This window comes from Bactrocera tryoni, chromosome 2, assembly GCF_016617805.1.
Source record: "Bactrocera tryoni isolate S06 chromosome 2, CSIRO_BtryS06_freeze2, whole genome shotgun sequence".
Taxonomy (NCBI): Eukaryota; Metazoa; Arthropoda; class Insecta; order Diptera; family Tephritidae; genus Bactrocera; species Bactrocera tryoni.
The window spans coordinates 38,233,706-38,305,794 of NC_052500.1; the positions used below are offsets into that span (position 1 = coordinate 38,233,706).

The 72,089-nt window shown below is 36.0% G+C and overlaps 6 protein-coding genes, 1 long non-coding RNA gene and 1 other non-coding gene across 9 annotated transcripts; 5 read left to right on the forward strand and 3 right to left on the reverse strand.

Annotated features, from left to right (window-relative positions):
- Nucleotides 1-523: 523 nt before the first annotated feature.
- Nucleotides 524-2,575, forward strand: LOC120769004. Its single transcript, XM_040095843.1, has 6 exons — nucleotides 524-557; nucleotides 1,617-1,641; nucleotides 1,708-1,755; nucleotides 1,821-1,888; nucleotides 1,955-2,167; nucleotides 2,232-2,575. The coding sequence occupies exons 5-6, from the start codon at nucleotides 1,955-1,957 to the stop codon at nucleotides 2,376-2,378; spliced, it is 360 nt and encodes a 119-aa protein (XP_039951777.1). The 5' UTR covers nucleotides 524-557; nucleotides 1,617-1,641; nucleotides 1,708-1,755; nucleotides 1,821-1,888; the 3' UTR covers nucleotides 2,379-2,575.
- A 10,335-nt stretch (nucleotides 2,576-12,910) lies between these two features.
- On the forward strand, nucleotides 12,911-53,056 carry LOC120767618 (chitin deacetylase 1). Its single transcript, XM_040093775.1, has 7 exons — nucleotides 12,911-13,306; nucleotides 42,124-42,369; nucleotides 42,608-42,744; nucleotides 42,811-42,964; nucleotides 51,899-52,079; nucleotides 52,138-52,660; nucleotides 52,714-53,056. Exons 1-7 carry the CDS (start codon nucleotides 13,099-13,101, stop codon nucleotides 52,990-52,992), a joined length of 1,728 nt encoding a protein of 575 aa, XP_039949709.1. The 5' UTR covers nucleotides 12,911-13,098; the 3' UTR covers nucleotides 52,993-53,056.
- LOC120767620 lies at nucleotides 32,598-33,975 on the forward strand. Of its 2 annotated transcripts, none has more exons than XM_040093777.1 (4): nucleotides 32,598-32,805; nucleotides 32,859-32,957; nucleotides 33,015-33,185; nucleotides 33,315-33,975. In XM_040093777.1, exons 1-4 carry the CDS (start codon nucleotides 32,782-32,784, stop codon nucleotides 33,390-33,392), a joined length of 372 nt encoding a protein of 123 aa, XP_039949711.1. In that variant the 5' UTR covers nucleotides 32,598-32,781; the 3' UTR covers nucleotides 33,393-33,975. The 2 variants fall into 2 exon arrangements, with proteins under 2 accessions (XP_039949711.1, XP_039949712.1); XM_040093778.1 differs by having other exon boundaries at nucleotides 33,018-33,185.
- On the reverse strand, nucleotides 33,848-35,355 carry LOC120767619 (protein ALP1-like). Its single transcript, XM_040093776.1, has 2 exons — nucleotides 35,136-35,355; nucleotides 33,848-35,071 (listed from the first exon to the last, which is right to left on the reverse strand). Exons 1-2 carry the CDS (start codon nucleotides 35,215-35,217, stop codon nucleotides 34,260-34,262), a joined length of 894 nt encoding a protein of 297 aa, XP_039949710.1. The 5' UTR covers nucleotides 35,218-35,355; the 3' UTR covers nucleotides 33,848-34,259.
- On the forward strand, nucleotides 38,770-38,976 carry LOC120769850. The gene has a single exon (XR_005704896.1). It is a non-coding gene; the product is annotated as a small nucleolar RNA U3 (small nucleolar RNA).
- Nucleotides 50,123-50,596, reverse strand: LOC120767621. The gene is made up of 2 exons (XR_005704707.1): nucleotides 50,342-50,596; nucleotides 50,123-50,284 (listed from the first exon to the last, which is right to left on the reverse strand). It is a non-coding gene; the product is annotated as an uncharacterized LOC120767621 (long non-coding RNA).
- A 76-nt stretch (nucleotides 53,057-53,132) lies between the features above and the next one.
- Nucleotides 53,133-53,694, reverse strand: LOC120768477 (U6 snRNA-associated Sm-like protein LSm7). The gene is made up of 2 exons (XM_040095191.1): nucleotides 53,572-53,694; nucleotides 53,133-53,509 (listed from the first exon to the last, which is right to left on the reverse strand). Exons 1-2 carry the CDS (start codon nucleotides 53,587-53,589, stop codon nucleotides 53,189-53,191), a joined length of 339 nt encoding a protein of 112 aa, XP_039951125.1. The 5' UTR covers nucleotides 53,590-53,694; the 3' UTR covers nucleotides 53,133-53,188.
- LOC120767832 (60S ribosomal protein L44-like) lies at nucleotides 53,610-54,993 on the forward strand. The gene is made up of 5 exons (XM_040094119.1): nucleotides 53,610-53,613; nucleotides 54,015-54,019; nucleotides 54,080-54,133; nucleotides 54,218-54,391; nucleotides 54,663-54,993. The coding sequence occupies exons 1-5, from the start codon at nucleotides 53,610-53,612 to the stop codon at nucleotides 54,759-54,761; spliced, it is 336 nt and encodes a 111-aa protein (XP_039950053.1). The 3' UTR covers nucleotides 54,762-54,993.
- Nucleotides 54,994-72,089: the final 17,096 nt, after the last annotated feature.

Below are 72,089 nucleotides of genomic sequence, written 5' to 3' on the forward strand. Positions count from 1 at the left end.
AACAATTTTATTTAATAAGAAAACAGTATATTTTAAAGCTTCACAATACCCAATTGCTGTTCCTATTTTGTTCACACCAATGCATACATACATACCCTGCAGGACGGAGGTAACAGATTGCACAAACACATTGAAACATTTTCAGCTGTTCACTAACACTGTTACATTTTCTGGAATTTTCAATTGAATGGGAGAATACGTAAGTAAGATAGAGAAAAACTATCGACATTCTAAACATATTGTAATATTAACTTGCTAGAATAGGAGAGACGAATGCCCAATTTTTCAAGAAGAAGAAAACGAAAAGCGCAGTTTATTTTGGATTTTAAAGAGGTAAGTTCGTTACTTGATAATTTGATACTTTATAATTAATTTATATTATTTATATATACATATGTATATTATTAATTTCTTTTGTATAGAGAAACTAAAAGGCTTAACTAGGAGAAAAAGGTAAGCATTGTGAATTGAATGTTGTGTGTATAATTAAAAATTTTAATATTACAGAAAACATTTGGAGTATTCAAGTATATTGGGTACAACAAACAAATAAGAGAGTAAGTTTTAAATTAGTAAAGCTAAATAGCGCATATTTATTTCAAATAGTTGCTATAGATTATGCATTTATGTGAAATATGTAATTTGTACTTTATATCTACATATATATGTATGTATATACATACATACATGTGTAAATGTAAAAAATTTAAAATCTAAATTGAATCGAGTTGTGCGGTTACAATTATAATTGTGCCGACTTTAGAATACCGTCCCACGATTTCGGGAATAAAATGGGTATTGTCGGATTGAGAAGGTTTTTCAGAATTAGTGAAGTGCTAGTGGACATAAAAAGCGAAATATATGTAAGTGTAAAATTAATTTACACCAGAAAACTTCTTGATAATTTCATAAGCGATTTTTTATATGAAGTTTTTGCTTTTTTTGAGAGCTGGAAACCCACCTTTAAACGCAAATATCTCGAATATTTAAATTCTTGAACTGGATAACCTCCTCCATAATTAAAAATGTTCATTTGTTCGTCCAAGATATCTGTTCGCATGCAGAATATCTAAAATTGTTTAAAATAAAGACAACATTAGTGTTTCATCATAAACATACATATACGCATTTCTGCTCCTAAGCAGGATTTTAAAAATTAAATTAAAATTAAACTTTTTCAGGCTTCAAGCAAATGAGGAGTGTCTTTTCAAAAAAGGATATTTACATTTTAATTTTTTTAAACTATTTATATAGTCTTTTCTTTAGTGCTGAAATACACAATTTCTTTACTTGGATGTTGATCTCAAAAAGATATGTCACAAGTAAAAAAGGGTTAAATTATGTGTCCTAAACAGAAATACTATTTTTCGGTAAATCAGTAAATATTTCCCTTATAATGTTTTCTCATTTTACAAAAATTAATTAAGAAATAGATATTCTCTTTTAAAAAGACACTTCTCAACTATATTTTCCTCCTGTAATATACTATTTGTAAGTATTTACAAATAAAAAATCTTTATCAAAGTAATATTTGTTGCTATATTGTATTTTTTAATTAAACGACCATTTAATATTTTTAATTTTATATAATAATTATATAATATTTTTTTTTTTAGTTTTCGACGTGGATCCTATCAATCAGTTACGTTTTAGTTTTAAATAATGAATAAGAAAACCTTTTCAAACCTCTTTGCGCTCCTCCAGCAGAACCATCAGAAATTGTGGTACCGTCACCATCGTCTGGCGGCCATGCAGGTATAATGTATTAATATATAAATATATTAGTATTTGTTTTATAAAAATACATTTATGTTTTTCAGATATAATCCAGAAGCTGAATGCTATTGAGACCCGTCTCACTGCCATTGAGAAGTCCCTAACAGACAAAGTAAGTAACGCAGTATTACAGTACCAAATTAAAACAGAAGCTAATTTTTATATTTTAATTTTCTAGATGCCAGTGAAGGCCGAGGTGCAGGCGCAAAGTAAATTATTGCGCGAATGCCGCGTCATAGCGGCAAAGACGCACCATTCAATTAGCCGCATCACCGGTGATTTGGAGGACGAGCATTACGTGGAGCTCGCTTCGAAACTGCCCATGTCATCGGAAGAGCATGTGCGCTTCGTGGAAGACAAACTTTCCCAAAAGGAAAGCACGGATGCTATGGTAAATATTTCGTTTTTAAATATTATGCGATTGTAATATAATTTACTGTAATTTTTTTTTACAGATGCGGCTAATATTGAAATCAAAGGGCGCAAAAGGCAGTGTGGACGGCGTACTTCGTGGTTTGTTTTCAGACGATGTAATGTACCATTATTTCCTGACAAGGATAAAAGCAGTATATGTGGGGAGCTCCGGAGATTTGTGGCCTTAAGCCACAATCGTTTTAAACAGAAGAAACATAAACTAAGGGCTAAACTAATATAAGTTTTATTATTATTACTTATATATATTAGTTTTAAGTTGTAAATATTAGTTTTAAGTTGTACATATTAGTTTTAAGTTGTATATATTAGTTCTAAGTTGAAGTGTCTAATTTTACTTTTAAAAATATGAATTTTTACAATTATAATTTTTATACTCAAATAACTTGTATATAATTTTTCTGCCGAATGCAATAATAATAGGCATATTATTAATTTAATTAATATCTGATTTTGATTTTATTATTAAATAAAGCAAAATAATTAAAAAAATTACTTTTATTTAAAATAATTGAATTTGCTAGAAGTAACAAATGGGTAACAGAAATGCTTGTTCCTGCTAACATGATTACATGTTAAAGGTAACAAACTGATAACCAAAATAATAACACTAACAGATATTCGGGTAACAAATACTTTTGTTATCAATAACACATAGGTAAGCTTTGCGCTAACGAAAGAATTTGTTACCCGTAACATACTGTGAAGAGATTTGCTAACAAATGTATGTATTCTGTTAGAACAAGGCAGCATGCGATATTTGCCATTGGTTAGAGCGAGATACCCATTGAACATTAAATAGCTATGTGTTACTTTTTTCCCACTCTCTGAACAAAAGTAACAAATATTTTAACGAATGCAAAAGTGAACAATAACAACTCGTTTACACGTTTGCTAACAACTACCCGTCTTGCAGGGTACTGTGTGATAAAACTGTTAGTGGTGATAACTGTTGTAAACATTCATTTTAATTACAATTGGGAAGTTTTTTCTCAAGTTTTGGGCTTTTATACGCACATATGCAAGGCAGTTTTATATATACATACATTTATAAAAAAGAAAAGATACTTGTGACTATTTAATGAAAATGCTTATATAAATATATTATTTGTGATATTTTTCAGTTTGGTTGTTTTACCAAAATTTTCAAAAAATTGAGGTTTTTTTCTTTAATTCTTTTATTAAATTTTAAAGATCTAAGTTACCTCTGGAAATGTATTAAAATACTAATACGCACTTTAGAAAGGGAACACATACATATTTTCAAAAAAATAAAAAATCATCAAGTAAAACTATATTTGCGTGGTATGGTATTATCAATTGAGAGTGGCTAAGTACACAAATAGAATACAAACGCTAATAGGTGTGTGCTGAGCGCTCATTTGCGCATATGTGTTTGAAGAAACAGTGGTTAATATACTGAAGTTATTATAATTTATATGTGAAGAAATGTTATCAGCGAGTGAAAACAGTGTCCATAATTTAAAAAAGAAAATTAATTCATTTAATGTGGAATGGGAAAAAAAGTATTTAACTTAGGAAACTCTAGCAGTATACCATGTCTGCTATGCAAAAAACATGTTCAGAGCAAGAAATACAGTATTAAATTTTACAATTGTTACCCACAGTGCAACTTCCCATACATGTGCGTGATATCATTAGTAAACATGGAGTGGTAAAATACGCTGCTCTCAATTCCCTATTTCTGTTTGCCCGCGATGATCCCCTCATCTAGCCCTCAAAATGTGTACGCGTGCCCGAGCGGTGCAAAATGTCACTGAGACGCCCACCTCTGATATAGGGTAAAGTCAGCCGGATGTTCGAAAATTCTGATATTAATTATATAGGGGCTAGGCCAAGTTTTCGCTCAAACGTATCTATTTTACGTGTACGAAGATACACTGTTATGAGTAAAACAAGCTCTCTCATTTTCATTAGGATAACTCACATATTGGCCGGTATATGCGGTACAAAGTCACCAGAACATTCGAAAATCTTTATATTAATTATATGGGGGCTAAGAGAAGTATTAGTCCAATTCATCCCATTTTTTACATCCAGACATACTATTATAAAAGAAGGATTATCCCTCAATTTCAGTTATATATTCACGCACTGACCTACATTTTCGATCAAAAGTCAATTATAGGTACCGGGGTCTAAATATTCGGGACCTTGGGGCTTGAACAGTTTTTATTGTATTTAAACAATTTTTGGTCACATGGTGGCACACACTAAAGACATTATTCCGTCATATTAGTTACTCTTGATTTGTGTTCTGGAAACTGAACGCATCAAGTGGAATTTAAAGTTGTGCTATATGGGAATTAGGCGTGGTTGTTGTCCGATTTCGTTCATTTTCACAATGTGATGTAAGAATGCAAGAGGAATGCCACCTGATATATATATATATATATATATAATCCTATATCTATCTCGAATAGTTTAAGGAGATACGTACAACCGTTAGGTGAACAAAACTATAATACTCTGTAGTAACTGGTTGCAATTACAATAAATGTAATTTTTTTTTAAGAAAACATATCACTCTTATTGGAAAACCCTTTATATCCCACACACTCGCCAATATTTTCAGTAAAACAAGTAAGGAAGGGCTAAGTTCGGGTGTCACCGAACATTTTATACTCTCGCATGGTAAAGTGATAATCGAGATTTCATTATTCGTCATTTAAATATTTTTCAAATACCGTATTTTTGTAAAGTTTTATTCCGCTATCATCATTGGTTCCTAATGTTTATACTCGTATTATACAGAGAAGGCATCAGATGGAATTCAAAATAGCTTTATATTAGAAGAAGGCGTGGTTGTGAACCGATTTCACCCATATTTCGTATATGTCATCAGGGTGTTAAGGAAACATTATATACCGAATTTCATTGAAATCGGTCTAGTAGTTCCTGAGATATGGTTCTTGGTCCATAAGTGGGCGGCGCCACGCTTCATTTTCAATTTTTAAAAAAGCCTGGATGCAGCTTCCTTCTGCCACTTCTTCCGTAAAATTTAGTGTTTCTGACGTTTTTATGAGTCGGTTAACGCACTTTTAGTGATTTTCAACATAACCTTTGTATGGGAGGTGGGCGTGGTTATTATCCGATTTCTTCCATTTTTGAACTGTATATGGAAATGCCTTAAAAAAACGGCTCTGTAGAGTTTGGTTGACACTAAGCTATAGTAGTTTCCGAGATATGTACAAAAAACTTAGTAAAGGGCGGGGCCACGCCCACTTTTCCAAAACAATTGGGTCCAAATATGCCCCTCCCTAATGCGATCCTTTGTGCCAAATTTCACTTTAATATCTTTATTTATGGCTTAGTTATGACACTTTATAGGTTTTCGCCATTTTGTGGGCGTGGCAGTGGGCCGATGCTGCCCATCTTCGAATTTAACCTGCTTATGGTGCCAAGAAATACGTGCACCAAGTTTCATCATAATATCTAAATTTTTACTCACGTTACAGCTTGCACGGACAGACGGACGGACGGACAGACAGACATCCGGATTTCAACTCTACTCGTCACCCTGATCACTTTGGTATATATAATTCTATATCTGACTCTTTTAGTTTTAGGACTTACAAACAACCGTTATGTGAACAAAACTATAATACTCTCCTTAGCAACTTTGTTGCGAGAGTATAAAAATCATTTTTTTCCAAGTTATTTAAATGGAAAATAGAAAATTTGATACAGGCACCTCTTAATATAATATTAATATTAAGAGCTCATCTTTTGAGTGACTTTTTTTCACATTTTCGAAAGTTTTTAGCCTGTTTCTCAGTTGAAAAAAAGGTTGCCTCAGAATGACATACCCTAATGTTGACCCTAGTACCTACTTTAACTTTTTATTTTTATACTCTCGCAACAATGTTGCTAACGAGAGTATTATAGTTTTGTTCACATAACGGTTGTTTGTAAGTCCTAAAACTAAAAGAGTCAGATATAGGGTTATATATACCAAAGTGATCAGAATTGTGACGAGTAGGAGTCGAAATCCGGATGTCTGTCTGTCCGTCCGTCCGTCTGTCCGTGCAAGCTGTAACGTGAGTAAAAATTTAGATATTATGATGAAACTTGGTGCACGTATTTCTTGGCACCATAAGCAGGTTAAGTTCGAAGATGGGCAGCATCGGCCCACTGCCACGCCCACAAAATGGCGAAAACCTATAAAGTGTCATAACTAAGCTATAAATAAAGATATTAAAGTGAAATTTGGCACAAAGGATCGCATTAGGGAGGGGCATATTTGGACGTAATTTTTTTGAAAAGTGGGTGTGGCCCTGCCCCCTACTAAGTTTTTTGCACATATTTCTGAAACTACTATAGCTATGTCAACCAAACTCTATAGAGTCGTTTCTTTCAGGTATCAAAACTGGAAATCGGATAAAAACCACGCCCACCTTCCATACAAAGGTTATGTTGAAAATCACTAAAAGTGCGTTAACCGAATAACAAAAAACGTCAGAAACACTAAATTTTACGGAAGAAATGGCAGAAGGAAGCTGCACCCAGGATTTTTTTTTAATTAAAATGAGCGTGGCATCGCCCACTTATGGACCAAAAACCATATCTCAGGAATTACTCTACCGATTTCAATGAAATTCAGTATATAACATTTTCTTAACACCCTGATGATATCTACGAAATATGGGTGAAATCGGTTCACAACCACGCCTTCTTCCAATATAACGCTATTTTGAATTCCATCTGATGCTTTTCTGTATAATACGAGTATATACATTAGGAACCAATGATGATAGCGGAATAAAACTTTACACAAATACGGTATTTGAAAAATATGTAAATGACGGATAATGAAATCTCGATTATCACTTTATCATGCGAGAGTATAAAATGTTCGGTGACACCTGAACTTAGGCCTTCTTTACTTGTTTTTCCATGTTATTTAAATGGAAAATAGAAAATTTGAAACAGTGAGTAACTTTTTTTTACATTTTCGAAAGTTTTTAGCCTGTTTTTCAGTTGAAAAAAAGGTTGCCTCAGAATGGCACACTCTAGTCTACATATTCAGTACCTAGGACATTACACAGTTTTGGTTCGATTTGGAAAATTTTTGATCATAAAATTGCATATTTCAAAGGCACTATTCTGTCAAAGATTTATCTCTACATATTAGTTGCTTATTGATTTAAAAGAAAGAGAAAGTCATTTAAAACATTAAATGAAACTTAATTATTGAAATGAAAAAAATTATGTCACATCATTCCTAGGAGCCGGAAAATATGAATTAATTAATATAAATTTTAAAAGACCAATAACAAGCTTCTTCTTCCTTCCTCTTGGTTAGGAATTGTGTATACCGCTGCCTATTTGCTGAAAAAGTCCATGACTACAGAAACTTTCCAAATTTCTGGTAGAAAAAGGCGTTTTTGACCATGACTCCTGGAATTCGACCGTTAAGCTGCAATGTATTCCACACAATTGGTGACGTATCTAAAATAAACGCTGACCATGGGACCTGGTATGCTATCCTTGGCGCAGTGTTTAACATATTCTTCAGATGTCGAAAAGAAACTTCGTGTTCTTTATTACAATCAAATACTCTGTTCTTTTTGTGAGTTCATAGAGAATACTTAAAATTAACGCTACGTTGGCAAGGTTTGGAACGAATCGCCGATAATGAGTACCTATTACAAGGGAACTCTGCAATTTATGTACATTTTTAGGAGTTGGCCAATATTTTACCGCTTTTATCTTTTCAATAGCTGTGCAAATGTTCTCTATAGTCACTTTGTGTCCCAAGTAGCTTACTTCCGTTTTGAAAAGGGAACACTTTCTCGTGCTCAGCTTTAGACCAGCACTAGCTGTTCGAAGCTTTTAGGTAGAATAACTGTCTATCTTTGTTACATCATTGAACTTTCAATAGTCCACACAGAACCTCATACTGCCATCTTTCTTCTTCACAAGTGCCGCAGATGAACTTCATGGACTTGCTGATGATTCGATTATGTTGCTTTCGATCCTTTCGCTTATGGTCTGTTTTACAAATTCACGTTTTACTAAAGGGACGTTTCAAGTAACCTGGCGGATTGGTTGTCAATAAAATGTTTCACAATTTCGGTTCTTGAGTATCTGGGAAGAGTTGTGTATCCTTATTTTGATGGTCTACCTCTATTTGCTTATTCCATGCGTTAATTTCGCTCGATATGTCCATTTCGCCAATGGAGTCTTCCTCAAGACGTAGTTCTCAATTTTTCACGGCTATAATTTCCTGATATTGTCCTAATATAGCTCTTTTGGAAAGTTTGATATATGATTGGTGCAGATTCTTCTGAGACCTCAACAACCCACAACTCGCTTGTCCCATAATTTCCACCTATTTATGTACAAATAACTCGTCTAACGTAGTATTTGTTATCATATCCGAACATAAATGGCTCTTCCATATTTGTATAACCCTGTTTTCCATGTCAATTTTAATTCCTTGATTTGCTAGAAAGTCTACTCCAATTATGACCTCATTGTCGATATCAGCCACTATGAAATTATGTACCACGGCTCCCTTTCCAATTAAGATCTCAACTTCTCTGAATTTCAATTACATACATATCTCACAGATTGACCGATATTTTCGGTTAAAAGTCAACTATAGGTACTGGGGTTCAAATATTCGGGACATAGTGGCTTGAACAGTTTTGATTGGATTTGGGCAATTTTTCGTCAAAAGGTGACATACTTTAAAGGAGTTATTGGTGCAAAATTGTATCCCGTTATATTAATTACTTCTTGATTTGTGAGCTGGAAAGTGAAAGAATCAAATGGAATTTAAAATTGTGTAATATGGGAAGTAGACGTGTCCGTAGTCCGATTTCACCCATTTTCACACTCTTACATAGGAAGATCAGGAGAATGCCACGCCCATTGTCCAATTTTCACACCGGTTTCCATAAAGCGGTATGGGGAGTGAGCGGGGATATCCATTTCCGTTCGGATTTCATTGTAGCTTTAGGGGCTTAGAAGATATGTACATTATACTTATTAAAGAGCGGGATCACGTCCACTTTTTCAAAATTTTTTGCGCACAAGTGACCTTTACTACTACGATCCCTGTGCCAAATTACATTTCACATCCTAATTTAGTGCTTAGTTATGGCACTTTATAGAATCACTGATCGATGAGTACTATTTCGCAGAGCGCGGTGCCAGACACCCGTCTCATCTCTTAGCTATTAAGCGCGGAATCGACGAAATTTCACTCCATTTGCCGGTAGTTGCGAACCAGAACTCCAGGGACAAAAAATTCGACTCGATGTTTGTTTCGTTCATATTGGGTGGATTTTCATGGAATTTCGGTTTATGCACTTTGATTGAAGTTCTGGCCAAAATGCTCTCGCGGTTGCATTGCCTGTATTACATTCACCTTGTTGTGCTCTGCTTCCTCGGGGTCAACAATTTAAACGGTTAAGTCAAAAACAAATGAGAAAACAAAAAATAAATGAAATATTCATGTAAAAATTCAGTCATAAGCACACTAGCAAAAATGGTGTAGAAATTATTTTAACATTGAACTGCGCATCGTAAAGGGTTCATACAAAAGAAATAAAAAGCAATCGAATTAATGTATTAATAATACCTTCATTTACTCGTATTTGTTCAGGCATTAAACATCGCGCGTCAAGTAATTTTTAAGAAAAACTACAAAAATAACTTCGTGGGGTCAAAATCGAATTTTTAACCGCAGTGTTGTCACCGCGTTAATTTAGGTATACGCCATAAAAAATCTATGGTTGTGATAAATTTTTGACAGTATTTTACAGCTGCCCATTTACTCAGCGTTGGCACTTAAGCTACATTTTCTAGGCCAGCTAGGCATGGGATGTGAATTTAATGTTGGCTGAAAAACGTCCCACTAAAAATAAAATATTCAACCCAAGTTCATTTAAACAAGGGATAGTGTTTCAAAGCAATTTTATATATACATACATACATATACTATACACATGACCCCGCAGGGGTTGTCTTGTCTGAAATTATGTGTTTTGAAATGAAAAGGAAGTTGAATTTACATTGTGTTAAAAATCACTTATTTGTGAATTTTCTACAACAATTTTTGATTTCTGGTGCGTAAATGTACAGAGAAGATGGTTTTCCAACTCGTGAATACGCCACGTATAGCGCGACACACTTCTAGCGACTATCCTTATTTCCTGTCGATTGTCATCGCAAATGAAATTTTCACTGGAAAGTGAATACGTTCGAACTGAAATGGCAAATCGTCGGAACTTGAAGGAATTCGTAGAATCAAGCATTCTGCCTCCTTGTATTCGATAGCTGCGTCACAATCAGTCAGGTTCCATTACACAGTTTCGTGGCATGATGATTGCGAAACATAGTAACTACCGATCCTACTTTGAGACGCAAATGATGCGGTGGCATACCAATCCTGTCTAAAGAATTTAGAAATACCACTGGATAATTCACGGCGCCGTCTTCATTGTCAAGACGATCGATCGATTTGTATGAGCGCAAGTCTCCCGGAATTTGGATTTGAATCTTCCAGTTTAAGTCAACAACATCGGTATTTTTGGCAGCTAACATTGCGCGTGCACTTAAGGAATCGTAGTTACGATAATTTGGCCAATGTCCGAACATTTTTGATGAGTTCATCTTTCGTGAATTGATAAAGGGAAGATGGAATTGATATCGAACCACCGGAAGTATCAACCGAAATTCTACCATTTCCAATTTTTAGCGATGGTCATGTAAAATGTCTTCGGCAATGTCTTTTTTGTTCGTATCCCATAATTGAAGCGGATTTGAAGGCTGATATGTCGAAGCAATCGTCGTTTTTCGGGTGGATTGTGTAAATTCGTCCTAATGCATTAGTTGAGAACACATCTGGATTTCAATCTACTGGTTGGCCTTCCTTTCTGCGCAACTATTTCTTCGACGATGCATTCCATGTATAATGTCAGGGTATTTCCGAATAGAGCAACGTTCTCGTAAATGGATCGCTGACGAAAGTTGAGAAAAAACTCGTCAATGTTAATTTTGTTGCTGGCGGTGTTTCCACTGGCTGTACTGTATTCTTTGAGTTGAAATATACATTAATATAAACACATAAATAGCATGGTTTGAATGTGGTTAGCATTTTCATTAATGTTTAAAATGAAAAAAGTTGTTGTAGTGACATAACTACAATAGTTGGACATATGTTACCGCGGAGTTTTTTGTAGACATTATGATGTTCTTCAATATTGTTGTACATTATTTTGTTCTATCGCTAATAGTTTCGGCAGCGCATTCCTCTAAAGACGTTTTAAGACTAATTTTTCTACACCTTCGGTTACATTGTTCAAATTTTACCAAGGATCCCTAATATTTTTCAAAATGAAATGTAGCCTATGTCAAATTGGAAGAATGTAGCATTCTATTTTTGAAATAATCTTTTAAATCAGCCCAGTATTCATTACAAAAATACAAACATACAAAAATAGGTACAAATCTTTCCTCTTTATAATATTCGTGAAGATACATCCTATATTATTTATTAATAGAGGTAAGTTATATATTATTTCGCGTATAATTTTTATTTTTGGCATAGGCGGCCTTCGGTCGGGCTCAAAAAAATAACCCTGGTCGATCCAACACCAGGGTGTGCATAGTTCATTTGGGCCGAACATTTTTTGGTACTGGCGGCCTTCGGTCGGGCTAATAAAAAAGATGATAAACAGAAAATTTTTTTACAATTTTTTCACGACACAAATGTGGCAACACTAATATTTGTCATAAAAGTAAACACAGAAATCTTATGAAACTGTAGGTGCCCAAAATAGCTTTTAGAGCACTGTTGACAGTCCTAACTTCGAAGTCGTAGATAATTTCGTCTATCTTGGAACCAGTATTAACAGCAACAACAATGTCTGCCTCGAAATCCAACGTAGAATAACTCTTGCCAACAGGTGCTACTTTGGACAGATTAGGCAATTGAGAAGTAAAGTCCTCTCTAGACGAACAAAAACCGAACTGTATAAGTCACTGTTATATGGTGCAGAGGCATGGACGACGAGAACATATAGTGAGTCGACTATACGATTTTTCGAGAAAAAAGTTCTGCGGTAGATTTATGGTCCTTTGCGCGTTGAGCAGTATGAGATATACGGGGACTTTGACGTATGCAGTTAAGCGAATTTAAAGACAGCGGCTACGCTGGCTAGGTCATGTCGTCCGAATGGACGAAAACACTCCATCTCTGAAAGTATTCCATACAGTACCCGCCGGGGGAAACAGAGGAAGAGGAAGACGTCCACTCCGTTGGAAAGTCCAGGTGTCTACACGATGCGATGATGGTGAGATGTTATACTAAAGTCGACCCAAATAAATATTTTGGAATTAATAACATTATTCTTGCTAGTTTACATGCCTTTATCAATAATTAATCAATTGTCTAATTTTTTTAACTGGGTAACATTCTGATGTTCCTATTTATCTCGAAAAATTGTCTTAATGCGATGATGCAAACCATTGACAATACCGCCCTACGGTTTTCAATGAAAGCAGAAGTGAGTTTTATTCGCTGTATCAATTATTTAACACGATGGACCATAATGAAATGGTGAAAGCTTGATTCACTTACCAATCGAGTAGTCGCTTGCCAAAGGCGCAAGTATAAATGTCTAATCGCTTTAACATGCAAGTTTAGTTGTCTCATGCATCTGTAAGAGATTGGTGTAAATAAAGTACGTGTCTTCATATATGCATATGCTTACATATATGGAATAGTGTCCGGAAGTGAATTGTGTAAATCAATAACGGACTTGTGTTTAAGTTCTGCACGAAATAGGCTTAAAATATTGTTCTGTTATGCTGACGACCCAGTAAATATTTTGAAACGAAAAAGTGCCGCAAATTATGCCACAACCAAGGTCGAATTTCAACAATAGTGTTCAAACTGTTGACAATCCAATTTGTGATGATGTTAATGACACTGTGATGGCTAATGACATGCATTTGCGAAATACAATGGTTACTCTAAATTCCTACAGGTTCACTACGCAGCTGCGGCATTCATTGTTGATGGTGTTTATTTTGCTAACCAGTTTGAATGCCAAACAATTTGGTAATTTCTCTACTAATATAAAATTTGAGGAAGGCATCATATCCATTTTCAAAACTCGCTTACATATGTACATATGTTCACATTTGTTCATTTTCACTGGTTTTAAACCATACATTCGAAAGTGTACAAAGGTTTGCACATACATATGTACATATGCATATATTTACATATGTATGCATTCGTTTGGTTAACCGTAATTACGACCATTTAAATACATTTTGTTCACATTTACACGAAATTCTAATATGCATATGTACATTAGGGTGCTTCAAAAAAAATTTTTGAACTTTTTTTCAACTCTTACCCTCCTCAAATGTTAGTGATTGACAAACAAAAAATCCTCCCTCACGCCAGGCGCTGTGAGCTTAACTCTAAGGGGTCGCTATTTTTTTTTTTAGGTTCCCATATACATACATATTTGACATAGGAATTTTCGTTTTTTCATTCAAACTAAAATTTAACCTACTAATTTCCGATTCTCAAATATAACCATCACATATTCAGAAAGTTCACTTTTCAAACTTTAAAAATTTCTGCTACAAAGTTTTATTATCAAAATCAGACGATTAAACATATTGATTTGAAATTTGGAATTTTTTCTATAAAAATAAAAAAAGGTTTTGAGAATAATAATTTTGTCGCAAGAATTTTTAAAGTTTGAAAAGCCAACTTTATAAATATGTGATGATTATTTTTGAGAAACAAAAATTAGTTGGTGAAATTTAGTTGAAAAAACGGAAATTCCTATGTTAAATGTATGGGAACCCCATCAATCACTAACATTTAATGGGGTAAGAGTTAAAAAAACAATTAAAAAAATTTTTTTTTAAGCACCCTAATGTACATACATACATACATATGTACACATGAACGTCTTCAGTTTCATTATGATTGTTTCATTTGTTATTTGATAATGCTTTTACGCAATATGATTTATTTTATCGCCGACTGGTGTTACCTAACTGTACAAGTAATTTCTAATCGAACAATCTAATTATTTGGTCGTTTAATTCAAACACTACTTAAAACAATTGTTAATTATTGTGCTAAACCCATCAAAGTCAACTATGCTTAATAACAAAAAATAATGGTTTTAATTAAGCTAAGAGTTTTAAAACAAAAATGCATTATCATGTTTACCAGTATTTCTTTGAATATTTTAAATCCCTATAAGCAAAGTATCGTTTACCAATGTTACTTTGAAAATCCCTATAAATAATGTTAAAAAAAACACTATTGCCAAATGTTGTAAATTACCGTTCTCGGACAAGTCATGTGCTCGTAGTACTCTACTTTTTTGTGGTATTACCGTTTAGAAATTGGCCTATGTATAATATTATATACCCCCCCCCTCCCACTCCCTTATTGGAAAGAGGAAGGATCGAACTTTTTAATAAATGCAGATGCAGAGAATTGCAACTGAAATAAAATAATTAAAATAAAGCTTTATTTACAACATATATTAAAAAAAGTAGTATACAGAAACGTTATATTGAAATGTTAGTAAGTGAAAAGTGCATAACATGAGTGAAAAAGTTATTCACAATATACAAATTATCAATGTAAAAGTTGTCAATTTTTCAACTTTAAATACAAATATCTTTAAAACTATAAGTCAGTATTTTAGCATTTCATTCCTTTCTGCATTGGCGGCCTTCGGCCGCGCTTTAAAAAAATAACTCTGGCCGGTCCAACACCGGCTACGCCATCCACAGTATTTTTGCATTGAACAACTTTTGCATATAAATGCATATATTTTTATGTGTTTATTTATGTATGTTTTGTATTGTCTCTGCCTTATCTAATTTATGTGGACTATATAATTTATTCTAATAACTTCTTCTTCTTCTTAATTGGCGTAGACACCGCTTACGCGATTATAGCCGAGTTAACAACAGCGCGCCAGTCGTTTCTTCTTTTCGCTACGTGGCGCCAATTGGATATTCCAAGCGAAGCCAGGTCCTTCTCCACTTGATCCTTCCAACGGAGTGGAGGTCTTCCTCTTCCTCTGCTTCCCCGGCGGGTCGAATACTTTCAGAGCTGGAGTGTTTTCGTCCATCCGTACAACATGACCTAGCCAGCGCAGCCGCTGTCTTTTAATTCGCTGAACTATGTCAATGTCGTCGTACATCTCGTACAGCTCATCGTTCCATCGAATGCGATATTCGTCGTGGCCAATACGCAAAGGATCATAAATCTTTCGCAGAACCTTCTTCTCGAAAACTCGTAACGTCGACTCATCGGTTGCTGTCATCGTCCAAGCCTCTGCACCATATAGCAGGACAGGAATTATGAGTGACTTATAGAGTTTGGTTTTTGTTCGTCGAGAGAGGACTTTACTTTTCAATTGCCTACTCAGTCGGAAGTAGCATCTGTTGACAAGAGCAATCCTGCGTTGGATTTCCAGGCTGACATTGTTGGTGGTGTTAATACTGGTTCCTAAATAGACCAAATTGTCTACAACTTCAAAGTTATGACTGTCAACAGTGACTTGAGAGCCAAGTCGTGAGTGCGACGACTGTTTGTTTGATGACAGGAGATATTTCGTTTTGCCCTCGTTCACTGCCAGACCCATTTTCTGTGCTTCCTTGTCCAGCCTGGAGAAAGCAGAGCTAACGGCGCGGGTGTTGAGTCCGATGATATCAATTTCATCGGCATACGCCAGCAGCTGTACACTCTTATAGAAGATGGTACCTTCTCTATTAAGTTCTGCAGCTCGAATTATTTTCTCCAGCAGCAGGTTGAAAAAGTCGCAAGATAGGAAATTGCCTTGTCTGAAACCTCGTTTGGTATCGAACGGCTCGGAGAGGTCCTTCTAACGGAGCTTTTGGTGTTGCTCAACGTCAGCTTACACAGCGGTATTAGTTTTGCGGGGATACCAAATTCAGATATCGCGGCATAAAGGCAGTTTCTTTTCGTGCTGTCGAAAGCAGCTTTGAAATCGACGAAGAGGTGGTGTGTGTCGATTCTCCTTTCACAGGTCTTTTCCAAGATTTGGTGCATGGTGAATATTTGGTCGGTTGTTGATTTGCCAGGTCTAAAGCCACACTGATAAGGTTCAATCAGTTTGTTGACGGTGGGCTTTAATCTTTCACACAATACGCTCGATAGAACCTTATATGCGATGTTGAGGAGGCTAATCCCACGGTAGTTGGCGCAGATTGTGGGGTCTCCTGTTTTATGGATTGGGCATAGCACACTTAAATTTCAATCGTTGGGCATGCTTTCGTCCGACCATATTTTACAAAGAAGCTGATGCATGTACCTTATCAGTTCTTCGCCGCCGTGTTTGAATAGCTCTGCCGGCAATCCGTCGGCCCCTGCCGCTTTGTCGTTTTTCAGGCGGGCAATTGCTAAGCGAACTTCCTCATGGTCGGGTAATGGAACGTCTGCTCCATCGTCGTCGATTGGGGAATCGGGTTCGCCTTGTCCTGGCGTTGTGCGTTCACTGCCATTCAGCAGGCTGGAGAAGTATTCCCTCCATAATTTAAGTATGCTCTGGGCATCGGTGACTAGATCACCTTGGGGATTCTACAAGAGTATGCTCCGGTTTTGAAACCTTCAGTAAGCCGCCGCATTTTTTCGTAGAATTTTCGAGCATTACCCCTGTCGGCCAGCTTATCAAGCTCTTCGTACTCACGCATTTCGGCCTCTTTCTTTTTCTGCCTGCAAATGCGTCTCGCTTCCCTCTTCCTCTCCGCTGCGACACGGCACTCCTCGTCGTATCAGCTGTTCTTTTGCACTTTCCGAAAACCAATGGTTTCAGTTGCAGCTGTACGTAAGAAGTTTGAAATGCCGTCAGAGAGTTCCCTTATACCGAGTTGTTGACGAGTGCTCTCAGAGAGCAGGAGTGCAAGCCGAGTAGTAAATCGTTCGACTGTCTGTTGTGATTGCATCTTCTCGACGTCGAACCTTCCTTGTGTTTGTTGACGTGCGTTTTTTGCCGCATAGAGGCGGGTGCGAATCTTGGCTGCAACAAGATAGTGGTCCGAGTCGATGTTAGGACCTCGGAGCGTGCGCACGTCTAAAACACTGGAGACGTGTCTTCCGCCTATCACAACATGATCAATCTGTTTGGTAGTTTTTCGATCCGGAGACAGCCAGGTAGCTTGATGGTCTTCTTGTGCTGGAATCTAGTGCCACAGATAACCATATTTCGGGACCCGGCGAAGTCAATCAGCCTCAATCCATTTGGGGATGTTTCGTCGTACAGGCTGAATTTACCGACCGTAGTGCCAAAGACCACCCTGGCGTTAAAGTCGCCAAGCACGATTTTGTTATGATAGCGATTTTGTAAGCGATATGTTGAAGAACCTCGCTTTGATGCGGATTGTGGCTAGACGTTCATTCACCGTATTGAATGCTAGTACTCGACGACGGAGTCTCTCTCCCACCACGAATCCAACACCAAACTTGCGCTCCTTTATATGGCCACTGTAGTAAATGTCACAAGGACCTGCTCGTTGCTGTCCTTGTCCCGTCCATCGCATTTCTTGGACGGCGGTGATGTCAGCCTTTATTTTCGTGAGGATGTCAACCAGCTGGGCAGCGGCACCTTCCCAATTAATCGTCCGGACATTCGAGGTGCATGCCCTCAATTTGCCATGGTCGTCATCAAAAGGGGGGTCTCTCATCCGAGGCTTGTTTTTCCTTTTCTTTGGGTGTGTTTTTTTTACGTGGCGGGTCCCAAACCCAGCGCAACCTATGTAGGGGACGTTTCGCCTCTCACTTTAGCTCGCCTTCGAACGGATGTTCTTAGGGTACCCAGAGGATACTTGGTCAAAGACCGAAAGTTGTGAGCTGCTTGAGCCATGTGCAAAAAAATCGTTTCTGGCCACTCCCAAGTGAATGGCGATCAGAGAACTTTCCTCACTTGCGTGAACTTCTTGATATGACTCCATCCTCCAAATTACATATTTCAAATAAAAAATGCACAATCCATGACATCAATTTGAATTACTCCCTTATTTGTTTGGTATACGCAATATTTTCCAAATGCTCCAAATGATTTCTTTAATATTTAAATTTTAAATTATACACACAACATTCAATTCACAATGCTTACCTTTTTCTCCTTGTTAAACTTTTTCGTTTCCTCTATATAAAAGAAATTAACTATATATATATATATATATATATAATAGAAATTAATCATAAAATATCAAGTTATCAAGTAACGAACTTGCCTCTTTAAAATCCAAAATAAACTGCGCCTTTCGTTTTCTTCTTCATGAAAAATTGGGTATTCGTCTTTCCTATTCTATCAAGTTAACATTACAATATGTTTAGAATGTCGATAGTTTTTCTCTATCTTACGTATTCTCCCATTCAATTGAAAATTCCAGAAAATATAACAGTGTTAGTGAACAGCTGAAAATATGTTTGTGCAATCTGTTACCTCCGTCTTGCAGGGTTAATGTTGGCTGAAAAACGTCCCAAAAAAAAAATAAAATATTCAAGTTCATTCAAACAAGGGATAGTATTTCAAAGCAAATTTATTGTACATACTTACATATACTATACTACCTGACCCCGCAGGCATTGCCCTGCCTGAAATTATGTGTTTTGAAATGAAAAGAAAGTTGAATTTCCGTTGTGTTGAAAATCATTTATTTGAGATTTTTCTACAATGAAATTTTCACTGGAAACTGAATACGTCGGGTTCCATTACACAGTTTCAGCGCATGAAGATTGCGAAACATAATAAGGACAGATCCAACTTTGAGACGCAAATGATGCTGTGGCATACCAAGCCTCTCCAAAGAATTTAGTAATTCCACTGGAAAATTCACGACTTCGTATTCATTGTCAAGACGATCAAGCGATTTGTATGAGCGCAAATCTCCCCGAATTTGACTTTGAATCTTCCAATTAAATCACTAACGTCGGTATTTTTGGCAGCTAATATTGCCCGTTCATCTTTCGTTGAAGTGAATTGACAGGTGGGTGGAATTGATATCAACCGGAATTTGCAAATTTGCAATTTTTAGCGAATACGATGTAAAATGCCTTCGGCAATGTCATTTTTGTTTGTATCCCATAATTGACGCGGAATTGAGGGCTGATATGCCGAAATTATCATCGCGAACTTCAGTGGCATGCGAAATAGCTTTCGCATCGTCCATCGTTTGATTCCAGTGATTATCATGTTCAGCAATTATAATTGCTGGCATGCTTCTCAAAAAGTTGCACACACCGTACCATTCACAATACGAAATGACTCAAATGAAATTGCACCGCGTACATTAATCAATAGCAAGCGAAGGTAGAAGTAATCGTTGTGGTTTTTCGGGTGGATTGTGTAAATTAGTCCTATTGCATTAGTTGAGAACACACCTGGATATCCATCTACTGTTTGGCTTTGCTTTCTGCGCAACCATTTCTTCGATGACGTACATACGTTTCTTTGGTGATGTACATACTTCCAAACGTATTTGATCGATTTCATAAATCTGCAATACTCAACATTGATATGAGTTTTAAATGTGAATTAAACAATAGCGGCGAATATGGCACGATCCATGTGTTGTCAACTTCGATGTTCACTCGTCTAAATTGAATGCTGAATGTACTGCCATTGGCGTCTGATGAACGCCTCGATAGAGTGGATCCATCATTTCCAGTTTTTGTTTCCGAAAGAAAAGCACGTGAATAGTGTTTTGAGCATTTTTTGTCAGACATACAAACCGAAGTGGGATTGTGGTATCCGCAAGGTCCATGAACCATAGTGGTATTCACCACTTCGTATAATTCTGGATCAGGAACTTTCGCAGAAATAATTTCATCAATTTGATCTGGTGTAACCAGCATCCAAAGAAGAATGTGTGCGTGCGGTAAACCCCTTTTTTGCCACTCAACAGAGTACTGTTGTTTGAAAAGTCGCGCTGTGACATCGTGACGATCTTGTTGATTGACCGCGATTCAATAATTCCGTAATGTGTGGTAATTTTGCATTGCAAGTGAATGTAAAAACAAATCCGGGCGTCCATAATTCCGCACGTATGTCATCACATCCTGCGAATACTCGTGCATATGCCTTGGGCTGCCAATGTATGTTGATAGCAAAAAGAACGCCAACCGATATTAGCAACCTCTTCGTGGCTTCGTAACAAATTTCAATCTGTAATTAATCACTTTGTATGAAACACACAAAGTTTTCACTGAATAATTTTCAATAATTTATTTTTTAAATAGCCGGAATAAAGAAAGCAAACCAAAATCGAACGATTCAAATAATTTGCAAATCAAACAATTTGAAAACAAAACAAACGGAAATTTGAAAAAAAAATGTATTGAAAAAAGTCACATTTTCCGATTTCTTTTTTACAAACGATCCTCATTGGATTCCCTTCAAAGTGGTTCAGGTCATTTTTCATTTCATTCAACGGTTAAGTCAGCTATAGCGAACAGACAAAAACCGAACTCATTTTTATATATGTATGTATGTAAGTAGAAAAAATAAAAAAATAAAGAATATGTTATAGTTCAGAAAGATGCCTTAATTAATTTTAATTAAAGGTTTAAATAAATAATAAGTGCTTGTTTCATACCTTAAAATTAGACACACTTAGTTGCTAGATGTTTTACTAGTGGGGCATTTGAGAAATTTTGAACATCTCGCATTGAATTGCATAAAAGCAAGTCCTTTGGAGTTGCTAATCGTAAAAAAGACTCATCCTCTGGCCTTGATTTCATCGTATGACACAGAAATAGAGTTAGTCAAAGTAGATGTTAGAGATAGTACGAGAAAAATAAAAAACAGTTGAGAGACGTAAAATTTCATATTTTTTTTTATTGAAAAATGAAATACGGCACCAAACTAATTTTCATGCAAACTTTAAAAACTATTTTTGGTTAGGGAAGTTCCAGAAAGAGATTGATATATCCTGTATATGTATGTATGTATATATTACGCCATGATAATAAGATAAAATACAAAAATTTTCCCATGGGGATTTGAGAAGGATCTCATTATTTCCTTTGAATGCAAAATATTTAAAAAAGGCGTCTTTTAAAGCAAAATACGACATTCAATGTTTTCTTATCATAAATATTAAGATGCCAAAAACTGTTTAGCAAAATTAATATTTAAAATGTAATCTAATCACTTCAGGCTTTTGGTCGGAACATATACATTCAAACATATACACATACACATATATTTAGTTATATAAGACAAGATTTCTGAAATAGTATAAAAGCAATGGAAATATCAAAATAAAATCAGCTCAAAAGATTTCTCAACTAAAATAAGTATTTATTTTTCCCTCCCCCCAGCACACATAGGAGCATTTGGTCTCAAAAACCGGACAAATTTATTTAAAGTGATTTTATGAATGAAAATGAATAAAATTGCATGATTAAATGATATTAAAATAAAACGAGTAAGGAAGGGATAATTTCGGGTGCAACCGGTCATTTTATATTGAATATATGGTAGTATCGACCAGATTGTATCTATTTTTGCTCATCCCACATACTACTAATGTGCCACATATTTACTCAAAAAATGTTCCCTGGGTTTCATTAAAGTACCTTATGTACAATCACCAATAATATGGAGCAAGGCCAAGAGGATGTTCGAAAATCTTGGTAATATTTATTAGGGAGAAGGGTCAAGTTTTCGCTACACTGTTATGAATACAACATGTTCAGCAATTTTCATTAAGTTAACCCAAATATTGGTGGATATATCCAGCATAAAGTCACCTATAAGTTCGAAAATCTTTATATTATGTGTACGGGGAATATGGGAAATAATGGCCCGATTCAACCCATTTTCGATATGCAGAAATACCATTGTCAGGAAAGAATTCTGTCTGAATTTCTATTGCATATCTCACATAATGACCGAGATTTTTGATCAAAAGTGAACTATAGGTACAGGGGTCCACATATTCGGTATGGGCTTGAACATTTTTGGTTGGATTTGGATAATTTTTGGTCAAAAGGTGGCATACTTTAAAGGAATTATTACCGCAAAGTTTTATTCCGTTTATCAATTACTTCTTAATTTGTGTATTGAAAAGTGAAAGAATCAAAAGGAATTTTAAATTGTTTAACATGGGAAGTAGTTGTGATTGTAGTCCGATGTCGCTCATTTTCACACAGTGACATAGAAATATTAAAAGAATACTACATACTAAATTTAGTCGAAATTGGTCTGTCGGGCCCTGAGATATGAGATTTCGCCAAAAACTAGGCGGTGCCACGCCCATTGCCCAATTTTCACACCGGCTCCGATAGAGCCCTCTTATACCATCTATATACCACCCGTCTAGAATAATTTAGCAGGATTTCAGTATTTAATTAAAAAAATAAATAAAATCATTTTATGCAAGTGACCTATCTAATTCACGCGCTTTTTTTAAAGGGGTGGAAAGATGGGAAAAATGTTTAATCTTATACGTATATATGTTAAGTAGAAACCTTTGTAGTTTAGTAAAACAAATAATTTATAGCTTGACCTCCCCCCCACACTATAACAAAAACACTGGTAACTAAAAAATTAAAAAAAAAAAATATTTTTTTTAATGGTTCATTGTTTTCCCAAAAAAACACCAAATAATACATTAACTAAATTAATCTTTATATTATTAATATTAAATACAAACCATGTTGTCTAGAATCCATAAAAAATATTTTCCAGGATTCATTTCACGCAACACAAAAAACCACTTGCAATTTCGAGAACAATAGAGTGTCGTGAATAAGGACGTGCGTACTGAACGAAGTCTAGGTTCCGACTACTTGTGTGGCAATATAGCGGGCTGAAGGTCAATAATTTAATCGGTTTATTGTAGTACATTTACTTAGGTACTAAAAAAATATAAATTTGGAGTAGCATCGCTGGAGTTTGTAATTCTCATTTTTGTCCGCTTTTTGAAGAAAAATGCTCCTATGCAGCAGTATGATTTGGTCCTATCGAGCCTAAAAAAAAGCTCAAAATTCAAAAAAGCGCTGAAGTTATAAAAAAATACAGGCAAATACATTTTTTTTATTAAAAATAAAATAAGCCCCGTTATTTACAGGCTAAATATTTAATATTTCAATAATAATTGAAAAAGGGGTGTACATTCCCGCATATTAAACCGATCACATAAGCCGTTTTAGCAAAGACTAAACGCACTGATCTAACTGCCATCCAAGAAATAGTCAGCAGCTGTGACTCGAGGCACAGCAAGGTCAACTAGGCGTCCAAATCAATATACCTCCAACGATTTCTTTGGAGAATACCCAGCAGTTACATAAATAGGGGAAGTGTTGCGGAAAAATTCTCAAAATGGGAATAAACAGAAACTAAATTCTTGAAGCCCAAGCCGATTTGTCCGAAAAGGTGTTGCACACGTTCAACACTATCTCACGAAAGCCATCAAGAAAATCAAAAACTGAAGAAATTCAAGTTCAAGCTAAGCACCAAGAATTAGATCGAAAAACTTCAATGTTCATTAGGAAAATTTAAAACCTCAGCAGAAAAATGGATGATCTAACCAGAGAATGTAAAGACATGGAGAAGGTGCAGGCTCGATAACGAACATTTGTAAAACTTGAACCACGGAACTCAAATCATAAAAATGGAATTCGCGCTGAGAAATGTTAACATTGCTTTGGTTTAAGCAGAATTACAGCTTTGTTAACATTATCAACCAGGGAAGATTGTTGACTAATCGAGGAATGGATTAAATTGCATTAACTAAATTAATTATTCGATTGATATACTTTTTTTATTTTTTTACACTTTTTTATATTTTTATAGCTTTTTGCTTTTGTATTTTTTATAAATTTATCTTCATTTTGAGTTAAAAAGTAGCAGTTGAAAAATGCCAAAAAATAATGTAGTACACATTTCCTTAGATAATTCATGCAATGACTCCATGAGGGAATCAAACAAGCATATAATTGCGTTTTGCCGTCGGCATTTTCATATCAACAAATGCGAAATAAACATTTTTTCTCAACCAGGGAATTGTGTTATTTCAGACATTTGTCTGTATGTTTACGTAAGCAAATACGAGCCACATATGTATGTACATATGTACAAACATTCATAAGGGAATAACATCTCCGTTGTAACGGACAACCCATAGCCGAAGCTCACGATTTATCAAAGAGTCAATCTTTCGAAGCACTGTCGCGACGAGAAAGTGTCATAATATTGTGTTGTTGGTAGAAAATCCGAGCTGTGCCGAAAGAAACTAATAAACGATCGCCGATTGCCACCGTTTCCCTTGCTGCTCGAACAGCTTTCGTCGCTGATATTTGCGAGCCACGATAAAATATTTTAGATTTGAGAGAATTTTAGAGAACTACGTTGACAATTTGGCACTCTTTTCTGTGTTTTGCGGGGATGTCAGTTTTCCTTCCAGAGGAACATCAGAAAGTTGTTAAATTTATGATTTTTAGCTTTTGACGCTTTTTTTTTTTAGACGCTTGTTGGGAAAGGCATGCTCGGGGAGACGTTACGGCGTCTGTTTTTATGAAAAAAGCGAGATCGCTTGTTGAATGTGCACCTGCGTTTATGAATGAAAATGTTTGGTTGTAAGATTTACTACATTTGGGCTTCACCAATTTGGCATATATATTGACTATTTGAGACAATTGTTGATTTTGTAGAACAATGTTTCAATTTTTTGTTAACATGTGTACGCAGATGCAGTGGTGTAGCTACAACTTCGGGCGCCCGGGGCCAAGGATGTTCTGCCGCCCCCCTTTATCTACCTACCTACAAGTTTCATGAGGTGGTTCGAACAAAAGTGAATTTTTACAAAATATCTTCGATATTAAGTATATAAAATTTAGGAACTAGCCACGCAAATTCTGAAGTTCCAAAATTCTCACAATACGGTTTTTGAGGAAATTAATAGTAAATTTACAAGACATCTTATTAAAAAAAACCATTTTCGCCCTATATCTTATACACTTCTGACACAATTTGCAGGAATTTTTGCCCGAATTGGAGTTTTAAATACCATTTTTGAAAATTTGGAGAAATAATAGTATTTGTTACATTCAAAGCATAGGATAACTGTGAGAGCGACACTTCGCGACAACAAATTAAAAATAAAGATACTGTTCTGATACTGGACGCATATGTTACATGACATTTTTATTTTCTGCTTGACTTCTTCCATTATTCTCGTTTCGTGGACGTTCCTCAGTTTGTAAACATTCAGTATTTTGCTTATTTCTGTTAAATAGCAAAATGGTGAATTCCTTACTTCAAGTTTTTCAGCTCTGTTGGCCGTCCAATCGAACATTATACAGAATTCAATATGCACCTTCTTTATGTCTTTACATTCTCTGTGTCATCATCCTGATCATTTATATATCTATGTATATATATCCCTACATGTTGCGAGAATATAACAAACGCAATTTCGTCGTTTGAATTCTCATTTTGGTAAATAAATTATTAAATATATTCGTATAATGAAGAAAATACTTTCCTTCGCTAAATGCTTAATTTTAAGTTTTTGCTTTGTTTTTGAATTGGCGATTACAACAGACATGTTCGAATGGATGATAAACTGCCAGAATCAACTCGACTGCAAAATTCGTATCTAAAGGCTGCCGAATTGTGCAGCAGATACAGTTCTAATAATTAATAAATATTTCAGTATTTTATTTAACAACTAGTAGCAACCCGCCCCGGCCTCGCACGGAAATAAAATATAAGGCCTATGTCACTCACTGAAAAAATGATTAAAATCGATCCCGTAGTTTTGATTTATTCATTACTGCCCGTGGCTCGTACGCGTTACTTTTGGAGTAAAACAATTCCCCTTTCTTTATACCATGAAGACTTCCTTGCTATCTTTGGAATATCTAAATTCATACCCTACATTTTTTTTTTGCATTTTTACATATTTATTTTATTTTTACAACAACAATTAATATATTACAGAAGGTCTTTATATACAACGTTCACAGCTTTCTTGTCATTCGACAATACAAACATGTTTTCTCTTGAGGTTACTCTTGAAAGAGCAACATACAGGCCATGTGAAAAACAGTCAACGCTCAAATCTAAGCCTGCAACGTTGAAGGTTTGACCCTGCGATTTATTAATGGTCATTACAAAAGATGTCTTTACCGGAAATCGTAAACGTTTAAATTGGAATGGTAAATCCGATGGTATCATAGGGATTCGGGGAATCAATACATCTTCTCCGGTACCACATCCTGTGAGTATTGTGCACTCTATTATGAAAGTTTTCAGTGATTTTACCAGCAAACGCGTGCCATTGCAAAGTTTAGGTGGATTCAGGTTTCTTAATAAAATAACAGGACAACCTACTTTCAACACCATTTTGTGAGGAGGGAGTCCAGACGGGTTCAAAGAGTTTAGAAATTCTGTAGGAAAATGAACAGCTTCTTCCAAATCGAGAACAGTATCGACCGAGTAGTATATTTTCGTCGGCGCATCAACCTTTGAAAGAATCAAGTTATTTACTTTATCTACTTGTTCGTTAGTTGGTGTCAGAATAGCTCTTTCTTTAAACCAAGATATTGTCTTACAACTTATGTTATCAATGTCAGGATAGACATTGTTGACTAACTCTTGGATGTTGTCTATCAAAACACAAAGGTTTTCTAGGTTAATCCTTCCCTCACTTTGTGTTAGTTCTCCATCGCCAACTTTTAGCAGCATCTCTGGAAATAACGTGAAGATGGCGAAACCATCATATTAGTTTTAAGCTCTAATTTATTGACATGTGACCAAAGGTTGGACCCTTTTAGGGAAGCATTTATTTCGTCAGCTCGTGTTCCTCGAGTCACAACTGGTAGGATTTGACGGAAATCTCCTGGGAACAGAATTGTACATCCACCCATAGGTGAATTTTTGTTGCGCAAATCGCGTATTGTCCTATCCAGTGCTTCCACAGACGTCTTGTTTGACATGGTAGCTTCGTCCCAGACTATTAATGAGCAGTCACGCATCAATTTTCCTTTATTGCTCTGTTTAGAAAGACTACAGATGCTGTTATCATCATTGGTGGCGATTTTCAGCGGGAGCTTGAATGTAGAGTGTGCGGTTCGGCCTCCTTCCAAAAGCGTAGCGGCAATACCGGATGACGCAACAGCTAACGCAATTTTTCCGGTAGATCTCACTTTTTTAAAAGCAGATTGATTAAAAAGGTTTTTTCTGTGCCTCCTGGGGCATCAATTAAAACAATTTCCCTTCATTGTTATCAATTGTTGATTGTAATGCATCGAATACTTTTTTCTGATCGATGTTTAATCGTGGCTCATCTTAAGCTATATTTTGTAGAAGTATCGTTTGATCGTATGATGTTTCTCTTGTGTATTCGGCACTGTTAGTTAAATCTGAGTTAGTAGTATTAGCTGGCATCGGCAGCCCAAAATCCTTGATCGATTTACCCGAAAGTAGTTGCACTACTTTGTTTAATTCAAATAATTCTTCGTCAAATATGTTTTGATCATATTGTACATCATCTGAGTTTAACTCTCGCCGTCGCCGAATCAGAATGTCACTGGCCATATTTTCTTGAAATTTATGCCATAGATTGACAGAATCCGTTACTTGACAAAACACTACTATGACGGCAAATAAATATCTTAATGATGTAGCTGAACTACAAACAGCTGCTTCTAATAATGTGTTTTCCCAGTGAGAATCGTCTTCCAAGAGCCCCAAAGCTTTGCATGCTGTTTGATAAGTATTGTGTACAGTTCTAAGGTGGGCAAAGGATGTCGGGCCTTTTACAATATGAAGTAACATTCTCAGAGCATTCGATGTTGTTGGGATGAATCACGTAGACTCTGCCAAGAGCATCCGTTTTTTTTACTCCGGGGAAACCATCAACCGCAGTACCTTGTTTTCGCCGTTGAAAAGTTTTAGAACTCTGGTTCCATATATAGTAACTTGAAAACTCTGTCATATGTCAGTATTTTCGCGAAATCATCTTGAGCACTTAACTTGAAGAATGCTGTCAGTGTTGTATCCCGCGGGTTATTAGCAACTTCTTGTATATTGTTCTCAGTGAAATATACTCTTTGTCCATTTTCTAAATGAACTGCAAGGTGGACAATTGTGGGAGACAATACAGTACAATACCTCCATACAGCTTCAGAACTGCAGATGTTACGTCCAGACTGATTTATTTCCACTTCATTTGGTGATTGTATGCTGAAAGTGGCTTGATCACTGCCTTTATTAATGTACTTAGTAACATATTGGATTGACTTTATTGAATTGCACAACTCCACGTTGATGTGGGCATCAAAAATTTACAAAAGATTAAGATTAAGCGGATTATAGGGAACGATCCATCGGTTATCAATATCATTGTTTCTGACGGTAGCAATTCGCCCACCCTGCTCTGACGATCGTCGACGATATTTGGGGTATCCGTCATCGCTAGCACTTGTTTGAGTTTGGAACGACTTCGGAAAATTTTTGCTGCATTTAGAATCTCGCATACATGGGGAATTCGGGTTTAAAGTCCCGCAAGGGCCGTGTACCATATGTTTCTTAACGATTTCGTACAGGATAGGATCTTCATCTTTATCCGGTAATTCAGCTGAAATAACCCTGTCAATTTGGTTTGGTCTAATTTTGTTCACTAACCACACCAGCAGGTGTACATGTGGCAAGCCACGCTTCTGCCATTCTATTGTGTACATATGACAGCGCGGCGGACCGAATATATGAGACTTGTTAATAAGGTGCAGGAGTTTCTGTACTTTTAAATGGAAGACTCTGTTAACTATATCGTATCTGTCTTGTGGATTTAAATTGGTGTTAATATTCTCTTGGATTTCCGGCCAATTTGTCTCTCCCTATCTCGGGTGCGGCGAGCCTCACGCTCTACTGAAGATTCTCTCTCTCTCTCAGCTCTATATTTATCCCGAAGCTGACTGAATCGGGCCTCACGCTCTGCTGACGATTCTCTGACTCTCTGAACCATATGCCTATCTCGATCACGCCTGTGGCGAACCTCACGCTCTACTGAAGATTCACTCTCTATCTCAGCTCTATATCTATCCCGAGCCTGACTAAGGCGAGCCTCACGTTCCGTTGACGATTCTTCATCTCTTGCTGAACGTAGTCTTCTGGCGTTCACTGTACTTCGACCTATGTCCGAACGACGACGTCTTCCAGACATGACTTCATAATTTCAGTACAAAATTTACTCAGTTTATATGTATGATTAACTATGCACAAATTGCCATATTATTAATATGTGCCGCAGTAAAAAATATGTAAATACTTACCATTTAGAAACATAATAAAATTACTGATGTAATATCTTCAAAAATATTCATATTAAATCAACAATGTATTTAATGTATTTAATTGGATAAGGATAAACGCTGTATTGATTAAAATCGCTTCGAAAATAAGCTATTAGTTGTCGCAAAAAGTAAATGACAAAAAATGTTATTGTGGGTGTAGTCGTTGGAATCGTTAGCAAATTTAACGCGCTCCGAATCAATAAAAACTATTCAAAAACTGTATTTTAATTATTGAACGTGAACAGAGCGGTTTATTTCGCTGGAATTTGATTTTAAATGGTGTCACAGAATCGATTGGATTTTCGTTTTTTCGAACATACACAAAACCAATATTCGAATCAGCTGTTCACTAATGTGACAAATATTATGAATGCAATTTGAATAAAATTTGAAATGAGTTCAGCACATTAGCTTTCCCACATAACTTCTAATGTTTCATTCGGTTGACAGCGAACAAACACACAAACAGTTTTTTTTGGAAAAAGTGCTGCTCTTGTTTAAACAATTTTGGTTAAATAAGAAATGAATCAACTATTTTTTTTGATGCAGAACGAAAGTAAATATTTCAAAGTTTAACTTCAAGTAAGTTTCATTTTAATCGGTGGATTCTTTTATGATGTATGGCTGTGTAAACAAAAAATGTATGGTTTTTACCACATTTTGTCCCTTTATATATTTCTTCACATTATAATGACATAAACCTTCCTTTTCAAGCAATCTATCTATTAAAAAAACCGCATCAAAATCAGTTGCTTAGTTTTCAAGATTTAAACATTTAAGGTCACATAAGGACAGAAAAAGTGACTTTGTTTTATAATATGTAGTGATGTAGTAGTGAAAATCGAGGGCGAGTTAAAAGAAAAATGTCCTACAAGAACGATGATCAATCATATGACAATCACTAGTGACACTACTTTCTATCACTGGCGCAGTGCAAATTTCTATCACATTTTTAAGGGCAATATGAAAAAGTTGACAAAAACTTTTGTATACATGTGATATTGCATTTCTTTCTTACATACTGGGTTTAACAACCTGAACAACATATAGCTACACTGCTCACTTCAACGGTGCTTAAATTAAAATTTTGTCATTAATGATATAAATCTCTGCCATGAATGCCTGTAATGCTTGATGTCAACATCATGCATGTGTGACTATATAATGCAGTTGTGACAGTCATATATGATGTAAACACATGTAAAAATTATGCATTTATGAATTTATTGTAATTTAGTTTATTTAGAAAAAATTAAATTCATTTTAATTCATGTAATATTCATTCATTCATTATAAAAAAATTGTGCAAAAAAAAAAAATTAATGTAAAATTAAAGCTTCATTTTTTTGTTTTAATTTGTTTAGTTTTTAAATTTAATTATTGTTTCCGTTTGTTTTTTAAATAAGTACGCTGCTTTAATCTGTGATGGCTGAGCAGTATTGACCGCTTTATATTTTGTTCGAAACTCCTACACCCTTGTTGTTGAAACACATCTAACATGTAGCAGCAGGAAGTGATAGTATTGATCGGTACTGATACAATCTTTAAGAACAAATATACCAGAATAAGGCAAAAACTACCTAAACTCAGTCGATTTTCAATTATGAATCTCATCTAAACTTCTAGATATGTGGCCAAACTCTGATGGGATAAATTTAGAGACATAGTCAAGCTTTTCGTTAATAATAGTATGATTGGCCTTTTTTGTTGCAAGTTTAAGTAATTTCTTTGTTACTCCTAAGTCGACTAAGTGCATACTATCAAGGAGAAACTGGGAAACCATCCCAAAATCTCATTCTTCCAAAATGCTCTTTTTGAATTTGAAATCTTCCAAATGATTCTCAGGATTTGAACGTAACATAAACGTTGTATCCGATCTTTAGGAACAGACTCGTTTTTGAAAACTTACTCTATTTTTTTTGGTAAGTACTTCCTGGCAGCATTTTGGACAACCATTTTTGCCGTTGTGTGATATAACACCTGTTACAAAAGCCCTCGCTGGGGAGTCACAAACAAAAAGACGTTTTAAAACGTTTGGCTTAAATCCAACTTTAATGCCGGTTGCCCTTAGCGACACGACCTCGGCATAAAATTCAGACATGAATAGATCTATATTACTTGGCTTCTTGAACCCGGAATAGCATGCTATCATAAACGGGCTTATATTAGGGAAACCTACAACTGAACCCAAGATAGGCCATAATACCCTGTTTGAACTTTTATACAATTTTAACTCATCAACTCCTATATCTAAATAAACCTTATTTTTCCCTTCCAAGTAATTAAACGGACTTGAAACAAAATAGTTTTGAATTCCTAGGTACAAAAATTCTCCATCCTGCATTTTAGTGATATTTATTTTTTCTTTAATAGTATTTAATAGTGTTTTTGCAGATAGTGGCATACCATCAACACCTACTTTGTGCAATGTTTTTAGAAGATCTTCTAAAGCGATTTTCGATATGTTGTTTCTGATAGTCCACGACTTGATTTCATTGCATTTATTTATTTCGACATTATTTTCTGAAACGACACTAAACCCTATAGAGGTGGACGCTTCGGGCTCAGAATCAGTACCTACATCGCTAATGCTCAAAGTATCACTAGCATCACTTTCATAATTTTCTACCACTGAACCTACCACTGAAGGATCAGGTTCCCTATTGCTTACAAGAGGAATCCTTTCAAAAAGCGCACTAGAACTTACACTTCCACTTTCCCTTTCCCCTTTCAAATATTTTTGTATAACTTTTATGTTGGACTGGAAAGTCCGTTTTTCTTTAGAAAGACAATTATTAAAATGTCTTCTTTTCATTTCACTCATTTTTTTATTGTTTCAAAATATGTATGTATATTCCACTTCGAAATATATTAACTTTAATTTTATTTCACTTTTTTCACTTTTGCACTTGTTTTCTTCTACTTTCACTATATTTTCGTGTTTAATAAGAATAAGATCTTACAACGGCTGATATACTCACAACGTGTCATAAAGCATCGTAAAATCATAAGTTTTTTCGCTAGTGTAAAAAATTTGTTGTTGGATTGCATACTAAAATAAGTTTACTCAAATACAACTCTGAACGCTATGTATTCGGTTCGTCATAACTGATCAGCTGATTTCTGTTTACATCAGTTTGCTTTTGTGTTGTGGTTACATTTGTGTTTAAGTTTAAATTACTTTCAATTTTCTATTGTCGAGGGTTTTCGGAATAATGGAGCAATATAATGTTATACAGGTAATATAAAAATGCATAATAAATACAATTTAACCAATAAAATGCGCTTTTAGACAGAAGCAAAGCTGGTGCGTTCCAACCCAACCAGAAAGTGGCTGTTTGAAGAGGAAAAGTCGTCGATTGAATTTTTGACAAAAACACGGAAATTTGAGGTATATCTATTAATTAAAATACAACTCAGAAGGAATCTATTATAATTTTAATTATAGAAGCCATCGTCTCAAATGTATTATAGACGATTCGCAAAGGAAAGCAACATTGCGGTGGACTGGAAGCTGACACGCTCGAAGGTTCGTTATATGCGTACAACATATAACAAAACAAAAGCATGGGAAGGCTCGACGGGTGTGCAGAGAGTATGGAAGGCGAAACTATGTAGGGTAAGATTTTGTTTTGTAAATAAAACTAAATTTTCATTGAATGACTAGTAAATCGCATCAGAACTTGAGAATTTAAATGTTATTCATTCTTCTAGTGTTACTTAGAATAACTAAACATTTTTATTTCAGCCACTTTACTTAAAATGTGTACGTTTTTTTATGAAAAGGATGAAATTTTCCGCTGTAGAGTGGTTGAGTCAGCAGTAATCGACGAGAGTTTGGAGAACAACGAAAATTATTCGGAAGTAGACCTATACGAGTCTTCTGCGGCTGTATGCGAAGGCGAATTTATAAATAAGACAATTCGTAAAGGAATATATTCCAGAACTGCGGCATCAGATATTCTGCAATTTCAGTCTGAAATGATACAGCTGAAAAAGCAGAAAATTGAGCATGAAATGAGTTTTAAGGAGAAAGAGTTGGAATTAAGAGAAAGGGAATTGATGATTAAAAAAAAAAGAAGTGGATTTAAGGGAAAAGCAAGAATTATTTCTAAAAGACAAAGAAATGGGGATGAAACTACAAATATTGGAAAGTAATGAAAAATTAAAAATAATGGAAATACAAATGAAAGAATGGTTGACAATGGAGGAATCGAAACACAAATCCAAATAAGTGCAAAGGAACTTTAAATTACCTGAAGTGAATTAATGTACCTGAAGTTTATTTTTAATAATTACTTTTTATATTAATTTTTTAATAAAAAAACAAAAAAACATTTTTACATATGTACTAATTAAACTAATGAATAGTAAATACTTGTATACGTTTAAATAATGATGTATTTTAAGTTAATCTATGATTTTGTATGAAGTCAAGAACGCTAGATCTTGTGTTACTTCCTGGTGGTAAGCTATATTGAGGTGGGTTAATTTCAACGCTTTCTTCGTTTTCAATTTGGAAATTGATTAGCATATTATGGAGAATGCAGCATACCATGATCCACTCATTGCATTCTTTTTTATTTCGCTCATTTATCATTCTAAACTTCAATTCCTTCAAGCTACCGAATTTTTCTTTTAAAATGCCAAAACAATTCTCAATTCGCACATGATATTTTGAAAAGTACTTATTTTAACTTTCTCTTTCTTCCATAGTGTAGTCCGTACTATTTTTCCTGAACGATGTCAATAAAAATTGTTTAAGTGGATAGGCGCTATCTCCAGCAATCCACTGAGAGTTAGATAAAAATCGTTGAGGATGTTTTGCAAGCGGGCTATTCAAAAAGAATTTGGAGTCATAAACACTTCCAGGGTATCCTATTGTGACTTGTCTAATTCGTAGCTTATAGTCACAAATTGCTTGCATTTTAATAGCATATTGGCGTTTTCGTGAATAAAAAAGTTCGTGGTTTTTGGCTGTCGCTTCAGCCAACTTTAGTTCGGATCCATCAATATAGCCTATACAACCTGGCATCTCTTTCCGCGTTGCAGTAACAATTTCCAACCGTTCATTTTCATTTGGCCAAAACAGAAACTTCTCTTTTAACCTCAATATTGCTTTGAATACGCGCTTAGTTATATTTTGAATAGTGCCTCCATCATCCACGCCAAACAATGAAGCAACCTTTCGTATAGATAATCCATCTCCGGAAGATCCCAACCTAAATAGCACTATTTTTAATTGTAAGTTTAAAGCAAGTTGTGCTCCACTGGAATTTGTGTTAAATACACTACTGTCCTTTATATACTCTAGTATGCGGCGAAATTCGTCCGGGCGAACACGAATCATTTCGTTAAAACGGCTGTCATCAAATTTCCTAAGTACATTATGTCGCCATTGGGATGACTTTGGTATTCCGAGATGCACACTTCTACGAGTGTTTAATAAGCAAAGTAAACTCAATGAAAAATTTTCAAACATTTCGTCATCATCTTCATCGTCGGCTGGAAAATAATTTTTACGTAAATAAATATCAAAGTGAGACTTGCTTATAATGGTAAAACTTACTTGAGTCAAGTATCATCAGGTTTAATGCCTGTTTCTTGCACAGCGCATCCATTATTTTAAAATTTTCACTTCTCCTTGGCATTTTGAATGCGAAATACTTATTTCTGCAAATATTCTAATATATGTTTTTTCAATCAGCTGATTGATAAGTTATTTACGACAACAAATTTATAACGACGTGTTCACAACGATTGTATTTTTTCTTAATTTTTGTTTATGACTTATAACTTTATGACACGTTGTGAGTACCCCAACAGTGTATGTATGCATGTATGCCCACACTGTGTGTATATAGCTATTTCAGATTTGCACGTGTAATCTTAGCCCGAAAGAAAATAATCTGAATCGTCTCTTTCTTACTTGTGGATAGGTATACAATAATTTAATTGTAAATTAAATCCATTACAATAATATTGTGCCGAACACGGATGATGGAACAACATCGAATCGACGTGATACATCCACAATGATACATCCATCTCGCACAAATAAATTAGGAAACTTTGGGGGAAATTTGGGAATCAGAGAACATTTCAGCAATTGGCACAAATACATATATCCAATTCCTAATCGAGAGGCTGAACCAGTAGCGGCCGTATTCATCAACAACAACAATTGGGTGACGAGATATGGTGTTACAATGGAATTACGTTGTGACCAACAGAGGTCAAAACAGCTTAATCAGGAGAAGTCCCAGAAACTGGGTATCAGGAAAACGGATGGAATTATCTTCAATAAGAGAAGGATGAACAACAGTTTCCTAGAAGACGAAACTAACAACATAAATGCTTTGTGTTTGATACCACAAAAATGTCGAATCGGTATGATAAGACTTAAGTGGAGGGCAGAGAATCGACAATAAATTGGTAGAATCAACAGCACAGTGAAATTCGTAGTTTAGTAGTATAAGAGCTGACGGCTTGTGCAACAGACACAGTTCTAGTTAGAGTGTACCAAACAATTGAGATATAAGTAAAAAGTTGTAAGGTAAGATAATGTGTAGTAAAGCGGTAAGTTGTTGGAATTAGAAATAATGATAAGTGAATAGTCAATAAGTTGGGACTTTTACAAAGTAGACGATTTATAGCGAAATACAATTTAAAATATAACAAGCAATTGTTGAGAAAAGGCTTGCTTGTAGGAACGTCAAGTTTTTCTCTTCTTCTTTAAAAATTATAAGAAAATTCCCTGCATGAAGGGTATCAGTTAGCAAACGTGTAAGCGTCGTGTTATTGTTAACTTTTGCAAACGTTTGTTACTTTTAGTCAGAGAATGGGAAAAATGTCAGACATCGCAATTTGATGTTCAATGGTTTTCTCGCTCTAACCAATGGAAAATATGGCATGCTCTCTTGCTCTAACAGAATGACATATGTATGTACATTTGTTATCAAATCTCTTTACAATTTATTAAGGATAGGTTAGCGCATAGCTTACTTAAGTGTTATGCATAGAAAAAAATTTTTGCTACCCAAATTTCTGTTAGTGTTATTTTGGTTAGCGGTTTGTTACCTTTAATATATAAGCATGTTAGCGCGTTTGTCACCCATTTCTTAGCAGTAACACGCATACCTGTTACCTCGATATGTTATATTTGTTACCCATTTTTTACTTCTAACAATTTTTTTTTAAATAGAATGCAGTTTTTTATTTATTGTAAAACCATATTGAATTAAACTAATCCTCAAAATTAATTAACATAATATATGTATACATAGCGTGTCATAGCGTTAATTGAGACTTTCAAAGTAATTAATAGAAAAGTGTCTTGTCATTTTTAATGTAAATATTCATAATATTACATGTTATATAAACAGAACCCAAAACACAGGTATAAATATAGCTTTAAAACAATAACAATATTAAATTTCTTTCTATAACTAAGAGCACTTAGTAAGTTGGAAAGTTCAAGCGAAGCCAGGTCCTTCTCCATTCGGTCCTTCCAACGGAGTGGAGGTCTTTCTCTTCCTTTGCTTCCCCCGACGGGTACGTGGAATACTTTCAGAGCTGGAGTGTTTTCGTCCATTCGGACAACATGACCTAACCAGCGTATCCGCTATCTCTTAATTCGCTGAACTATGTCAATGTCCTTGTATATCCCATACAGCTCATCGTTGTATCAAATGCGATATTCGCCGTGGCCAACGTGCAAAGGACCATAAATCTTTCTCAGAACCTTTTTCTCGAAAACTCGTAACGTCGAGTCATCTGATGTTGACATCGTCTAAGCGTCTGCACCATATAGCAGGACGGGAATAATGAGTGTCTTATAGAGTTTGGTTTTTGTTCGTCGAGAGAGGACTTTACTTTTCAATTGCCTACTCAGTCCGAAGTAGCACCTGTTGGCAAGAGTTATCCTGTGTTAGATTTCCAGGCTGACATTGTTGGGGGTGTTTATACTGGTTCCTAAATAGACGAAATTATCAACAACTTCAAAGTTATGACTTTCAAAAGTGACGTGAGAGCCAAGTCGCGAGTGCGACGACGGTTTTTTTGATGACAGGAGATATTTCGTCTTGCCCTCGTTCACTGCCAGACCCATTTGTTTTGCTTCCTTGTCCAGTCTGGAGAAAGCAGAACTAACTAACCAAGTTTCTGTAATACTTTTCTTAATAATCTTGTTTCATATACACATTCAAAAATCATCGCGATCCTTTGCCATCTCTGCCAAAATAACGCCGCCGATAAAGACTATATCTTTTCGTAGCGGATCTGCAAACTAAAATATTTTTATTTTTTTTCAGTTACATTTTTTCATTTGCAATAACTAACTCAATTTATCCTCACTTGTACGATGTGCTTGTATTATTCCAGTCATATATCGATATTTGCCGTTTGTATGGTGTTAAACACTGACCCAGCGATGTCTTGTCCTTCGGCGTTTATTACATAAATATTGTTGGAATAGCGCCTCAAAACATTTAAACCATCGGGTAACTGTAGTAAACGAAAAAAATATTATATTAGTAAAATTCGTTAGTTGAAAGCAATTTGTGACCAGTTCAGTTGTTCCCAACCCTGCTCACAGTTTCATCTCGATTCATAGGTGATATAGCAAAGTTTCTCCTTCATCATGCAGTTTCAAAGGCATAGGTTTGATTAAATGTATAACCATCAAGCAACTGCAACTGTAAAAAGGTAATGTCATAATTTTATTAAGCTTATTTTGTCTAACTTTATTGAAGTTATACTTCTTATACGAGTTCGGAAAAGGTTGCGTTAAATTCATAAATGCGCAACCTCTACCAACAACACAATGTTGCGATGCTTATGCTATTGTTGTTTTTGTAGAACAATGTTTCAATTTTTGGTTGGTGACATATTCAATCAAAAATAAATTCTGTTGGGATTCGAACCTACGTTCTCGTCGTAACTTTTCAAGCACTTACCCCCAACACCACCATCGACACTTGTATTGCGTTGTCATAATTATGGTTTGGTTATGCATGAAAGAAATACACAATGGATCGCCGATTGTTATCTCTTTCCTTGCTGCTGCGCATATGTATGTTTGTATGCTTGTGTATTATTGAAGTTATACTTCTTTTTCTTTCGTTTGTCTTTAATGTCTGCGAATTCTCAACTATTTTGTGTGACTTTTGATTGAAATACTCTGCGTTGGCCTTTGAAAAATTAAGACTATACTTCACGGCATCATTTCTGTACTTAGTCTTCATTTACATTGTTTGGAAATCGGCCCGCGATGACGAGGTACATATATCGTTTTATCTCACAGCGTGAGGTTTATGACCTTCCTTTCTAATTTTGTTTTGTGGCATATAAGAAATGATGTTTCTTCGAAAATCGCTCACTTACATCAGATAAAACGACTTCTGAGTGGTGATTTGAATGAATAAATTCCAAGGTTTTACACAAAAATAATGCAGTCAATAAGTACAGTAAGCTTATGTATGCTTGCGCATTATTTTTCTTTCGTTTGTCTTTCACTTTTGCGAATTCTCAACTATTTTGTGTGACTTTATTTCTTTTGTTTCTGTTTTATTTCTGCGAATTCTTTGAATTTCTCAACGCGCGTATGCGTATACATACATTCATATGAGCCTGTGCAGATACACAAGATAGGATAGAAGATGTATGCCTTTTAACATCGTATACTATACTAATAAAAATGTTTCTTACCAATAGAAATTAAATTTATCACAGCAATATTATGTATATGTATATTAGGTATGCTTTTGTAGAATATTTGCTTTCGCAAACATACAGACAAATGTGCAAACGACATAATATATGTATGATTGTTTCGCATTATGCTTCTACGCCGGTCAAATTTCTATACAAAAATCGACTGAAATGCATGAGAAAATAAAATGGACAACTAGGGCAAAAAATTTAAAAAAAAATTATTGATAATTAAATATAAATGAAAATACATGTAAATTTACTTACATTTATTTAAATTTATTAAAAAACTTATTTAAATTTATTAAGGAACTTATTTAAATTTATTGAAAAACTGCAAAGAAAAATAAAAAGAAAATTCGTTTTACTTTGGCCCAGTTTTGTGCGCAATACAAATGCAACGCCGATAATGAATACAAGAAATTGACTAAACACCATGATATAAGATATACAAATTATAATATGACAACCCAATTCGAAGAGTACAAAAGAGAGATGGTTACGCTGCATATTCCCTACCGCAACGAAGAGACAGAACTACTTTCCGAGTCAAAATTCCTTCATTTAGACTTTGCTTTATAAAATGTGCATAATGAATTTAAATGTTCTAGTTTTCTTTCATACAAAATGATATGCGTTTCTGAATATTAAGTGCCACTTACTTTAAACACATATCGTGTGATATCACGGCCAGCAATGTTCAGTCGTTTTTATAAAATTACTCCAATAATTTTTTCTCAGCTTAATAATTAAGTTAACCAAACTATTGCGCATTTCCCAGCTTCGGTTATTAATTATTCTTCTTGAATAATTGCGTATCGCCTTTTCTCTTTTAACATATTAATATGTAGATAAGCTTGAAAGTAGATAGTTTTTCTCTTTCTTACTTACGCTTTCTCCCATTAAATCGAAAATTGCACAAAATGTAACTGTGTTGGTGAACAGCTGGAAATGCTTCAATATGTTTGTGCAATCTGTTACCTATGTCTTGCAGGGTTAGTATTTCGATACGGTTGAATTTCGAAAGCCTTTACCCTTTCTAACTTCAAGGGGCATCTCGACAGGCAATTAAAGATTGATGAAAATTTGTACATTTGATTTTTAGACAGTATTAGGGAGATTCTTTTACTCTTGCACCTTCGGTATTCATTCTTAACAAAAGCTGTAAAAAATTCATTCGAATTTAGATATAATTAAAAAATCTATTTAAAACTTACCTTCCTCAACAATTTAACGACGTAATATGTCCTTTTGTAAAATGACAGGTAAAATGACAGTTAGCAGAGGATTGCAACTATTTTTTACGTGTTATTGCACGAAAATAAAAAAATTTTTTAGTCTGACATACATATGTATTTTACAGCCATTGCAAATATTTTTCTGCGTGTGTTTTGTTGTTGTGTCGTTGCAAGCTCTAAAATTCGTGCGGGGATTCTTTTGTCGCTCATTATCGGCGAAAAGAATCCTCGTCTGAGCATGCACATACATGGCTCATGACGTTTTGACAGTTTTGAGTTCTCACAATATATGTTTTGTGAACTGTTTTCCCCGCGCATTCACAATAATCAAACTAGCTATAGGTACGCTAACCTCAACTTGGTAAAAACGGTTCTGCCCGGTAATGAACTTTCTTTTTCAAAAGTGGCCATACACGACACCAGGAATAATGGGATGCCCAACTCCTCTCTCACTGGAAGTGAGAGAACAATTGCTAAACGTCAAAACCACCTAAACTTTGACAGTTGACTGGATTGGGGAGGTTTTGACGTTTAGCAATTGGAAACGAGCGATGGCCAGATTGAAATCTTACCAAAAAAATATGCAAACGGAGGAATTTGTTGCCGCTGTTCAAGATCGCTATTAAAAATTTAAAACAATGAAAATCAAAGAAATGCGAAATTTAAATATATTTCATGAAACGTTTTGTAATTTGATGCATAATAGAAATCATTTTCTATTACAAATGATTAAAAACATTCATTAATTGACAACTAACAGGCTTAATTCACCTTATTAAGTATTGAAAGATCGAAAGTCAGTTGTTTTAATATATCATAAAATCATAAAAAAGGATTTAAATGGTTTCGCCATATATTAAAAGTCCAATATATAATAATTTGCAATCGTAATAAACGTTGCGCGTTTTAATTTAAATGCCCAAAAATTCTTATTTTGTTCGATGTGGCCACAATGGAAAATGTTATAAAAAACGCTTATTTTGAGGCGCTCTCACGCTGGAATAAGTTGGGCATCCCATTATCCCTGTACGACACACATGTGCGTTCAATCGGTATGTGTGCGACTGCTGTTTACTCGTGTATGGGTTTGTACCACTCCATGTTCGCGAAAATGTTTGATTTTTTACGATTGGTGTGCAGTATGGCGCTGTGTGCACACAAAATCTCATTTTTCTCATGTCGCCGAATAGGAAAGATCGCGGACTAACAATTTTCCGCTTGCTTGTCGCATATGTTCACTGTGTGAAGAACGAACGCAAAATTGATTTATATGTCGTGTATGGCCCTTTTAACTGACAGATGACTGCTTATCAGACATTGAGAAAACGACTGTAATATCGGTATTCTGCTTGTATACTACTACTACTATACAGTATACTACTATACTGTATCTGTCAGAATACCAAAATGAGACTCCTGACTAACAGAGTCACTAAATTACGATTGTGACAATTAGAGACATGAGACAATCGTGACAAGCAGAATACCGATATAAATGACATTACTGTATTATCAAACCTAACTGATTTGGTATTAGGAAACTAAATTACTCGAACACCATTTTTTCACATCATTTGCTTGCATCATTAATGTTTAAATTTTTCTTAGCACAATCTTCTAATTTGTTTAAACGTAATACACGGCCCAGTATAGAATGTTTGAAAAATGATCGTTTCTATCGTGATCCGCATCGACCGGTACATAAGATTTGGACCAACACTGAATGTTCAAGGTACTTCCTTTGTTTAGATGGTGACGTTTTTGAATTCAAATGCTCGGAGGGGTTATTATTTGATGTTGTCAGACAAATTTGTGATTTTAAGCAGAATGTGGATAACTGTGATATTACTGCAGGTAAGAAAATGTTTCTTCAAATTTTGATACACATTTTCTAGAATATATTTATACGAAATATTGGCACCCGAATTTCGTAAAATTATAATTAATTAGTTGTTAATGAAAAAATAACATAAAAGCATACAATGAAAATATTCTATTACTTTTTTCCTTTTAATCATAAGCATCTGCCACTCTATATTATGTTATTTCTACTCACATGTATGTATTTATGCAAATACTTGTTTTGTTAAAGAAAAACAAATCCCAAAACCACTATTGGAAAAAGGTGGATGCAAAGACAAAACACATTTAAGTTGCGCAGACGGCACTTGTCTACCAAGCGAATATTTTTGTGATGGATCCGTTGATTGTCCAGATGAATCCGATGAGGTAAATTATATTCTAAATGTTTACCACAGGCTTTAGAGCACATAATATTATCAAAATTTGTATTAGGGTTGGTGCGATATGGATAATGACCCCAATGCTGCTATTTCATGTGACATGCGTAAATGCCATTTACCCGACTGTTTCTGCTCTAAAGATGGTACACAAATACCAGGACAATTAAGCCCAAATATGGTCCCACAAATGATAACGTTAACGTTTGGTAAGCAATGGAAGTAAATACATACGAGGTGTGTTCAAAAAGTATCGCGAATTTTGAATTTTCGCGGGTTATTTATATTCGAATTTTTTGTGGCGTTATGTTGGTACTCATGTCTCTCACTTATGCCGACAAGCTCGGCTATTTTGAATGTTCATTTAATTGTTGACAGCTGCTTTGCTTGCACGTGTTTTGGATGGTCTTCGATTTTTACCTATTCAAAAAAATGGATCAAAGAACCTGTATCAAATTTTGTGTGAAAAACGAAATTAAGTGCGCGAATGCATTCCGAATGTTGACTGTGGCATACGGAGAAGCTACCTTGGACCGAAGCAACGTTTATCGGTGGTACAAAATGTTCTCAGAAGGCCGAGAAGATGTGAACGACGAAGAGCGTGCCGGACGCCTGAGCACTTCAACAACAGACGAAAAAATTAATGAAGTGGAGAAAATGGTATTGGCCAATCGTCGAATCACCGTTAGAGAAGTTGCTGAGGAACTAAACATATCGACCTGCAAGTTATGCGCAATTTGCGCAAAGCAATCCGCTAGAAACGGAAAAACCGTTGGCACAAGTGTATAATATCTCATGGGGATTACTTTGAAGGGGACAAAATTGATATTCATGAATAAATAAATAATTTTTGAAAAAACACAAAATTCGCGATACTTTTTGAACACACCTCGTATATATTTATAAGGAGTTATCGGGTGTAATTCCTGGCGGACCAGGATTCCATAAGCGGAACGTATTTTAATTGAATAGTTAAAATTAGAATTATATTGATAGCTGACGTATATTGTGAGAAAGATTAAATCCCGCAGTAAAAAAACTGGTTGGACCTTATCAATGTGACTTTAGGCCTAGAAAATCACTAACGGACATTCGCAATGCACCATATCTTGGAAAAGATTCAAGGAAAGAGGATTGACACACATCACTTCTTCGTTAATTTTAAAGCTGCTCTTAACATCACGAAAAGAAATTGTTTTTATGTCGCAATGTCTGAATTTCCCCCAAAACGGGTGCGTGAACTGACGTTGAGCAATACTTCAAGCTCGGTCGGGATCTCCCCGAGCCATTCGATACCAAATGAGGTTTCTGACAAGTTAACTCTCTATTCTGCGACACCTTTAATCTACTGCTGAAGAAAATAATTCGAGCTGCAGATCTGAATTGAAAATACACAATCTTTTTTAAGACTGTACAACTGCTGGAGTATGCTGATGATCCAGTCTCCAGTCTGGATAATGAGGCGAAGCAAATGGGTCTAGTAGTTAACGAGGGCAAGACGAAACATCTCCTGTCCTATCAGACTCGAAATTCACAAAAACATGTACCACCAGGACTGAGTAGGCAATTGAGAATTAATGTCTTCTCTTGCCGAACAAAAATCAAACTCTAAAAGTCGCCCATTATTCCCGTCCTGTTATATGGTGCAGAGGAATGGAACATGAGAACATCTGATAATTCGACCCTAATAGTATTCGAGAGTAAGATTCTATAGAAGATTTATGGTCCTTTGCGCATTGGCAACGGCAAATATCGCATTCGATGGAACGATGAGCTGGAGGAGTTATACGACGACATTGATATAGTTCAGCGACTTAATAAGCAGCGATTACGCTGGATTGGTCATGTTGTCAGTATGGATTAAAACACTCCAACTTTGAAAGTATTCGATGCGGTACCCGCCGGTGAAGCAAATTAAGAGGGAAACCTCCACTCCGTTTTTAAAGATCAGGGGCAGAAGGACCTGGCTGCATTTAGTATCTCTAAGTGGTGCCAAACTGCGAAAAGACTGACGCGATGTTGTTAACTCAACTATAAGCGATAATCGTAAGTGGTGAAGAGAAGAAGGAGATTACTTCGAATGTGTATTTAAACGATGTGGTTAGTGGTATAATGGGGTATAGTTATGCTTCTGGGTAAGCAGTTACAGCGGCATTCAAAGCGATTTTGGTGCAGGAGTATATAAAACGACTAAATAGTCTATCAGAACGTAACCAAGGCAACGTATTTGTGTGCCAGGTCACAAAGGTATAGCCGGGAATGAACTAGCCTGCACCGTAGCATCCACCAACATGGTAGGATCGAAACCTTTTATTGCGGTTGGTCTCCATACCATAAAGGAGCAGGGAAGAAGCATTGGTAACAACTCCTAAGCATGCGCCATGCCAAGTTTCTTATGGATGGTTATAACTTTAAAAGGTTTAAATATGTTATCAACCTCTCAAGGGGAAAACTTGGGCTATTTGTTGCCTTCTACGCTGGCCATTGTAAGCTCAAGAACCAGTCATTTAATATTTGCCTAGCTTCTGGTGCTTCAGAACACCTACTAATTGACTGTGTGCAGTGGGGCCAAGATAAAGGCTCTTGGATCCATGTTTACAAATAGGGATCAGTATGTTGGAATTTATCAATTAACTGTGGCTACTTGTAGTCTAGGTCGCGGTGCAATTCTCACTTACTTCCTACCCTTGCGTTCTCCCCGCGCGCCCTGGAAATATGTGGAACCCTTGTGTAAGATGCGGTTGCCAACTCATGTGGAACCTGGGGTCACGGCTAAAAGAGAGGAAGCATCAGTGGAGCCATTCCGAGCGTCTGTTCATCAGAAGTGCGGCTGCGAACGGGCGGATGTAAGACCCCAACTTTTTTTTGCAGGTTAAAGATGGGAAATGCCTTCCACATAATGCCCTTACAGTAACGGTATGCGCCACATGTAAGTCACTAAAAACCCCAGTCTAAGGAACCGTCGCCTACCCTAGAACCACATTTGCATTACTTCCGGGTAGCGTTCCATATTTCTCATTGAGAGATTTATAGCTGCCCACTTGCCATCGTACCACATAACTGCGAATTTCTGGATAATCCCCCAGTTTGCTTCACTCTCCAGTACGACGCCATTATGTTGTCCGCGTTTATTGGCCGAACCAGGTCTTCTACGGTGGTGCGTTCTCGTTACCATCACTCACACTTAATGAAAGTGTGCTCAGCGGTGTCTTTTGCCGCTTCGTTTTATAAGCATGACGGCTCTTCAACTTTTTCGATTGCGTGGAAATATTTTTTTGAAATATCTGTGATCGGATAACAACTAAGTTGTGTAAAAATAATAAATAAGTTTAGGTATTTTATTAGTCTGGCCGTTCATCTCCCGCGACCGTCATTATCCCATCTTCGTTGTCGTAACGTGTCTTTCTTTATTCGATCAATTACGCTATTGATGTTTTCGGAGGTTTTCTTTTGCCTTTCGTATGCTAGCCAACCGGGGCATTACCGCTTATAATTAATTTTGCTTCGCATGAAACCGTTCGGCTGGTTGATATCTTCGTAAAAGTAGAGGCTGAAATCAACACCGTCCAAGAAAACTTTTCAAAATAACATTGATTTGATCCCACGCTCCAACGAAAGAGAAGGATGATAAGACCAAGATGCCGTTTATGAACGGCTGCAGCGTGCTTATGATAACTGCCGCCGCAACGATGTAAAAGTTACGCTTGGCGATTTTAACGACAGGATGGTTCTTGGTTTTTGGTCTTTGGTACAGCAGTCGGAAAATTCAGCCGTCTTAGCAAAACCTCTCCTTATGAGTTGAAGCTCATCGACTTGACAGAGGCCGGAAATATGGCTGTCTCCGGATCAAAATGTTTCTAACTAGGCCGATCATGATGTGATAAGTGAATGACACGCGTCCAGTGACCTTGACATGCGGACGCTCCGGGGACCTAACATTGACTCGGAACACTATCTCATTGTAGCGAAGATACGCACCTGACTATGTACAGCAAAGCACACCCGTCAACAGGGAAGATACGATGTTGAGAAGCTACTATCACAACCGAGAGCGAAACATTTTTCTTTTCGACTTGAACTCCTGTCCTCTGAGAGCACTCACCAGCAACTTGGTATAAGGGAACTGTGTGTCGGCATTTCAATATCCTTACGTACAGCTGTAAGCGAAACTATTAGTTTTTGTAAAGGTCGAAAGAACAGCTGGTGCGATGAGGACTGTCCTGTCTCAGTGGAGAGAAACCGGACACCCTAATTGGTGTCGAACAGCACACGAGCGGGGCGGGATAGAAACCGAGTTGAATAATAACGCACATGCCAACAAAAAAAAGAAAGAGGGGAATGTGTGAGTAGGAAGAGTTTGAGAAGTTGGCCGACAGACGTTACCTTCGAAAATTCTACGAAAAGAGGCGGCGAATAACGGAAGGTTTCAAGACCGGAGCATACTCTTGTATAACCCAAAGAGGTGTTCTAGATGCTATAGAGGGAAACTTCGCCAGCCTGTTGAACGGCAGTAAAGGTGTAACATCTGGAGATGGCGAAGCCGACAAGCTGCATGCATCAGCTTCTTTGCCTGATACGGTCGGATGAAGTCGTGCCCGATAATAGGAACCTAAGTGTGCTCTGCCCATTCCACAAAAAGGTGACCCATAATCTGCGCCAAATACCGTGGGACAAGCCTCCTCCACATCGGATACAAGGTTCTACCGAGTGCACTGTGTGAAAGATTAAAGTCCACCGTCAAAAACTGATTGGACCTTATCAGTGTGGTTTTAGACATGGAAAATCAACAACCGACCAGATATTCACCATGCGTCTTGGAAAAGTACCGTGAAAAGAGAATCGAAACACACCACCTTTTCGTCAATTTCAAAGCTGCTTTTGTTAGCACGAAAAGGAGCTGCCTTTATGCCACGATGTCTGAATTTGGTATGCAAATACAAAAAGCTCCGTCAGGATCAGGAAGGACCTCTCCGAGTCGTTCGATACCAAACGAGGTTTGAGGCATGGCGACTACCTATCGTGCGACTTCTTCAATCTGTTGCTCGAGAAAATAATTCGAGCTGTAGAACTTAAAAGTAGGTAAAATCTTCCATAAAAGCGTACGCCTATGATATTGATATCATTGGCCCGAACATCCGCGCCGTTAGTTCTGCTTCCTCCAGACTGTATAAGGAAGCAAAGCAAATGGGTCTGGTGGTGAACGAGGGCAAGATATCTCCTTTCATCAAACAAATAGTTGTCGCAATCGCGACTAAACTACCACGTCACTATTGACAGTCATAATTTTGAAGAGAAAATCTCTCTTGACGAACAAAGACCAAATTCTACAAAGCACTCATCATAGCCATCATGCTATATGATGCAGAGGCATGGACGATGACAACTTCTTATGAGTCGGCTTTACAAGTTTTCGAGAGAACGGTCGATGGAACTCTATGAGATATACAACGACATTGATATAGTTCTGCGAATTAAGAGTCAACGGCTGCGCTGGTTAGGTCATGCTGTCCGGATGGAAGAGAAAAGTCCAGCTTTGAAAGTTTTCGATTCAGGACCCGCCGGTTGAAGCAGATTAACAGAGAAATCTCTACTCCGTTGGAGAGATCAGGTGGAGAAGGTTCTGTCTGCACTTGGTGTCACGAAGTCAAACAGCGAAAAAAGCGACAGGTGCGCTATTATTAACTCTACTATAACCGCATAAGCGGTATCTACGCCTGAGCATGTTCAAAAAAAACAGTTACGAATAGCAAAAACTAGCAAACTCACTTTTCTTCGGTTTTCTTGCAAACTGTTGTAGAACCAATTTTTTTTAAATTTTTTTGGAAAACACAGCTTTATTTCGAAAATACATATATATATCTATATAGGGGCAACGCCGAAATATCGCTATATAAATTGTGACAAACAAGTGCCCGGAAATTGTAAACAAAACGCAAAATATTTAATTATACAACAATATTTTGTCGGTGGTGTAAATCCCCACCAGATGTAATGCACTTATGCCAACGATGTTGCAGTCCTTGAAACACCTTTCATAAGTACCTTTTGGAAAGGTCTTCAGCTCCTTCAGCAAATTTGGTTTTGCCTCTTCGATCAACTAAAAAATAGTTCCAAGGTGTGGCAATTTCAGTTAGGAGCAAGAAAAAATCACGCGGGTCCAAATCTGGTGAATACTCTCGTTTGATGGTATTCATTGCGTTTTTGGCTTTAAGTTCGGTCACAATCGTGGCTCGATTCGAGAAAATTCAGCTTTTCAGGGACGAGTAGGGCAAGAACGCATTTCATACCCCAAATATCCCAAAATCATTTGAACGTCACGTAAGAAATAGCGAGCTCTTTTGCCATTTCTCTAACATTTGCCTGATGATTTTCAAGCACCATATCTATAATTTATTTTTATATTTTCATCAGTTTAATAGCTCGAGGGTCGTCCAGAACGAGCCATGTCTTTAACTATCTCTCGACCGTCTTTGAAGGCCTTAGCAACTTGTAAGCTTATGTTTTCGATAAAACTGAATCACCGTTAGTCTTTTCCAATATTCGCCATGATTGATTGATTGATAAACGAGGAATGCACCGCCAGGAATAAAATTCTACTAAGTGCTACCAAAGTGATGTGATCACTATTGGGAAACATGGATCAAAGGGCCTTTAACCTGCGTCTGCAGACTGCTGCACAGTCAATTCGCAGATGTTCTGCTGTTTCAGGCTCAAGAAGCTAGACCCATGTTGTGTAAATGCTTCTTCACCTTGCTGTGGGCAGTGTAAAATGCGACCAGTAGTATGAGATTATCCCTAGGGAGGTTAATTGCATATTTAAATCTGCTGAGATTATAAGGACATTCTTACCAACTTAGTAAAATATATATTTTTTTTTCAAATAACATTTAGCCGGAGAATTTAATTACAATATCCGTGTGCTTTTTGTTTTAATGTACGTATGTAAGTATGTACTTACATATGGTATACCCTAGTGAAATAGCTATAGATGCAAAGAGTTTCTTTAGGTTTTTTATTTCTATATAACAGAATATTTTTTCAATATAGTTTTCTTTGTTTGTATTTTGTGTTCATTTGCATTCTTTTACAGCCCTATTCACATGCCCTCACAGAAATGACCACCATCGCTATTTTTTCCGCTAGGTTTCTGATATTTGTGAAGTTTTCCTTATGCTGACGTGATTTCAAAAGCTCAAATGCTCACAATTTCCTCACAAATAATAGAAAGGAGGAACTATTCTTTCAAAGGCGTTAACTGTTATAAATATAAGTATTCGCCTATTACAATAAATATACTTATATCTTACGGCCCTTGTACATTTAACTTTCTCCTAAGTATGAATAAAAGACATACATATGTATGTATGTTTAAGTAATTCGTACAAAATTTTATTTGTAAATATGTATGAATGTATTTAATACATGTGCGAATAAAAATATACTTGTGTTATTATATATACTGCATACTGTATATTAATATACTGTAGTGCTGCAGCTGCTCTTAAGTTTTTCTTTCACACTCCGAAATCCTTAAAATAAATGCAATTATTATATATGCAACAAATTTAATAGATTTGTAAAATTACTCAATTTTCTTGGGCGTTCATTTCTTAATATTGCTTGGTCTGTTTTTATTTTCCTCACAAATCAGATGAGGTTTCCTCAGAATATACATAGATAAAAATGAGTAAATAATGTACAGGTATTTTTTTTAACAAAATATCTTAAAAAAAATGCGTTTTTGCATAATCATACATTTATCAATTGGGCAAAATTTGTTTAAATTGCTTTAAATTTAATATTCCTGATATTAACAAATATATTTTACGCTCTTCGATATACTTTTTATAAACATAATACTTTAAGAAAGATACCATAAATAAACAAGTAAGAAAGTGCTAAGTTCGGGTGTCACCGAACATTTTATAGTCTCGCATGATAAAGTGATAATCGAGATTTCATTATCCGTCATTTACATATTTTCTTATTTTGCTGTAAAATTAATTAGATTAGATCAATTTGTGTACTTTGAGTATTGAATTGTATTTTCATTTCCTAATGTATATATTATACAGAGGAGGGCATCAGATGGAATTCAAAATAGCGTTATATTGGAAGAAGGCGTGGTTGTGAACCGATTTCACCCATATTTCGTAGATGTCATCAGAGTGTTAAGAAAATATTATATACTGAATTTCATTGAAATCGGTAGAGTAGTTCCCGAGATATGGTTTTTGGTCCATAAGTGGGCGACGCCACGCCCATTTTAAATTTTAAAAAAAAGCATGGGTGCAGCTTTCTTCTGCCATTTCTCCCGTAAAATTTAGTGTTTCAGACGTTTTTTGTTAGTCGGTTAACGCAACTTTAGTGATTTTCAACATAACCTTTGTATGGGAGGTGGGCGAGGTTATTATCCGATTTCAATTTTTGAACTGTATATGGAAATGCCTGAAGGAAACGACGAGAGTTTGGTTGACATAGCTGTAGTAGTTTCTGAGATATGTACAAAAAACTTAGTAGGGGGCGGGGCCACGACCACTTTTCCAAAAAAATTACGTCCAAATATGCTCCCTAAAGCGATCCTTTGTGCCAATTTTCATTTTATTATCTTTATTTATGGCTTAGTTGACACTTTATAGGTTTTCGGTTTTCGCCATTTTGTGGGCGTGGCAGTGGGCCGATTTTCCCCATCTTCGAACCTAACCTTCTTACGGAGCCAAGAAATACGTGCACCAAGTTTCATCATATCTCAATTTTTACTCAAGTTACAGCTTGCACGGACGGACGGACAGACGGACGGACGGACAGACAGACATCCGGGTTTAAACTCTACTCGTCACCCTGATCACTTTGGTATATATAATCCTATATCTAACTCTTTTAGTTTTAGGACTTACAAACAACCGTTATGTGAACAAAACTATAATACTCTCCTTAGCAACTTTGTTACGAGAGTATAAAACCAGTGTTGAGATATAACATAAAAAAACACATCGCACATATTGTAGTATTGGGTATTTAACAGACGCCTAAGGGACATATTACCAAATTGAATGTTAAAAGTTATAAAACGAATTTCAATTTATTAGTCAATTAACTTCGGCATCGCATGTTGGTTTGTAGTCCAAATTTCTATTTTTCAGACGATGCAGTGAATTTTGAAAACTTCGATTTATATACAAAACTTGTGTTTAATCCAAATAACCGTAATCCAAATGGCTGCTCAATTAAAGGCACATTTTTTGTCTCACATCAGTATACAAATTACCAATTTGTGCAGAAACTATGGAACGACGGTCACGAAATTTCTGTACACTCTGTAACGTATGTTTATAAGTAAGTTCTTAAAAGCTATTATTTTTAAACAATGTAAATTTAACAGACACCGCGGACCGGAGATGTGGTGGACAAAAAATGCTACTATTGAGGACTGGTTTGATGAAATGGTTGGTCAAGCAAACATTCTAAATCGTTTTGCGAATATACGAATGGAAGATATTAGAGGCATGCGTGTACCATTTCTTCGTATTGGCTGGAATAGACAATTTTTAATGATGAAAGAGTTTGGTTTTGTTTACGATGCTTCGATGGTGGCCCCTTTTAGTAATCCCCCACTTTGGCCTTATACCCTGGACTTTAAAATGCCTCATAGGTGTACAGGCATCAATCAGAATTGCCCGTCTAGAAGTTATCCAGGCATTTGGGAGATTGTGATAAATCAGTTAGAAGTAGGCGACTTCACATGTGGTATGATAGATAGTTGCCCATCTCAATTGAATGGCGACGATGTGTATCGCATGCTAAGCCATAATTTTAAACGACATTATTTGTCGAACCGTGCTCCACTCGGAATATATTTCCACGCAACATGGTTTAATAATAATAATTACTTGGAGGCATTTTTGGTAAAAAAAAAATAATTAAAAGTAAAACATAATAATAAAAATATCTTTGTTAGCGTTTTATGGATGACATGCAACAGCTAACGGACGTATATTTTGTCACACAACAGCAAGTTATCCAATGGATGCGACGACCAACAATTACTTCAAACTTAAATACATTTGAGCCATGGGGTTGTAAACCACGTCAGTGGGAATCTAAGGAAGTAGTTTGCAGTATCCCAAATACTTGTAAACTACGAAGTCGCGTCTTGCAGCAAGATAGATATTTATATACTTGTAACGAATGCCCAATACAATATCCTTGGATACGCAATGAATTTGGTTTAGATTAGTATATCTTATTGTTATATTATTTACCGTATTTTTATACCATATAAATATTAAATTAAATATGAAATCATTTCTAACATTCCTTAAATTTTTTACCATTATTCATACTTTTTTATTTAAATTATTTAAAAAATATATATATACGTTGAAACATATTAAACTTAGTTTTTATATGTAACTGTTAATAAATTTTAATAATTATGAATCTTGTGTAATAAATGGATTTGGTATGGATTCCATACCATCTTGAGGACAAATGAGCACTAATGCAGTCCCTCGGCATACAACTAAACCTAAACTACGTGTTTCTTCAGCTAACTTAAATGGTTCGTCTACGTCCCTTAGATACTCAACGGTATTATCTAGGACTAAATTAAGTAACGCATCATATCCTTTTAATATGCCTGCTGCTTCGCGTCCACCAGCAAATTTAACTCGGATTTGTTTTTCCAAATATTTGGAAAGATCCAAGATGGATTCTTTGCGCCGCTTTTCCTTACCATCGTTGCTGCCGCTTGTCTACTTATTAAATATATTTATTAAATTTGCAAATTTTTTATTTTAAAATCCAATTTACGCACCTTTGGCTTTTCTGCCATTTTATTAGGATATTGAATCAATGTGTACTTACACCACTTAACAGCGAGGAACACATCATATTTGTTTACGTGAGGTTATCTTTTGTTACAATTGTCAATAGAACTAATCGATTACTTGGCATCACTTTAGTCAATGTTACGGGGCATCTCGACAAGCAAAAATTTATAGAATACTAACTGTCAAATCTATTGATATTGCCATTGCAAAATCTATCAGCCCTATTCTGAAAAAACCTCATAACTGAGTTGAGAGGAAAAATTTGAGAGATTTCTTGTGAGGCATATTTTGTGAGGCTATTCTTGCTCAAACCTCATAAGAAAAAAGCTTAAAAAAGTCACCACGTGAGGTAAAAACCTTTTAGCTGTCAAACAGCTGTTTTAAGAAAAATAAGCAAACAAAAAAGTACACAACAATGGATAATCAGCATATGTAAGTAATTTTGCAAATTTTAAATATATATATATATACAATAATTTCATATATTCCTAGGCAAAACAAAAACGGAAAGGACAACTCAGGAGCAGCTGCAACATTAAATGCTACGTTAGTTTGGAATTTCGCATTGAAATGATGCTTATTGGAATTGTGTTGAAGTGTGTTAATAATAAAATTTTACTTGAATTTTAGGTGAATGTGCCGAAACAGCGACGCACCTTTTGCTTAAAGTGCAAGTGCCACAAGCTACACAAGGTGACACAATACAAGAAGTCGAAGGAGCGTAAAGGTGCTCAGGGCAGACGTCGTTACGACAGAAAACAACAAGGTTTCGGTGGTCAAACCAAGCCTATCTTCAGAAAGAAGGTACGAATTTGCAAGCGATATGCTGCTATTTATTTGCATATTTGTAGAACTAAATTGCCGTTGAATCGAAAAAAGATACTATAAGGCTCTTTGGTGGGATAGATCTATGCAATATTATTGAAAAACTGAAAACTTTACAAACAGCAATTGTACGCTACTGTCAGTTGCTCAGTTGGAACATTCATACAAAATTATACATTTGTACAATTGTATATATATTTTTTAGGGTATTTATACCTTTTACTAATAATTATTTATTTTCGAATTTCAGGCTAAGACCACCAAAAAGATTGTGTTGCGTATGGAGTGCACCGAATGCAAGTACCGCAAGCAGACACCACTGAAGCGTTGCAAACATTTCGAGTTGTGAGGTGACAAAAAGAGGAAGGGACAGATGATTCAGTTCTAAATAACTCGCCCCCTATTCCAAGTCACCATCTCCTTTTTTGTTTCGCGTTTCGCTGTTTTTTACCAATATAAAACTTGGATATGGAATACTCTGTGGAAAAGCATTTTTAACAAGTTATTTGTGAAAAAATATAATTTAAAACAATGTTTTTTAGTTAAACATTGAATTAAAAGATAAATCAAACAAAGTTACAGTTCGTATTTTATTTTACTTAAGTTATTTTTATGTATTTTTTATACATTTTTCATAATATCACATAAATGGTGGATGCAAGCAGTTCGTCCAAAGATTTCACGTTTGCTTTGTCCTACCGTTTCGACAATCGGTATTCGTGTATTTTCAAAATACGCATTTAAACCGCACTCATTCTGTTACACCATCTGCTTGATCCTTGATATTGGCCATAAAACGGTAAAATATTGTAAAATATTGATTTAAAACAAAACAAACACAGATGTTTTCTATTATGATGGCTGCTTTCACACGTCACAGATATTTGTGAGAATAGTGAGCATTTGAGCTTTTGAATTTTCGCCAGAATAACCCTCACTATAGTGAGAAACATCACTGTAGTGAGGTTGGTGACTTTTGTGAGGGCATGAGAATAGGGCTGTATATGTGGGCATTTGTTATCATAACACAATCATTTGCGAAAACGCGTCGGGTAGGTAGGTTCGAGCTGATGTAGCGCATGTTTTGCGCTCATGAAAAATTTATTTTATCATTTGCGAAATGCCATCGAGTAGGTGGGTTCGAGCTGATGTAGAGCATGTTTTGAGCTCTTGAACTGTTTAAATCTTATATGTGGAAAATAAAAAAAAAAGGAGAAAGATACTTTTTTTTACAAATGTATTTCTGGGAAAAATAAGAATTCATATTTTTGGACTACTTTATAATAATTGTGGCATAAATTTTATATACCAATTAAAATAAAAAATTTTAAATGAGCAACGATATTTTGATTTATGCTTGTATAAGTTTATTAAATTTACGACTTCGCTCATTCCCAACCCATTTTGCATAATTTTTCTGTAAATTAACAATATTAAACTAAATATTAATTTCTTGGAAAAATGTTATTTTGAAAATGTTCTGTATTTTTATAATATAACACAACCGTCTTAATACTCGCTCTACTAAAATGAATATTACCGAAATGAAAATGCCGTCGGCGTATGTGTAAATGGGATATGTTGCCTCTTCGAAATTTTCATAGAATTGAAAAGAACGTGTGTATTTAAGATTTTGCAGATGTCGCGTCCTATGTGTTCAGAGCGTGATGCCAAATATATATCATGTCAACCATTGCTAGCAATGAACTGTCAATTTATTTCAGTTCTACACAAATTTTGAAGAGGCAACATATACATGATGTCATGTTAGCAAAGAAGAAATGCCAATATCCCGTGTTTTATCAAGAATGATAGAAACAAGATTGCGCAATGACGAGTTCAAATTTTGTTCGTTCTGCGTATCTACGTCACGGTTGACCAACGTACAATCAGCTGATTTTCATTTGCTTGTTTTTCTTTGCAATATGAATCAATTTTGTATTGCAGGCATACAAAAACACGAATATCATCAAAAGTTAACATCAATATTTATTTCATTTATTTAACGCCAATCGGCACTATACATTAAATAACAATTATAATTCTAAATAAGACATCAGGCTTAAACATATAAAATTAGGAATTAAACAAGTACCTAGTTCGTATGCTAGTATTTTAATAAAACTTTTGTAACGATCTTTCTGAGGTTCTGTAGTGATCCGCTGAAGAAGTTGACGTCATCGTGCAGAAAGTTTACCAATCTACAGTCCATTGATTACATAATTTTTGTTCGATCTGCAAGTTTTCAGGATCTTCATCTGTCTAAGGTTAAGCTCGTTTGGCATGATTTCAAAGTCTGCAAAGATTTCTGGGGCATCAATTAATCCATTGAAGATTTTGAAGAAGAAGGAGAGGTCTGCTACCTGCCTGTTGAATTGATATCGTTTCTGTGTCTGTTATGAAATTGCAGCGCTTTGCAGAACTTGTGCTGGATTCTCTCTGCTCTGTTGACCATTCAGTCACTGTTCCATAGCCTAGAATGGGTAGCACTAATGCTGAAAACAAACAGGTTAATGAGCAATTGTTCTCAAATTCTCTACACAAACGATTAATCAACCCTAGTATTTTGTATGCCTGCGAAGTAATTGTTGCGATATATTTCTTGAAATTTAGTCTTCTGTCAGTAGTGATACCCAGGTCTCTGATGTGTTCAACTTCCGTCATTCAAAGTGTAGGATAAAGGTACCTGCGTTTGCGCACGGGTGAAGGACATCACTGCACATTTTTTCACATTAAAAACAAGTTTATTTATCTTACACCAGTTATACAGCTTATCTATATCGTTTTGTAAGATGTGAATATCAAGAACGTTGAAAATTCTACGAAAAATTTTTAAATCGTCAGCGTATAATAAGTACTCAGAATGAAGTTTCTTCCCAATGTCATTCACAAATATGTTGAATAGTATGGGTCCAAGGTGGGATCCCTGGGGAACACCAGATGTGACAGCATACTCATCTGAAATGTGTCCGTCGAACCTTACTTGCAATCTTCTTCCTGTTAGGTACGATCTGATCCAGCGTAGCGCATTGCCATTCACTCCATAATTTTTTAGCTTCTCCATAAGAGTCTCATGGTCCACTTTGTCGAGTGCCTTTCTAAAGTCCGTATATATTGAATGAACTGGAATACCACTGTCCATGACCTTGAAGATGTAGTTGACATAGGTATATAAGTTTGTTGTAGTGGATCTGCCACCAACAAATCGGAGCTGTTTAGGAGAAATGATATTTCTGAATGATGATATCAACTGAGGCATGATAATTTTCTCAAACAGTTTTGCTAATGCAGATTGGATACATACAGGTCTATAATTGGTGACGTCAGATCTTGGGCCGTTTTTGTGGATGGGACTGATGAACGACGATTTCCGCGCGAATGGAAAGGTACCGTGATGAAAAGACTTGCTGAATATATGTGTGATAGGTTCACAGAGCCCGGCAGCACAGTTACGAAGAAATATATTAGGCAGACCATCAGGTCCTGCAGCTTTTTTTGGATCCAGGGCCATCAGCTGCTCAAAACCTTCATTGAAGTTAGCATTGAATTCATTTAGCTCCACATTTTCTTCAATATCAGCAGATTGATGATGACCAACTCCGCTGGGACTCGTTGTATATGTAGATGTCTTTGAAGTAAGATGCGAAGATATTACTAATCTCCGCACCCGAATGAGCGGTTAGATCATGCCATGTCATGGTAGCTGGGATTCCCATGTCGGTACCCCTTTTGTTCTTGACAAACTTCCAGAACTCATTTTTGTCCGAAGAGACTAGATTTTCTACTTTATTAATGTATGACTTGTAGCATATTGCACTTAATTTCTTGCATTCGAGTCTCAGTTGGCTAAAACATCTATAATTTGACTTAGTTTTATTTCTCTTATATCAGGTATGCGCAGATTTCTTCTAGTTTATTTATAAGTTATATAAGTTCCTTAGAGAACCAGCAGGGAAATTTACTTGGTCTCCTCAAGTATACAGGGACAAACTGAGAAATACCTTCTTGTACTTTATTATAAAGCCAACTAACCTTATCATCCACTTCCTCTATTTTGTATAGCTCAATCCAGTTAGATCTTAAAAAGAAAGCGTTAAGACTCACATAGTCGGCTTTCTTAAACGAATAAGAAGGAGGAGAATTTGGTATTAGACTAGGCTGAAAATCCAAGGAGATCTCCATAGGCGGGTCAATCAGAGCAGTGGTATCGTACAGCAGCTTCTCGCAATCAAAGCGCGGTGTACTATCATGATCCTTGAATCCGGAAATTTTTCTCTCAAATGTATTAATGTTTCAGTATGGGCATAGTATACTCGTATTTCATAATTAGATTGTGGTGGTGTGCTATATATACGCACCCAATGATGATACAAGCATTATCCTTTGATCCTAATGAAGATCTGCTCTAGGTTATTGTTTTCAATGGATATAAGCTCAGCTTTAATTGTTCGTTTAAACGCAATCAGGACACCACCTTCTCTCTCGAATCCTGTCGAAGTATCCCTGTCCTTCCTAAGTGTGATATAGGAGCTATCGATGAATTCATTATTTTGAATAGATGAGTAAAGCCAGGACTCTGTGATACATATTACTTGCCGATGAGGTTAGGAACTCGCTCAATTTTGTCCTTAGACCGCGCGTGTTCTGGTAGAATACGTGTAGCTGCTTTAGATTTCCTTTCTTAGACGACTTGGCGAAAGTTTGTATCAACAATTCCAGGCGTGCCATTCACGTATTTAATGGTTTTGTTTTTTACGCCACTGTCAATGAGCAAGCTAAGTTTTTCCCTCAGTGATTGCAATTGTGACTGCTGAGCCGGAGTGAGATCTGACTTCAAGGAGACTCGTGTGTCAGGATCAGGTTTGGATTTTAGTATATTTCTGGCATGAGTGACAGACTGTGTCTCAATCAGCAAAGGCCTAGACCGATCGGGTGTTGGACGCCCTAGCCTGCGTAGCTTGAACGATTTCACATTGTCATGGAACTCTTCGGGAATAACTGATGATAACCGTGCTCTATCTTCACATCGTCATGGAGCTATTCGGGAATAACTTATGATAACCGTGCTCTATCTTCTTTTAGACGTTCTTTACCGTCTATCGCTTTGGACTCAGTAATATTTAATGCGATCACATTGGTTTCCCGCTTCTTACGCTCATTGATCTCCGTTATAACCTCCTCTGGAGGAAGTGGAGAGAATTAACTTAGTTTGTCATATATCTCCGCAACTCTTTTATCTAAATGTCAGCACTTTTTCGACATAGCCTCGTTCAGTTTTTTATCTCACTTCTTATATCTGAGAGGTTACCCTCAAAATGGCACATCAAGTGTTAATTGAGCCCGATAGGGCGGCACTCCTACCTACCCTCAATAGACTGCTTAAATTTATCGAACTTCGACTCAATTTTGCTTGACAGTTTGACGAGTAAATTTTCATACTTATCGAGAGACTCGTTGTCTGTGACGTCACTGTCATCCTCATCTAACTCAGAATCTCGCTGGGCATCTGATATCCTTACACCAGTGGTCGGCATGAGAGGATCTGTCACTGTGTTGGTGAGCACGAAAAAAAAGTGGCCCAGTGAGAAATTGGAATTAAAATTAAGCAAATTTTATAATTAATTAAGAGTATAATGAAAATTAACAAAACGTCTTTTAAGGATATATTCCCTATTATCTTTAAAAGACTTGGAACATAAAAGGCATTTCATGGCACCAAAGCCATTTAGAATCATAAAATATTTCTCGCAGGGCATATTTGGTTTTGCGCTATAGTCTTGCGTGATGTTAATTCGTTGCTGGCTCGACAACGACTGAACGATAGAGCGTAAGCGTACGTGTGAAGTTAGTTTGCAAAATTTTGCTATGAAATGCCGACCACTGCCTTACACTAACCTCGCAAAAACACTTGTCACATATCCAAACTGTTTTATTTTTTAAGACTTTATTAGCTGCAGCCCTAAATTCTTCGCTGCTGAGCCCGGTACACCGAGCGTGATGCCAGTAGCTGCATTGAGCACATTGAATCTTTGTAGAAATATACAAGTAACAAAAGAATCATATGGTCGTCAACAGCTGAGATCACCTGATCGAAAGAATTGATTTTTCGGCACAGAGATTTAAATAAAAGTAGTTAAAGTAATTTAAATGTAATATTAATGGAAAACGTTAAATTTAATAAAATTTAACAAGTGAGGAAGGGCTAAGTTCGGGTGTCACCGAACATTTTATACTCTCGCATGGTAAAGTGATAATCGAGATTTCATTATTCGTCATTTAAATATTTTTCAAATACCGTATTTTTGTAAAGTTTTATTCCGCTATCATCATTGGTTCCTAATGTTTATACTCGTATTATACAGAGAAGGCATCAGATGGAATTCAAAATAGCTTTATATTAGAAGAAGGCGTGGTTGTGAACCGATTTCACCCATATTTCGTACATGTCATCAGGGTGTTAAGAAAACATTATATACCGAATTTCATTGAAATCGGTCTAGTAGTTCCTGAGATATGGTTCTTGGTTCATAAGTGGGCGGCGCCACGCCCATTTTCAATTTTTAAAAAAAGCCTGGATGCAGCTTCCTTCTGCCACTTCTTCCGTAAAATTTAGTGTTTCTGACGTTTTTTATGAGTCGGTTAACGCACTTTTAGTGATTTTCAACATAACCTTTGTATGGGAGGTGGGCGTGGTTATTATCCGATTTCTTCCATTTTTAAACTGTATATGGAAATGCCTTAAAAAAACGGCTCTGTAGAGTTTGGTTGACATAGCTATAGTAGTTTCCGAGATATGTACAAAAAACTTAGTAGGGGCGGGACCACGCCCACTTTTCCAAAACAATTGGGTCCAAATATGCCCCTCCCTAATGCGATCCTTTGTGCCAAATTTCACTTTAATATCTTTATTTATGGCTTAGTTATGACACTTTATAGGTTTTCGGTTTCCGCCATTTTGTGGGCGTGGCAGTGGGTCGATTTGGCCCATCTTCGAACTTAACCTTCTTATGGAGCCAAGAATACGTGTACCAAGTTTCATCATGATATCTCAATTTTTACCAAAGTTACAGCTTGCACGGACGGACGGACAGACGGACAGACGGACGGACAGACAGACATCCGGATTTCGACTCTACTCGTCGCCCTGATCACTTTGGTATATATAACCCTATATCTGACTCTTTTAGTTTTAGGACTTACAAACAACCGTTATGTGAACAAAACTATAATACTCTCGTTAGCAACATTGTTGCGAGAGTATAAAAATTTAATAATACTAAAATTAATAATTTTAATAATAATAAAATTTAAATATATATTTATTGCTTTTACTCGCCACCTCTGAGGTTGCAATATAGGCGCGTAACCGATATTTTTTGGGTGTTCGGTTCCCCAGGAGGCCTATTTTCACCCTTATAATATATACAATACTAAACAAAACTACTTGTAATAATTTAAACAAAAATAGATATATAAATATCAAGTACAATGCGTGTTAATAATAATATTCAAAACAATTTACGTGTAAAAGTCTTGTTGTAACAAAAACAAATGTATAGTATAAAAATCAGGTACAATTCAGGTACAATAATAATAAAATAATATAAGTAATAAATAATATTTACAAAACATTCTTAATCACCCACAGCGAAATGCTAATTCAAAAACCCTATCAAAAAAATAGTGGTGGAGAAAAGGGTCCTAAGCATAGTACACGAAAACACTTAAAAAAACAATATTAATAATAAGCGTGCAAACCTAATCACAAAAATTTTCATTTCAAAATATCAAATCAGGGTACCTGTGGAAATTGCGGCCTGAGACAGACAAACTTTTGAACAATTATTATATTAATTGATTACTATTTTTGAGTAACACACAAAAACTTTATGTTTTTGAAATAATTTTGTTTCACTTTTTTATTAAAAGCTACTAAGAAAGATGTTCTAATTCGTATGAATAAACATTTTATCACGTCGGAATTACAATTTTCACAACAATAATATGGTTCTACGTCCACCATTTTTTCAAAAAATATTTGCGAAAACCCAATCCTATGGCAAGTAGAATCAAAATTTTGTGTAAAAATATCTTCAATTTTTGTTACAAAATATATAAACTCAAGGGGTGGTTTTACGACCTGGCAATTGATATATTGCTTTTCGGAAGTGAAAAAGAAATTTTCTTCAGTGATACCACCATCAAATCTGGGCAAAGGCATTAAACAATTATGTTGCTGAAAATATTTATAATATAAATAACCGCAAAAATATACGAAAGCATTTTTATGCAGAAAACTGCTTTCATCCACGTCCACATTTACCTCTATTTGAATGTTTTAAAATGTAGAAAGAGTAGGTCTTGGCAATGCTTGAAAAGTTTGCCAAGAGGTATTTCGAACCAAAGCGTCGTTACAGGCGTTTTGGAGGAAGCTATTTGAAAATGACTCACACTGCTCAACTGGCAAGAGTTCGCAATTTCCTTTATCAACGCAGCGAATATATCCTATGCCCCAAGCTTGTCTGAAAAGATATGAGAAACGCTGCGGAGTTATTCTCACATCAAATCCCCCTTCTCTATGTATCTGTCTTGTCATTAAATGTGTGAATCCCTTATGTGACCAGAAATGCCACAAACGTCTTAAACTACTTATATTTAGAAGCCAACCTTTAATGAAATTAAAAGTGTTTGTTATTTCACAACCGAACGAGTCGTACACTTTAATGGAGTTAAGAAACTCCTCGGCTTCTTCAAGAAATTTTAATTGGTCCCCAATAGCCGAAAAGGGTTTTTTAAAATTCCCTACTGCTCCAAATGCACTACTATTAAAAATATTAAATAATTTGTCAAAAAAATGACGAACTCGGCTGTATTAAGAAAAGATGGAGACTTAAAAGTATTAAGTTTCCCGGAGCTATAAAGGGCGAACATAGCACTTGCAACAGAATGACTAAAAACTTGAGAAGCTAATTGCACGCTCATTTTTTGAAAAGGTTTAGGAGAAATATGTGCCGAGGATAATTTATGGGTGCAACTAATGTCATTATGGGTACTGTTTTCATATATATGAACGATATTCGACCATTCAACTGGACGCCCATCAAAAACGACTTCATTTTTTTTATTTTCTAAGCAGTTTCGTGTACTTTTTAAAAGATGCGGTGAATCAAAGAAGTATATGACTTCTGACCCATTCACTTCGAAATAGGGCCTTTCTTTATTTACTCCTACTAACCTAGAACAATTTACAAAATTTGACCCTTGGTCACTAACTATTTGGCGCGCAATCCAATACTCTGGAGTTGACCAATGGCTTCGATTATATATTTTTTCATAATATCTCCTTTGCAAGCTTTGTGCACAAAAAACTATGCTAGAGGGTGAGTCCAAGTTTCTCCACCAATACCTTGGACGAAAAGTGTTAAAACACTAGAAGCTACTCTGGAGGTACGATTTTCATCACCGTAATCCTCCAACCCAATGATCCAGTCCCTATTTCTCTCATATTGAAGGTGGATTTTCAGAGACATTTCGTCACAGCATATCGAAACATATCTCTGTGCGTCTGTGAAACCACGGCTTCTCAACTCCAAAGCTTTAATGCTGCGAAATGGCATCCTGATATATGATAAAACAATTATTAACACATTTTAATATACTTACTCTGGATGAAGTGTAGATAATTTATAAATGCAGATTATAAATCAAAATTGATCACTTTGAAAAAATCACAACTTTGAAAGTTTTTTCTGCTTAAAAGTATGTCCGTTGAAAAGGCATTTTACATCACACAATTGCACGAAACACATTGTTTTTACAGAAATATTCTTTAAATATTTTTAATAAAATAGGAAAGATTTAGCAATATTTCGATACAATAAATAAATTTTTAATCAAAACTAAGTAAATATAGCCATTATGAATTTTAATAATCGAAATATATTTGAAAATTTACAAAAGCGTACTTAAAATAATAAATTGGATAGCATAACACGGCAACACACTCGTGCCTTTTCTAAGGCATTTGGCCGTTTTACTAGTTGAATATTTAGGAAACCCTAACGAACTGCCTGGGATTTTGCCCTGAATCTTCCCTCATTCTATTGCATTCTTATTGTAATTTCTGTGATTCTCTAAGCTTTCGCCTGCGTATGTATGGGTGAAAATTATAGGATTTGTTACTTGTAGGTTTATACAATGCATTGTATGCTGTTGGAACCTTCACGAATAACCTTAAGACAAGCCCCGCAAGCACATTTTCTGGTTGACTTTTTAGGAGGCATAATCATCGTATTTATTGTTCACTTCGATTACTTTCCCTAACTTAACAATTCGTTATTAAATTTAGATATTTATAAAAAAAAAAACAGCTAATAAATGATCGGCACAAAATTTAGCACATGTTGTTTAGCCCAGTGTTGCCATATAAGTGAATATTTTATAGTGAACATTTACCTACATACATATTCATTTCATTGTATTTTCGTTGTATTATTTAATTTTGTCTCTTTGCTGTATTTGTTTCAACTATATACATTTATAAAAATAAAAATATTGAATATTTTGTGACCAACTATCAATTTATTGTTTTATTCAATTTTCGTTTTTTGCTGTACATAAGGAACGAATCCTAAAATACATTCTAGCTCTGAAAAACAATTCTTTTACGTTGGTGCTACAATTTACAAATTTACTTATATCTAAGTGTTCTGGGCGTAATTTTTTTCGATATTATAAAAAATGTCTTCAATATGTTCGAAATTTTCTTAAACTAACTCAAAATCAGAGTCGAATGCTATTATTTATAAATATGTATATAAACTAGTGTTTCTAGTTTGATTTCAGTTTTGATATTTTATGTTATAAAAAATTATAATTGAAAAGTTAGATGTGTGCAAAACTACATATGCGTATTGAGTAATGGCAACATTGTTCGCATGAAAATGAGAACAAAACGCTTGCCGCTCGTAGCGAAATACGATGTTTTTGCCATTAGCGTTTGTATTCTATTTGTATGCTTAGCCACTCTCAATCAATAATGCCATACAGTGCAAATATATTTTTATTTGGTGATTTCTTTTATTATTGGAAATATGTGTTCCCTTTCTATAGCGCGTAATATTATTTTAATTCATTTCCTGAGGCAACTAGATTTTTAAAATTAAACGGAACAATTATAGAAAAAAACATCAATTCTTTGAATATTTTGATAAAACAACCAAACTGAAAATATCAAAAATATTATTATATATTTATATACATATATATATATATTTAATATACATATATTTATATAAGAATTTTCATTAAATGGAACTGCAATATGTTTAAACAAAATATATATTATGGTCACAAGTATCTTTTTTTATATATGCAGATATACATAAGTACATATAAAACAGCCTTGCATATGTACGTATAAAAGCCCACAACTTGAGAAAAGTTTTCCCAATTGTAGCTAAAATGAATTTTTACAACTGGCATCACCACCATATCGCACGTACAGTGGTGTGAACAAAATAGGAACAACCATAAGGTGTTGTGAAGTTTTAAAATGTGATATTTTCTTAATAAATAAAATTGTTTTTAGATACAAGTATAACTTATATAATTTTTTCCTAACAGTGATTACAATTTTCTACCATGCAGACGTAAATAGAAACCAATATTAATGCGAAGCTCTAGAACCTGCAAATTATGTTCACCTCTTTTTGTTCACACAACTGTACAATTCCGATATGAAGTACACTTCCGCTCTATAATTGTGTACAATGTCAGTATTGCCGCAACCAATCTGCCAGGGACAATGGGATGCCCAACTTATTCCAGTGTGAGAGCGCCTCAAAATAAGCCTTTTTTATAACATTTTCCATTATGGCCAGATCGAACAAAATAAGAATTTTTGGGTATTTTAAGTTAAAACACCCAACTTTTATTACGATTGCAAATTATTATATATTGGACTTTTAATATATGACGAAACTACTTAAATCCTTTTTTATTTTTCATTTTAAAACAACTGACTCTGCCAGAGATAAAGAGATGTCCAACTCCTCTCTCACTGGAAATGAGAGAACAATTGATAAAAGTCAAAACCTCCTGAACTTTGACAGTTGATCGAGTTCAGGAGGTTTTGACGTTTAGCAGTTGGAAACGAGCGATGGCCAGATTGAAATCTTACCAAAAAAATATGTAAACGGAGGGATTTGTTGCATCGTTCAAGACCACTTATAAAAAATGTAAAACAATGAAAATTAAATAAATTTGTGAAATTAAAAGGTATTTGATGAAACGTTTTGTAATTTGAAGCATCATAGTATTATTTTCAATGGAAAATGATTAAAAACATTTAATGATTGAGAGCTAACAAGCTTAAGTCCCTTTATTGGGTATTGAAAGGTCAAAAGTCAGTTGTTCTAATATTCTTTAAAAATATTTAAATAGTTTCTCCATATAATAAATAACCACTATTTAGTAATTTTTATTCGTACTAAATGTTGGGTGTTGGGTTGATAAATGCCCAAAAATTGTTATTTTGTTCAATCTGGCCATAATGGAAAATGTTATAAAAAACGCTAATTTTGAAGCGCTCTCACACTGGAATAAGTTGAACATCCCTTTATTCCTAATCTCTGCATTCTGCGATGAACACTAAGTTATGGAGGAATGTAATTGATTTTTTTCGCAACATTTTATGCCCTTCCCTCCATAAGCCGATATTTCCCTCTTCAAGCCCTCGTGTGCACTTTGCTAACTTTGCGGGCTAAAAATGTGTCCACCCCTGGCGTAAGCGGTGTCTACGCAAATTAAGAAAAAGAATAATTAAAAACAAAAAATATATACTTTTCCGGCCACGATTACGCTCAGAATCATAACCCTTAATCAGCAGAATTCCTGCTACGACAGAAAAGGTCCTCTTCACTTTTGCTGTTCACAAAGTAAAAAAAAACAGACATGATAAACTCTTTTTGACATGCCGGTATTGTGTTTGTAGTATTTTGGTTTGTCGGTATGTTAATTTACATAGCTATATATTTATTTGAATTTTGTCGGTAATTTGATTTGTCGGTACTTTGAACTACCGTTTTTTTAAGTATATCCCATTTTATTACATACTTTTCGATTATTAAAATTCCTAAAGGTTAAATTTACTTAGTCTTCTTCTTCTTAATTGGCGTAGACATCGTTCGTCGTTTCTTCTTTTCGCTGCGTGGCGCCAATTGGATATTCCAAGCGAAGCCAGGTCCTTCTCCACTTGGTCCTTCCAACGGAGTGGAGGTCTTCCTCTTCCTCTGCTTCCCCCGGCGGGTACTGCGTCGAATACTTTCAGAGCTGGAGTGTTTTCATCCATCCGGAGAACATGACCTAGTCAGCGTAGCCGCTGTCTTTTAATTCGCTGAACTATGTCAATGTCGTCATATATCTCGGACAGCTCATCGTTCCATCGGATGCGATATTCGCCGTGACCAATGCGCAAAGGACCATAAATCTTTCGCAGAATTTTTCTCTCGCAAACTCGTAACGTCGACTCATCGGTTGCTGTCATCGCCCAAGCCTCTGCACCATATAGCAGGACGGGAATTATGAGCGACTTATAGAGTTTGGTTTTTGTTCGTCGAGAGAGGACTTTACTTTTCAATTGCCTACTCAGTCCGAAGTAGCACCTGTTGGCAAGAGCAATCCTGCCTTGGATTTCTAGGCTGACATTATTAGTGGTGTTAATGCTGGTTCCTAAATAGTCGAAATTATCTACAACTTCAAAGTTATGACTGTCAACAGTGACGTGAGAGCCAAGTCGCGAGTGCGACGACTGTTTGTTTGATGACAGGAGATATTTCGTTTTGCCCTCGTTCACTACCAGACCCACTTTCTGTGCTTCCTTGTCCAGCCTGGAGAAAGCAGAACTAACGGCGCGGGTGTTGAGGCCGATGATATCAATATCGTCGGCATACGCCAGCAGCTGTACACTCTTATAGAAGATGGTACCTTCTCTGTTTAGTTCTGCAGCTCGAACTATTTTCTCCAGGAGCAGGTTGAAGAAGTCGCACGATAGGGAGTCGCCTTGTCTGAAACCTCATTTGGTATCGAACGGCTCGGAGAGGTCCATCCCGATCCTGACGGAGCTTTTCGTGTTGTTCAACGTCAGTTTACACAGCCGTATTAGTTTTGCAAGGATACCAAATTCAGACATCGCGGCAAAAAGGCAGCTCCTTTTCGTGCTGTCGAAAGCAGCTTTGAAATCGACGGAGAGGTGGTTCACCGGTCTTTTCCAAGATTTGTCGCATAGTGAATATCTGGTCGGTTGTTGATTTTCCAGGTCTGAAGCCACACTGATAAGGTCCAATCAGTTTGTTGACGGTGGGCTTTAATCTTTCACACAATACGCTCGATAGAACCTCATATGCGATGTTGAGGAGGCTAATCCCATGGTAGTTGGCGCAGATTGTGGGGTCTCCTTTTTTATGGATTGGGCATAGCGCACTCATGCTCTCCTCCGACCATATTTTACAAAGAAGCTGATGCATGCTCCCTATTAGTTCTTCGCCGCCGTGTTTGAATAGCTCGGCCGGTAGTCCGTCGGCCCCTGCCGCTTTGTTGTTCTTGAGGCGGGCAATTGCTATTCGAACTTCTTCATGGTCGGGTAATGGAACGTCTGCTCCATCGTCATCGATTGGGGAATCGGGTTCTCATTCTCCTGGTGTTGTGCGTTCACTGCCATTCAGCAGGCTGGAGAAGTGTTCCCTCCATTATTTAAGTATGCTCTGGGCATCAGTGACTAGATCACCTTTGGGGGTTCTACAAGAGTATGCTCCGGCCTTGAAACCTTCTGTAAGCCGCCGCATTTTTTCGTAGAATTTTCGAGCATTACCCCTGTCGGCCAGCTTATCAAGCTCTTCGTACTCACGCATTTCGGCCTCTTTCTTCTTCTGTCTGCAAATGCGTCTCGCTTCCCTCTTCAACTCTCGGTATCTATCCCATCCCGCACGTGTAGTGGTCGATCGTAACGTTGCGAGGTAGGCAGCCTGTTTTCTCTCGACACGGCACTCTTCGTCGTACCAGCTGTTCTTTTGCTCTTTCCGAAAACCAATGGTTTCGGTTGCAGCTGTACGTAAGGAATTTGAAATGCCGTCCCACAGTTCCCTTATACAGAGTTGTTGACTAGTGCTCTCAGAGAGCAGGAGTGCAAGCCGAGTAGAAAATCGTTCTGCTGTCTGTTGTGATTGCAGCTTCTCGACGTCGAACCTTCCTTGTGTTTGTTGGCGTGCGTTTTTTGCTGCACAGAGGCGAGTGCGAATCTTAGCTGCAACAAGATAGTGGTCCGAGTCGATGTTAGGACCTCGGAGCGCACGCACATCTAAAACACTGGAGACGTGTCTTCCATCTATCACAATATGATCGATCTGGTTGGTAGTTTTTCGATCCGGAGACAGCCAGGTAGCTTGATGAATCTTCTTATGCTGGAATCTAGTACTACAGATAACCATATTTCGGGCCCCGGCGAAGTCAATCAGCCTCAACCCATTTGGGGATGTTTCGTCGTGGAGGCCTAATTTACCGACCGTAGTGCCAAATATACTTTCTTTGCCCACCCTGGCGTTAAAGTCGCCAAGCACGATTTTGACATCGTGGTGGGGGCAGCTCTCATAAGCGCGCTCCAAGCGCTCATAGAAGGCATCTTTGGCCACATCGTCCTTCTCATCCGTCGGGGCGTGGGCCCAAATCAGCGATATGTTGAAGAACCTCGCTTTGATGCGGATTGTGGCTAGACGTTCATTCACCGGAGTGAATGATAGTACTCGGCGACGGAGTCTCTCTCCCACCACGAATCCAACACCAAACTTGCGCTCCTTTATATGGCCACCGTAGTAAATGTCACAAGGACCTACTCGTCTCTGTCCTTGTCCCATCCATCGCATTTCTTGGACGGCGGTGATGTCAGCCTTTATTTTTGCGAGGACATCAACCAGCTGGGCAGCGGCACCTTCCCAATTAAGGGTCCGGACATTCCAGGTGCATGCCCTCAAATCGTAGTCCTTATTCCGTTTGCCATGGTCGTCATCAAATGGGGGGGTTTCTCATCCGAGGCTGTTGGTAGTTTTTCATTGGTATAGTTTTGTTTAACGTGGCGGGTCCCAAGCCCAGCGCACAACCCTATGTAGGGAATGTTTCGCCTTCTCACATTAGCTCACCTTCGAACGGATGTTCTTAGGCTACCCAGAGGATACTTGGTCAAAGACCGGAAGTAGTGAGCTGCTTGAGCCATGTGTAAAAGAATCGTTTCTGGCCACTCCCAAGTGAATGGCGATCAGAGAACTTTCCTCACTTGCGTGAACTTCTACACATGACTCCATCCTCCATTTACCTAGTATTGCCCAATAAATTATTTACCAATTCTACCTCATTTCAAAATAAACACCAATAGACCAATGTGGTTTCAAAAATGTAAGGTTTTTGTCAAGAATGATAGAAACAAGAATGCGCAATGACGAGTTCAAATTTTGTTCGTTCTGCGCATCTACGTCACGGTCAACCAACGTACAATCAGCTGATTTTCAGTTGTTTGTTTTTCTTTGCAATAAGAAGCAATTTTGTATTGCAGGCATACAGAAACATGAATATCATCAAAAGTTAACATCAAAATAAGTGAATATTAATAAAAGATATCAATATAAGTGAATATTTTATAGTGAACATTTACCTACATACATATTCATTTAATTGTATTTTCATTGTATTATTTAATTTTGTCTCTTTGCTGTGTTTGTTTCAACTATATACATTTATGCAAATAAAAAGATTGAATATTTTGTGCCCAAGTATCAATTTATTGTCTTATTTAATTTTCTTTTTTTGCTATACATATGTTCGATTAAGTTTTTATTTAAGGAACGAATCCTAAAATACATTCTAGCTCTGAAAAAAAATCATTTTACTTTCGAGCTACAATTTACAAAATTACTTAAATCTATGTGCTTCTGGGCGTAATTTGTACATATGTAAGTATATGCAAATCAGTACCATTTACATCGTCAAATACTGCTTGCAAGGCTCCATTAACATATCTGTTGGTTTTGAGAGTCCTCCTTCAGAAATGTGATCCACCCAAGTATAAGACGAACAATTTTCTGAATTGGCATAAATTTCGAGATTGTCTTTACCGAGTTTGTGGCAGATGTACCCTGCCAAATTTTCAAGTCCGTCGTTGTTGAGAATCTCCAAGTCAACACTTTTTTCAATTGAGTCAGTGGAATTTAGATCAACTGACACACGTTGAAAAATATTACCTGTAAAAATATAATAAAAATACATACATACATGCGTATAAATAAATGGAATAAATTGTTAGTTAAGATCCATTTTTTTATAATTAGGATAAGAAACAGTGCAAAACCTTGGTTTGTATGTTAGTACATATTTGCATTTGTTAACATCAATACATTTTTATATAAGAATGTTTTCTGTAGTTTTAGGATTATAATATAATTTATAATACTTTTAGGAATTTTGGCACTTACCTGGCCGTTGGTGAAAATGCAGCTAAGTTTTTGCTCCAAATTATTTCTGTGGAATTCCGAGGTTTTAATGGAAATCCTAAGGCGTTTAATTTCTGCTGACTGCTCGTTTTTGCACTTATTCAAAGATCTAACAAACTATTCAGCCTTTGTCTAAAAAGAAT

Bases quoted from the DNA above. Each gene is read 5' to 3' on its own strand.
- LOC120769004 (XM_040095843.1), top strand. From the start codon at position 1,955: ATGCCAGTGAAGGCCGAGGTGCAGGCGCAAAGTAAATTATTGCGCGAA. The intron at 2,168-2,231 runs GTAAATATTTCG...TTTTTTTTACAG, and splicing joins AGGAAAGCACGGATGCTATG to ATGCGGCTAATATTGAAATC.
- LOC120767618 (XM_040093775.1), top strand. From the start codon at position 13,099: ATGCCACAACCAAGGTCGAATTTCAACAATAGTGTTCAAACTGTTGAC. The intron at 42,965-51,898 runs GTAAGCAATGGA...TCTATTTTTCAG, and splicing joins AATGATAACGTTAACGTTTG to ACGATGCAGTGAATTTTGAA. The intron at 52,661-52,713 runs GTAAAAAAAAAA...TATCTTTGTTAG, and splicing joins ATTACTTGGAGGCATTTTTG to CGTTTTATGGATGACATGCA.
- LOC120767620 (XM_040093777.1), top strand. From the start codon at position 32,782: ATGGAGCAATATAATGTTATACAG. The intron at 32,958-33,014 runs GTATATCTATTA...TTTTAATTATAG, and splicing joins CAAAAACACGGAAATTTGAG to AAGCCATCGTCTCAAATGTA. The intron at 33,186-33,314 runs GTAAGATTTTGT...TTTTTATTTCAG, and splicing joins GGAAGGCGAAACTATGTAGG to CCACTTTACTTAAAATGTGT.
- LOC120767619 (XM_040093776.1), bottom strand. From the start codon at position 35,217: ATGCCAAGGAGAAGTGAAAATTTTAAAATAATGGATGCGCTGTGCAAG. The intron at 35,072-35,135 runs GTAAGTTTTACC...ATTATTTTCCAG, and splicing joins CCTGATGATACTTGACTCAA to CCGACGATGAAGATGATGAC.
- LOC120767832 (XM_040094119.1), top strand. The intron at 54,134-54,217 runs GTTAGTTTGGAA...CTTGAATTTTAG, and splicing joins GCTGCAACATTAAATGCTAC to GTGAATGTGCCGAAACAGCG. The intron at 54,392-54,662 runs GTACGAATTTGC...TTCGAATTTCAG, and splicing joins AGCCTATCTTCAGAAAGAAG to GCTAAGACCACCAAAAAGAT.